Here is a 72,089-nt window from a genome sequence, read left to right as displayed (position 1 = left end):
AGGCTTAGTGCATACGCTAAATGCATTCGAGAGACCAGCGACAGTGGTATAGTTAGGATTTCCTTAGTTTTGTTTTACTTGAGGACAAGTAAAATTCAGGTTTGGGGGTATTTGATGAGTGCCAAATATTGTATATATTTATCCCTTTTTGTTGGCATTTAACTCATCTTTTGCATTAATTCTACATTTTATCCCATATTCTGTATTTTCATTGTTTTCAAGAATAAATATTTTTATTAATTAATTTTGCATTTTTAGGTAATAAATAAAGTTCGGATGAGCGGAGCGAAAAGAGCAGAAAAGTAGTGAAAAGCCGGGAGAAATTACGCAAGGAAGCCGCGAAGAATGGTGCGCACAACCTCATTTTCTACACACAAAAGCGCCTCCGTTCTCAGCCATCAGATCAGTTCTCAGAAGCATCCGACGGTCGCTCCTTCATAGAGCATCAAAATCTGAAGTCTCTGCCAAGCACCACAGCGCTGAAATTCCAAGCCTTCAGATTAGATGGTAGTTGAATCCAACGGTCGCCTTGCTGTGCATCAAAGTTTGATATCTCCGCCTAACACTACAACACCTAACTCCATCTGGCATCGTTGATTTTGTTGTATCATATAATCTAGCGGTCGCTACAAGCTTGCCTCCGCATCACCGTCCGATCTACCTACCATCTTCGCATCTCGCAGCTCAGAGTCACAGAACATCAAGACTCGATGAATTCGCCTCACACCTAGCACCGAGCCCTACCACCTAACCAAACACGCCCCTACCCCAAACACAGTCGAGCCTCTCCTCCATCTTCTCCACAGCAGAGAACCACCGTACACCACCACCTTCTCCACCTCTGCCACCAACTCACTGCCACCACCACACCTCCACCATCATCACCCTATCACCCAACAACCAAAACCCATCTCACCCCTAGCCCTCTAGTTCCCTATTTTCTCATTTTTTCACGCTTCTCTTCCTGAAACCCTAGGCGTGAAAAAATTGATAAATTAGGTAACCTAGAGTTGCAATTAGAGCATGGGAATGGAGTAGGAGCAATTACAAAGCATGGGTCGACGATTTCAAGGACCAATTTCACAGAAATTAGGTAAACCTAATTCAAGTGATTTTTGGGGAAGAACCCTAATTTTGTATTTAGGGAAATTGTGTTGTGGACTATATATATGGGTGTGGGTATGATGAAAAACATGTTTGGACTAGCCTACATCCAGGACTCTCATGTCCTGTTAAATTTCAATTTTCAGTTTCTTGCTCATGTTATTTGCTTCCTGTTATGCTTAGTTTCATGTCATGTTATGCTTGTTTCCTGTTAATGTGCAATGCTCTTGTTATGTTGGTTATGTTATGTTATTTCCTGTTGTGTTTTGTGTAATTGTATTATCCATGTTATGTTTGTCTTAACTAGTTTGTGTGATTGTTTCTACACATGAGCTTGTAAGTCCCTGTTCATCTCACATGTTCTTATTCTGAGGTTTGATGCTTGACAACCATGAGGTCTCTTAACTGCAACATGTTCTAATTCCCCTCTAGGATGAGAAAAGAACTGAACCATGATGGTTAGCTATTAGGATGGTTTTTGCTGAGCTTAAAACAGTTTAGGCTAGTTGGATTCTTGAAAGATCACCTGATTTGTGATTAGTGGTGCTGTAAGAAGACCACTAATGCTAGGGGTCTGTGGTGGTTCTAAGGAATTCATTAGCTTCATTAGTTAGTGAGCCACTGCCTAGTTAGTCTGTGATTGGTTGTGCTTTAAACAGACAGCCAATACTAGGGGTTAGCTAAGGCTGTAAGGTTGGTTAACTAGATATTTGACAAGAACTTAACCTAGGTGAACTGGCTAGGTAAAGGAAACTCTCATTCATCCCCTGCACTTCCCTCCACAATTTCTTTTCTATGTTTGCTTCATTTCAGTTTCTTATCACTCCTGCCCTTGGCCTTAGGCCTTGGTTCATCTTGTGTTATTTACTGTTGCTTTGTTCCTTGCCCTGTGCTGTTGTTGCTGCTGCATTTCTACTGCTGCACTGCCACATTGCTTCCCCTGCTGCAACTTTGCTGCTGCTGCTGCCACTTCCATTTCTCTGCTGCAGCTGCTGTTGCTTTGGCTCTGCAGTTGCTGTTGATGTTGCCTTTGTCTAGCTGCTGTTGCTGTTTACCACTCTCTGTTGCAGCTCCACTCTGCCACCCTGCCACTTCTTCTCCTGCAGCTGCCCTTCTGTTGTGCAGTCCTGATTAGCTCCTGCTGCCTGCCAAAGCCAGCTGAGCCCAATCTGGTTCACTGTCAAGCCCAAAGCTCAACTCAAACTGAAGCCCTATTCAGCCAACCTGTGGGCTTAACCAAAGCCCATTTGTTTAAGACCAAAGCCCAAATTCATTAAGGCCCAATCCAATTCAGGCTTAATCAAAAGCCTAAGTTTAAGCCCAAAGCCCATTTGCACTTCAAAGATAACTGAGCCCAAGCTCAGTTCATTTTAACAAACCCATTAGTACTTTAAGCCCAACATTTCCAAAAGGCTTCTAAGCCCAAAGCAAATCTAGGAACCCAATTAGCTAAAACACTTCCGAAACACACCCGATCTCTGTGGATCGACCCGTACTTGCACGAGCTACAACCGACGACCGTGCACTTGCGGTATTACTGTAGGCCCGCGTTTTCATTACGCTTAATTTATACACGTTCCCGGGTCCATCAGTGAATTACTATTAAAATTATTTGGATTGGTACTAAAATTATCATTATAAAGCTCAATCGAAGTAACAAATTCCTGATCACTATGCCTACATATTTCAGATTCTTCATCAATATTATCCTCATCACAATCATCATTATATAATAACATGAAAATGATCGAACCTCATCTAAACAAGTAGTGTTACCAATTCTAACCTCGTTATCATGATTATAAAAATTATCCTCATTTTCACGGGTGATATTGGAAAGAATGTGTTGGCAATCAAGAGTAATTCGAGCAATTCTTTCTTCCGTCTCTAATTCAAACCTATGTGTTGACTCAGAAAACTCACGTTTTGACTCATTTAACTCACATGTTGACTCAACTAACTTCCTGAGGGTATCTTCTAATGAAGTTTCACTCATTGTTACAGTTCTTTCATCCATAACTAAGTCGTTTGTGTCCGCTAACTTATGTGTCGACTCAAGTAACTTACGTGTTGACTCAAGTATCTTACATGCCTCATCTAGAGGAGAGGAATTATAAGAATTTTGCTCGTATGACCAGTGAGAATGTGAATAGTAATTGGGTTCACCATGGTATGGATCATAACCTTCAAAATCTTGGCGTTCCAAACCACTATTCACATTATGGTCATAAAAAGAGTGATGTCCATATTGTTCAGTTGGATAATCATTGTATTGGCTATTTTTATTGTACGAGTTTGACATCCAGAATCTCAACTGAAAATAAAACCCACTGACAGGGGATTCTGGGTGGATAAAGTCTTACCTCCCGTACCAGACGGGCGATGAACCGTTGAAGTCGACTAAGTCCACCGACTCCAATGTCAGTGTACGAACCCGAGGGTCCGAGATAATATCGTAACCGTCGTCCTTCCCTGCAACAGTTTTATTTAACTTAACCCTTCCTTAGGGTTTAAAAATAAAAATAAAGTCCAAAAGTCTAAAAAAAAATTACAAAAAATAATACCCTATTTACAATTTCTAAAAATAAAATCAAATAAATATATACAAAATCTTCTTCTTCACTCCTTTTGGATTCCTCTTTTCTTTCCTTCTTTGGCTTCGCTTTTCTTTTAAGCACTTTCTCTCTTTTTCTTTAGCTCAGCTCCAAACCTGAAAACAAACAAGAAATACCAAAACGCGTAAAAAAGAACAAAAATAATAAAAAGAAAACCTAAAAACAAATCTATACACAAGTCCCCGTCGGCGGCGCCAAAAAATGATCGAATTTTAAATAGTGGTAAGTAGGGTTGTTGTTCACTCGGAATTGATGAGAATTATTTCAGATTTAATAAACGAAAATATTAGAAATAAATAAAATATATCCAAATTATGTCACAGGATGAAGAATTTACCGGGACTCAGGATTTCACAGTTTTTCATATTCAAGTGGTTCAGAAATTAATCCTAGGCAATTACAGCTAAAAATAAAAGAAATATTAACTCTATTCTTTGCCAAAGTAGACTTCATAAAACATTAGTTGTATATTGTAAGCATGAAGCATCAAAATTACCTAGAACTAAGCATGTGTCATCAAACAAAGCCACAAATAATTAATTGAAATCATAAATCAATAAAAATCGGTGCAAAAAGTAAATAAAGAATTAATTGAATTACCACAAGGATGAAAAACAACTTCCTCCGTCATCCTAGTGATGGGGTCTAGCTCCTCATGATAAAAACACACTCAAAAGGATTTTTCATTGCTCAAAAAGTGATTTTATTGGTGAAATGTAATCAACAGAGATTTGCAACGACTTCTATCCGTCACAAAACCTACTATTACAATCCCTGACTGTTACAAATAAAACTATAGCTCTTAACTTTTGCAGAACAACAGTAGCATAAAGAAGAAAAGATGACAGTCGGTAAACGACTACCTTTCGGTGTTGTCTGTGTTCTTCTATTCTTGTTTTTTGCCGAAGGTAGAAACAGTCACTGCAATGCTCTAAACTCTCCCCTATCACTCCATAATCCTTCTATGCCATCCCACCATAGTTTATATGATCCACCAGCACCGTAATAACTGCTGCAAATCTTCTCTTATTCTTCTCTATAGTTCAAGTATCTTGCAATCAATCACCACGATATTTTCCTTCTCTGCAAATATTTTATTTCCTTCTTCAAGCATTACTGATGTCGACACACTCCCAACATCTTGGGTTCACGTTTAGTTAGAGTAAAAACTCAGCCAACTCCAGCTGAGAACACAGTAGCCACGGAAGAATACCCGATAAGTCAGAACAAGGTATTGAATATGGGTTTATCAATCGATGAGAAGAACCCTCAAGAAAAATTGTATTTATAGATGATAAGTAGGGTTACAGTAAAATTACATGCAGGATTATGTGTTGTAGTATAAATGCGTATAATATAAATATAGAAACAGAATATACTGACAAAGGGAAATTCTAATCCTAGCTGTGTACAGACTCTATACAAGAGGATGTTTGTCATGCTCTAACACTCCCCCACGTTCCATGCGGATGGTCACAGAAAGTCGGCTTGGAACGAAGAGAAAGATAACGATCTTTAGGGAGAGTTTTAGTGAAGATGTCAGCAAGCTGATCATTAGAGCATACAAAACGCATAACTAGCAAGCCTCGTTGGACACGTTCTCGAACGAAATGGTAATCAATCTCAATATGCTTTGTGCATCCACAGAAGATAGGATTCATAGTGAGATACGTATCTCCCAAATTTTCGCACCACAAGACTGGAGGAGTGCGAATAGGTGCCCGCAGCTTATTTAGAAGAGACTCAACCCACATAATTTCAGCAGTAGCAGTCGCCAAACGACGATATTCAGACCTTGTACTAGATTTTGAAATAGTATTTTTCTTTCTAGCACTCCAAGATATAATGTTAGGACCAAGAAAGACATAGTACCCACTTGTAGAATGACGATCCGTCGGATGACCTGCCCAGTCAGCATAGGTATATGCTGAGAAATTAATATTTAAGGACGGAGAAGGTTTAAGATAAATACCGTAAGATGATATTTGCTGCAAATATTGCAATATACTTTTAACAAGGAGTAGATGCGCAGTAGTCGGAGCATGCATATACTGGCATACTTTGTTAACAGCAAACGCAACTTCAACTCTTGTTAGGAGGAGATATTGTAAACAACCCACCAGACTGCGATAATGTGAAGGATCAGTGAGAGTGGAACCACTTGTGGGGTGAAGGTCAGTTGAAGTAGTAAGGTGAGTCGAAACTGGTTTAGTACCTTGTATATTAGCACGACTAAGGAGGTCTTCTATGTAACGCCTTTGAGAAAGAAAAAGTCCAGTTGATGTCCAAGTAGCCTCAATGCCGAGAGAAAAAGATAACTACCCCTTGTCTTTCAAAGCAAACTCATGATGCAAACTAGAAATAAGTGACTGCAAACAAGCTTCTGTAGAACCTGTAAGAATGATGTCGTCCACATAAACTAAAAGATAGATGATACCCTCTGACGTGCGTCGAATGAATAAAGATGTATCCGCTTTAGAGATGGAAAAAGCCAATTTTTTCAAGTAAAGACTGAGACGATGGTACCGTGCTCCAGGAGCTTATTTGAGTCCGTAAAGAGACTTGTGAAGCTTGCAAAAATGATTAGGAAACTGTGGATTTTTGTAACTGGGTGGTTTCTTCATGTATACCTCCTCACTAAGAAACCCATTTAAGAAAGCATTCTGAATATCAAGTTGACGTACCGGCCAGTTATATGTTAAAGCAAGAGTTAGAATGACACGAATTGTGCAAGGTTTAATCACAGGACTAAACGTCTCTCCATAATCGATGCTCTCTTGTTGATTAAATCCTTTTGGAACCAAACGAGCTTTGCGTCGCTCAATTGTACCATCGGCTTTGCGTTTAACCTGAAAAACCCACTTTCAACTTATCAAATTCATGTGCGGTGAATACGGTACATATGACCAGGTGTTGTTCTTAATTAAAGCAGCATGTTCATCATCCATGGGAGTGCACCACTTGGGATCGGTTTTCGCATGTGTATAACAACTAGGTTCAAACATATCATCGGTAAGTTTAACATGTTTAGATGCTGCAAGAACCCTTGGTTCATAAATACCGTCTTTGCCTCGTGTAACCATTCTATGATCATTTGAAAAAACCGGTACTGGTGGTAAGGTAACTCGTGCAGGGTCAGGATTAGGTTTCTTAAGAACTTTAGTACGAGCTGCTATAGGTATTGGAGGCAAAAGATTGGTTAAAGGGGCTGGAGATGGTGAAATAGTATCTGGATGGGAGTTTTCAATAGAAGTAGGGGAAGGCGAAATGGGCTCTGAATCATCAGGGTGGGTATTTATGGTTTGACATGGGTATGGTTGGGAAGAGGATATGGGATGGATATTCAACGGATTTGAGGTTGGTTGGGTTGGTGGAGGTAATTGAGAAGAAGTACAATTGAAAACAGGAAGTGTATTAGTATTTAAAGGAAATATAGGGTATTTGGAAACTGGTACCTGTTTGGATGGTGAAGATGAAGGTGGTTCCGCTGGGGCAGCAACGTATGGAAAATAATCTTTGATAAATACAACATGGTGGGACCAATATATTATTCACATAGGTAGATGAAGGAACTTATAACCTTTTCTGGCTGCGTCGTATCCAAGAAAGACACAAGGAGATGGGCGGGGCTCTAATTTGTTAAAGCGATAATCTCGGAGATGGGGAAAACACAAACAACCAAAGGTTTTTAGGGACAAATAATCGGGAAACTTATTAAATAGAAGCTCATACGGAGAACGATATCCAGTAGGTGATGAAGGGACTCTATTCATGAGAAAACAAGCCGTAAAGAAAGCATCATACCAAAGTTCAGCTGGAACAGATGCCATAGATAATAGGGCTAAAACGGTTTCAATGATGTGCCTATGACGCCTTTCAACTAAACCATTTTGGGCGGAAGTGTGTGGACATGATAGTCGATAAAGAGTGTCATTTGCAAGGTTTAATATGATTATATTTGGTTCCATTATCAGTTTGGAATTGTTTGATTTTAGTGTTAAAGAGGTTTTCCACATGCTTTGAGAATAATAAGAAAAGAGGAACAACATCTGTTTTGGCGTGCATTAGATAGATCCAAGTAAAGCGGCTAAAAGCGTCAACAAATATAACATAATAACGATAACCTTCATTGGATAAGATAGGTGCAGGACCCCAAAAATATAAGATGATTAAGTCTAGTGGTTTGGAGTACACAGTATTACTGGAATGAAAAGGGAGTTTATGACTCTTATTATCTAAGCAAGACTGACAAAAAGAAATTTTAGAATGAAAAACAGGAAACTTATGACGAGGCACCACAAACTTGACTGTACGTAACATCGGATGACCTAAGTGATTGTGTCATGACTGTAATGAGGTACGTTCTCCTATAAATGTTGTAATGGAAGAATAAACAGGACTCATTGTATAAAGACCGTTCTTAAGCCTTCCCTGAAGAACCACCTTCCCCGTTTGTCGATCCTTCACAAGATAATAAGTGTCATTAAATTCAAAGATGGCATTATTGTCTCGACAGAACTGGTATACAGATAAAAGGTTATGGGAGAGGTGAGGAACATACAAGATATTAGAAAGTAGAAAGTTATGAATGGGAGTGGGTAATAAGGCCGAACCTGTATGGGATATGGGAAGATTGGAACCACTAGCCACCTTTACCTGATCCGTCCCGGTATATTCAGTAGGACCATGGAGATTGGAAATATTATTTGTCATATGATGAGACGCACCACTGTCAGGAAGCCAGTCATAAGTATAAACTGGTGCAGAAGTAGTAGCATAAGCCGTTGGAGCAGAGCCTTGCGGAGGATTGGATCGCAAATTCCTATTAGGTGGTTGCTTGCGCTGGGGCTTAAAATTACGATCAAATCGCTTCCAACAGTCTTGGGAAGTATGATAAGTCTTGTCACAGAGTTGACATATTACAGCGACTGCACCGGTATTGGCCGAGGATACCTTGCCATGGTTAGGAGCAGATCTGACGGCATTAGCTTGAGGCTGCAAAAGAGACTTATTCTGTTTGTCAATACGGCGTTCATAAGACAAAAGGTGAGTTTCAAATGTTTCAACAGTGAAACGATCCATAGAAGTTTGAAGATAAGCATAAATAGTTTCAAAAGATGAATCGAGTCCATCGAGTAGTATATGGCGAAGTTCCATATAAGAAATAGGTTGACCAGCAGAGGCAAGAGAGTCTGCAAGTTGGTTAGCATGGGCTAAATACTCAGTAATAGACCAGTTTCCCTTTTGGATGTGCTGGAGCTCACGTCGGATAGCTAAAATATTAGGCTTTGATTTTGAGGCAAGTAACTCATTAATCTTTGTCCATGTTGTTGCACAGGAAGTGCAGTCACGGACTTTTGCAAGAACAGGTGCTGAAAGGGATGAAAACATCCACCCAAGGAGTATTTTATCTTCACATATCCAAATGGAAAAGGCTGGATTTGGGAGATCTTCAACAACAACAGGAGGACAAGGTTTTGAGCCGGTGGAATAGTGCTCAAGATCGTACCCCTGGAGATAGGGTTCGAACTGTTCTTTCCAAAGAAAAAGGTTCATGTTATCAAGCTTGATGGTGATATCATTTTTAAGAACAGTCATGGTTGTTTTGAAAGAAGATATTGAAGGGTCTGAGTGGCCATGGGATTGACGTGAGGCTGATACTAAGTCAGAACATGGTATTGAATATGGGTTTCTCAATCGATGAGAAGAACCCTCGAGAACAATTATATTTATATATGATAAGTAGGGTTACAGTAAGATTACATGAAGGATTACATGTTGCAGCATAAATGCGTATAACATAAGTATAAAAACAAAATATACTGACAAAGGGAAACTCTAATCCTAGCTGTGTACAGACTGTATACAAGGGGATGTTTGTCATGCTCTAACACGATATTCTTGTGGACTGACTTATCCAAACTCGATGTACAACCCCTCTTGTTTTTAGAAACAAAAGCCATTACCATCTCTGTTTGATCGTGACAGGTCATTCTCCAACAAAAACAGTAAGAAAATCTTGAGAGAATCTCTTGTAATGACTTCCGGAGCTCTGCGTATCTTGCACGTCCCTGTTTTCTTCAATGCGATTATCCATCCCAATTCTTCCCTTATTTACCGTGCATGACTCAATTATCTTCCCCGTTTTAGTGAAACAGTATTACTTCAAGTCAAATCCGAGAGAAACTCGGCAAAAATCACGTCCAATCTTGCCCTGAAAGTCACGCAGCTACAAACTCCATTTTCCCTCCAAAACCAGGTGAAGAAGAAGGTCGCCCCCTATCCAGAGTAGGGTGCCAATAGCAATGGGGTTTGAATAGTAAAGAAGGTGGCCCTTGGCGAAAGAGGTGCCCGTTAGTAATTGAGTACCCCTTATCCAAAAATGAGAGTCCGAATAACACATGTCCTCCGGGAGCCAAAATCAACTTTTCGAGCCGAATTTTCCAACAAAGTTATTTCTCAAAAATACCTACACACATATAAAATGTCAAAATTAGTACAAAAACGAGCACTAACAATACAAAACACTGAGGACAACTTAGACATAAAAATGCGCCTATGATGAAACTAAACGAATTATAAGAGGAGTTTAAATCTCAGTCTTCTGACTACATCATCTCAAAGCATGATTCATCTCTTTGGTCAATTCCTGATACACCCGGTCAAGATAATAGTATTGTCTTCTTTTATGAAAGAGTTAAGACGTCTCTTTTTATCCAAAGAGTTTCCTTACGCAGTACTGAACATTATCTGCAGACACTGTTTTTATTAAGTTTTAAAATGAGACATCAGGGACTTAAATTTTGTTGAATACAAAAATAGTTGGAAAGAAAGTCTTTCTTGGTGCCATGTGAGCAAGACATTGTTCACCTCATCACAACTTGATTGTGTTGGAAGTGCATCCTCAATAAGAAATGTCCTGCTGTATATACGGTGATGGAAGCACGAGAACTGGGGCGCACTGATGCGTGTCGTAACCACAACAAATTAATTAATATTTTTCTCACTAATTAACAAGTAATATAGCGATAGTAAGGATCGTTCCCACGAGGAGCAAGAGGTTTTAATTGTCTTATAATGTCACAAAAAAGGGGGGTTTTAGATTTTATAAAGTAAAAGAATAAACAAAGCAATTAAAAAGATAAAGTTGAAATCAATAAGAGAGATTAGATCAAGGAATCCTTCTTCGTTGCAAAACAATGATTCAAGTTATGTTCTTTTTCACTTTTTATTAGTCACAGATTATCACCAATCGTAGGTAAAGCAGCTAGCTCAGTGCTAAACCCCTAAATCCCTAGTATCACCGGATACGGAAGTTCTCGACTACCGGATTCTATTCACCAAACCACCTAGTAGTAGCTCACTCAAGATGTAATTTAGTTAAACGCATTAAGATTTATGAATTTATTAGGTTGATATTAGTAGTTAGACTCTTAGCTCAAGGTCTACTTGCTAACGTTGTTTCCACACACAATTGCTCCACGGAATCCCTCCGCAAGATCTCGTGTTTGCTACTTGTGTAAAGAGTGAAGAAACTATTACTTATCCCCTAACTTTCACTAGCTTTATATCAATTAACAAATCAATTTAGTATGCATCCTAAACGACCTATCAATCAACCATGAATATATAAACATTCCTATTAGTAAAAACAAACGATAATCATGTGAAAAACTTCAAAGTAGATTTAAAAACAAAACTCAAAACATGTTAAGAACTAGGAATTCATCCTCAATCAATAAGAAAATTAGCTACTCATGTTTTTGAAATTCACACAAATAATTAAAGGGAGAATTTTTTTAAAGTTCACACAAATAATTAAAAGAAGAATTTTGAAAGCAAGCAAAAACACAAGTGTTGTGTGTGTAAAGAAGTGTAGATAGGTGTAGAGAACTTCTCTATTTATAGGCTTCAATTTCCTAGCAATCCTCTTAGGAATAGAATCCTTATTCCATAATAGCACCACTTTCCCAATTTGAGCCTAATTCCAATTTTAAGTCCAATTCTCCAAATCTTCCATCTTCTCTTTCCATATCCAACCCCAATTCTTCATCTAATTCAAGTCTAAGTATTCACATCCATGAGAAGAATCCACACAAAAAGCTATAATTTTTGGGTCGCCGGAAAAGTCCTCGGGATCACCGAAAATCGACCTGGAAAGTCGCCGCCGGTAACTGGATATACTTCTCCGTCGACGGAATATTCCGTCACGGTACCGTTTAAGTAAAGGGATGTCAGCCGAGTCAGTTATCGAGTCAGCTTCTAACTCGGATGACTGCTCTGAGACAAGTGAGCTGGATCGGTCACTGAGTTGACTCATCAGAGGGAAAATTTAGACAGAGTTTTCTCTGTTTCAGGTGTATTCCCAGGCCAAGTTCGGGCCATTCTTTCAGCTCCATACCTGCGACATTCCTAGCATACATCTAACAATTATAGTCTTCATTCCTGCAGCAGAGCTTCACTCATCAACTCAACACCAATCTCTAAATCAAACCCATTTTTTCCTTAGCAGCAACAACTCAATTTCTCGATGTTCTTGACAGAGGCAACAAATCCCATCTTAGCAATTCTCGGATTTACTCAACACAGATCAAACCCATCTTCTATCATCCCCTGAATTCTCAACTCAGCCGCAACATCAGTTTCAGCTTTGTTCGATTTCTTGTTTGTTCAAAACTCACAGCAAGATCGATTTCAGCCAACCCTGAAGCGTCACCAACAACATCAGCATCTCACAAATTCAGTTCCACTATAAACCCCATTGCAGCAAAAACCCGTTTTCATTCTTCTCAACAATTGTAGCTGCAATTCCACGGCATTTACCCATGAAAATCCTTGTTATTCTGTCAAATCCATCTCTTATCATCACCAGCTTCGATCTTAATTCAAGGAACCCTAATTTCATAAATCTCTTCCTCAATGGCAGCTCCATCTTCACATAATTCTTCGACCAACAGAACCCATACTTTATAATGAACTCAGGATCAGCAACATCTTCAATTCTCGCAGATCGAACGCATTTTCAATTTCATCTCAGATTCAACCTCAATCAATTCTAATCCTTATATATAACCACAAACCCATTTCATTAACAGCATCACGCTCATCTTCCATGATTCAATTTCAGTTGCATACCATCATCAATCTTCAATGTCAGCAGCCACAATTTCTTGATTTCATTCTCAGTTAAAAACCCTTAAATATCCTTCTTGTCATCTCAATTCAGCAAAACTCAACAATCTCTTCTCACATTAACAACATCTCTGTCGATCTCATTAATTCAACAGAAGATCCCCTTTTTCGGTCAATCGGATATACAACGGCTGTTGTTTCTCTCGTCTCTGTTTCAGGAGTAAATAATGACTGAGAAAATGAGGAACGAGAGAATAAACTCTCGGTTTTAGGGTTAGGTGGTTTGGGGATGGATAACGGTACCCCACTGCAGGCTAGGAGGACACCCCAGTGGATATTCTATAACATGTGGCCACCCCTTAACATCAGCTGGCTGGGCTCCCAATAGTATTCGCCAATGAAATGACAAATTTATCCTTCTTTCTCAATTTTGGATGATTTCTTCTACTTTTCTTCTGCATGACTCCAAAGTAGCTATAAAACTCAAAATGCACGTAAAATACATAATTTACAAGAAAAATAGTAAAGAAAGCATAAACTATAGATATTAAATACGGTGTATTCTACACCTATCATATTCCACCACACTTAGACTTTGCTAGTCCTCGAGCAAATCAAACTAAAACTTACAACTTCAAAGCTTTCCAGCGTCCCAAGCATCCAAAGAGATATGAAGACATAGATTTTATGCATGCTAGTAATAAGAAGTTAGAAATACCAAAGAACATGTTCTCATTCTTAAACGTTGAGTGAGAAATAACCACACCATAATGAGAGAACGCGTGTTTGAGAAGCGATCAATAAGCATTTCGCCTCGACTTCTGCCTCACCAAAAAAAGGTTTTATGAAATTGCACTCAAAGGACGTACTTTTATGGTTCTCACATGTGTGCAGGTAGGAATGAAGAGAGAATTCCCGCAACACGTTGAATGGTAGGAAGGACAACTTCCGAAATATTTTAAAAACCCACATCTTTTAACGTTTTGAAAAACCATTTTTCTGTCGATCTCTAAGAAAGGAAATCAACCACTATTATCAAGGATGAGATTACTTACTTACCTTCACATCCTATTGCAAATTATGATAACACCACTCTCACGGCATCCAGTAGAAACGTCTTCGCTCCTCGTTTTTATCTTCTTGGTCGTCGTCCTCGGCTTCAACTATTGATGATAAATGCTCGAACTTCGTAATTCCTTGAAAATTTATAACTTTCTTCCTCAAAATCCTTGTCGCTGGAAACTTTCTTATAGATTTTCCTTCCCCACGGCTTATTAAATAAATAAAACCAATGATAAATTTTTCTCTTGTCTCATTTTTTTTTCAATTTACTTTTTTTTAGAGACAAGAGAAATAAAATACAAAACAAAGTGAAAATAAAAACAAACCATGGCCGTGGGAAAAGTACTTTACCGCTTGATTCTTCACAACTTGTATCGTCTCGAAATCATAAACTTCAATAATTCTCACCTTTTGCTTTTCTTTGCTCTTGTAAATAAGTCTTCAACTTGGATATAAAATTACGCTCCTTATATGTAAGTCTTCAACATGTATATATAAAAATCCGCTCATTATATGTTGCTTTACTTGGATATGAAATTTACTCTTTTCTTGTTCCGTTGCTTGTAAACCTTGAACTTTTTCAACTTTCCTTGTAGATTTTGATGTCGCTCCCTTGTTGATGATGATGGTGTTTCTATGGATCTGTTGTTGTTGAGAAAGAGAATGGTGTTAACTGCAAATCGAACTACAAGAAGGAGGCTTTCATCTATAATCGTCACCCTCATGATTGACAAAATTAACACTCAAGAGATCAAAGTGTAGTGATTTTATTGGTGGGAGGTTGGGTAGCTCACCATTCTACCCGGAATTAACGTACGGTGACACACACTCAAAAGAAAGCTCTTTAGTTATTTATAAATAAATATGGTCGGTGCCTCGCATGATATAAATAGGATAGTCTTCACTAATGATTGATCAGCAACTCTAATAATGCATTTCTCCCTGCTCCTAATCTGCATCACCGGCATGATTAAATCCATTATTTAACACTCTAACAAGCAAGAAATCCGAAAGTAGTTCCCTAACACTTCCAAGTTCAGTTATGTCGGTCAGAATTCTCTATGTAAACATACCTAGAAGTATGCTAGTGACTCTAAAATCTCTACAAGTTGGAGGTTTTATGCAAAATTATATTTTTTTAAATATGCTTAACCACTCCCCCATACTTAAACCTTACATTGTCCTTAATGTAATTGAATCGTCCTAGTAAAGTCAAGGTGGGAAATCCTAACATGATATGGAACAAGAAAAAAAAATAAACAAAGGAAAAAGAAAAGAAAAAGTAAAAGGATAAGAAATACAAAACCTATGGGTTGCCTCCCATTAAGCGCTTGTTTTAAAGTCGACGGCGTGACTTAACTTCTTGTAAGATTCACTCCCCATATACTAACAATCTGAAAATTTGGGGATCCACCCACAATACCTGTATTGCAAACAATAACTCCATACAAATGTTAGCACAAGGAAATAATAATAATGTTATCGCTCGATATAAATTTCCCCCACACTTATTCTTGTCCACACTCGGAAGTGTATAAAGAACATAGAATTCGGGAACTTCCATGTATTTCTCCTGGCAAACCTGCATAGTGTTAGCATCAAGTGTTTCCAATGGTGGATATCTAGAAACAAAATCATCCAAAAATACTTTCGAAGCACATACATTCAAACCAATAAGAGGTAGAGGAGAAGAATCAGTATGCAAAGGGTTTGACAAACCTTTCACAATTTCTTGTATTACGGAATCCTCTTCATCCTTAAAAAATTCAAGTGAATTACTTACCTCTTGTATATCGTGGTCCTCTATCAAACCTTGCAACCATTCTTCGTCGTTTTCTACCTTAACCAAAGTCTCGGCATCATTAAAATCATTGGCAAGTTCAATTGGGTCTTCCACAAAATCAATGAATTTGGTTTCATCCTCTAGCATCATCTCTTCAACATTCTCATCATCGGAATCAGGCCATTCACTAAAATGATTTTCATCGGTATAAATTGTAAGATCTTGTGAGGGTTTTACACCGTTTATAACAATAGCTAAGTCACACCCAATCTCCTCTTTTTGAATAAGTGAAGGATCGTTATTATGATCCGGAGTTGGAATAACTTCCTCATTGTTGCAACGCTCATACACTACCGCGGACTCATTTTTTTCCCTAAGGAATTTTTTAAAATCACTAATTGCATCTTCCTCAAGCTCTACCTTTTGAATAGGTGATTGATCATTATTAAGATCAAGGCTCGAGTAGGCTGCACTAGCGTCATCAAAAGTCTCCAAAGGTTGGTCCTTTTCAACACAATCATCTTCACTTTCAGACTCACCATAATAAGAATCTTCATCGGTTTCATAACCTTTATCCAGACGTCGTTTAAGTTCCATATGAATGGTCCCACTAATTTCTGCGACAAGCTCTTCCGAGGTTCCATCATCTTCCAACTTGTATAATTTCTGTGCAAGTTTCTTGACGTTCACATGCTTACCACCGTTGGCTACAATAAGTTCTCTTTCCCAGGACTCTTCCCTTTGAATGGGTGAATGATCATAATTACGATCCAAAGTCGGATAAGAAAAAGTGTTGCAGAAATTGGTTTGTGCGACGTTCTTTTTATCACGGTCAAGTTGGTCTAATATTTGTCGCATATCTTGAAATTCTTTCATAATCTGCATACAACTCGAATGAATCCATTTAGAAGTAGACTTATCCCACCTTGGTGCTTGACTTACATACCTACTACAAGGTTGTTGATATGTATGAGAATATCCATAAGGTTTTGTAGGAAATTGATCATAGCCAAAAGATTGGTTTTGATTGTATCCTAAAGATGGTTGGAAGTTGCCATAATGTTGAGGTTGAAAACCGTATTGATTGTTGTAATATGCTTGCTCTTGTCCACCGTACATGGAAAACTGGTACCTGAAATAAAAAATCTAGAAAACAAAGTTAAAAACAAAAATAAAACGAAAATAAAAACAACTAAAGCTGCTCCGCTGCTCCCCGGCAGCGACGCCAAAATTTGATGCGTGTCGTAACCACAACAAATTAATTAATATTTTTCTCACTAATTAACAAGTAATATAGCAATAGTAAGGATTGTTCCCACGAGGAGCAAGAGGTTTTAGTTGTCTTATAATGTCACAAAAAAGAGGGTTTTAGATTTTATAAAGTAAAAGAATAAACAAAGCAATTAAAAAGATAAAGTTGAAATCAATAAGAGAGATTAGATCAAGGAATCCTTCTTCGTTGCAAAAAAATGATTCAAGTTATGTTCTTTTTCACTTTTTATTAGTAACAGATTATCACCAACCGTAGGTAAAGCAGCTAGCTCAGTGCTAAACCCCTAAATCCCTAGTATCACCGGATACGGAAGTTCTCGACTACCGGATTCTATTCACCAAACCACCTAGTAGTAGCTCACTCAAGATGTAATTTAGTTAAACGCATTAAGATTTATGAATTTATTAGGTTGATATTAGTAGTTAGACTCTTAGCTCAAGGTCTACTTGCTAACGTTGTTTCCACACACAATTGCTCCACGGAATCCCTCCGCAAGATCTCGTGTTTGCTACTTGTGTAAAGAGTCAAGAAACTATTACTTATCCCCTAACTTTCACTAGCTTTATATCAATTAACAAATCAATTTAGTATGCATCCTAAACGACCTATCAATCAACCATGAATATATAAACATTCCTATTAGTAAAAACAAACGATAATCATGTGAAAAACTTCAAAGTAGATTTAAAAACAAAACTCAAAACATGTTAAGAACTAGGAATTCATCCTCAATCAATAAGAAAATTAGCTACTCATGTTTTTGAAATTCACACAAATAATTAAAGGGAGAATTTTTTTAAAGTTCACACAAATAATTAAAAGAAGAATTTTGAAAGCAAGCAAAAACACAAGTGTTGTGTGTGTAAAGAAGTGTAGAGAGGTGTAGAGAACTTCTCTATTTATAGGCTTCAATTTCCTAGCAATCCTCTTAGGAATAGAATCCTTATTCCATAATAGCACCACTTTCCCAATTTGAGCCTAATTCCAATTTTAAGTCCAATTCTCCAAATCTTCCATCTTCTCTTTCCATATCCAACCCCAATTCTTCATCTAATTCAAGTCTAAGTATTCACATCCATGAGAAGAATCCACACAAAAGCTATAATTTTTGGGTCGCCGGAAAAGTCCTCGGGATCACCGAAAATCGACCTGGAAAGTCGCCGCCGGTAACTGGATATACTTCTCCGTCGACGGAATATTCCGTCACGGTACCGTTTAAGTTAACAATCAAACTAACGGTCATCGTCAGTCAATCGGGTCAAAGGAAGGGATGTCAGCCGAGTCAGTTATCGAGTCAGCTTCTAACTCGGCTGACTGGTCTGAGACAAATGTCTGGATCGGTCACTGAGTTGACTCATCAGAGGGAAAATTTAGACAGAGTTTTCTCTGTTTCAGGTGTATTCCCAGGCCAAGTTCGGGCCATTCTTTCAGCTCCATACCTGCGACATTCCTAGCATACATCTAAAAATTATAGTCTTCATTCCTGCAGCAGAGCTTCACTCATCAGCTCAACACCAATCTCTAAATCAAACCCATTTTCTCCTTAGCAGCAACAACTCAATTTCTCGCTGTTCTTGACAGAGGCAACAAATCCCATCTTAGAAATTCTCGGATTTACTCAACACAGATCAAACCCATCTTCTATCAGCCCCTGAATTCTCAACTCAGCCGCAACATCAGTTCCAGATTTGTTCGATTTCTTGTTTGTTCAAAACTTACAGCAACATCAATTTCAGCCAACCCTGAAGCGTCACCAACAACATCAGCATATCTCAAATTCAGTTCCACCATAAACCCCATTGCAGCAAGAACCCATTTTCATTCTTCTCAACAGTTGTAGCTGCAATTCCACGGCATTTACCCATGAAAATCCTTGTTATTCTGTAAAATCCATCTCTTATCATCACCAGCTTTGAATCTTAATTCAAGGAACCCTAATTTCATAAATCTCTTCCTCAATGGCAGCTCCATCTTCACATAATTCTTCGACCAACAGAACCCATACTTTATAATGAACCCAGGATCAGCAACATCTTCAGTTCTCGCAAATCGAACCCATTTTCAATTTCATCTCAGATTCAACCTCAATCAATTCTAATCCTTATATATAACCACAAACCCATTTCATTAACAACATCACGCTCATCTTCCATGATTCAATTTCAGTTGCAGACCATCATCAATCTTCAATGTCAGCAACCACAATTTCTTGATTTCATTCTCAGTTAAAAACCCTTAAATCTCCTTCTTGTCATCTCAATTCAGCAAAACTCAACAATCTCTTCTCACATTAACAACATCTCTGTCGATCTCATTAATTCAACAACAGATCCCCTTTTTCGGTCAATCGGATATACAGCGGCTGCTGTTTCTCTCGTCTCTGTTTCAGGAGTAAATAATGACTGAGAAAATGAGGAACGAGAGAATAAACTCTCGGTTTTAGGGTTAGGTGGTTGGGGATGGATAACGGTACCCCACTGCAGGCTAGGGGGACACCCCAGTGGATATTCTATAACATGTGGCCACCCCTTAACATCAACTGGCTGGGCTCCCAATAGTATTCGCCAATGAAATGACAAATTTATCCTTCTTTCTCAATTTTGGATGATTTCTTCTTCTTTTCTTCCGCATGACTCCAAAGTAGCTATAAAACTCAAAACACACGTAAAATACATAATTTACAAGAAAAGTAGCAAAGAAAGCATAAACTCTAGATAGCAAATACGGTGTATTCTACACCTATCAAATTCCCCCACACTTAGACTTTGCTAGTCTTCGAGCAAATCAAAATAAAACTTACAACTTCAAAGCTTTCCAGCGTCCCAAGCATCCAAAGAGATATGAAGACATAGAGTTTTGGCTGTAACTTCTTCTTTCGAACTCAGAATGACCTCATTTTTTTTTTGCATTCTCTTCCTCTTTGAGTTCTCTTCAAAATAAAGATGAGAATTCTTGAATCTGGATGAGTTAAGATTGGTGTTTGTCCCTTCTCTTGTTTTTGAGTGTTTTGCTTCGTTTCGTCGCACTTGTTCCACTTCTCTTGGACTTGGGCACTTGGATTCTTGGAGTACTACTCTTCTAAGATCATTTGTAGCTTTTACAAGAATATTTTTGGTGAATCACAAAGAAGGAAGTTCAAGAACGGACAGTAGTACTCATTGTTATGGCATTCTTGAATGTTCACAATCATCTTATGTGAACTATGGCGCATGGTCATTAATGACTTTGTATGTTTTTCTTTGTTAATAAAATCTTTTTATACGCCTTTGGTAGCTATTCTTGGTGCAAATATGTGCGAAAAAAATTGATTCTACCCTCTAAGGACAAATCATATTATATGTGCATTACGAGTTTATCTTGATGTCTAGGAAACTTCTTATGAGAATTTATTCTTGTGTTTTAAAAAGGATAACTAGGGTTTAGAATAACAATTATTGTGAGTACGCATAGCTATTTCCAACTATTTTCATGTTGCAATGTTTTTAGATTTATTTATTTAAATTCTAAAGAATATTTGGAAGATGATTTTGAAGTATTAATCATTATTGGTTTTATATATTGCAAAAATTGTTATGGGATGTGTATTTGCGTCCGTGAACTATGATTGTCTCATATTATGTCAAAAGTTAGACCTATTGTGTCATTATGCAAACATTGATGGAAGATAGGATGAACTTTTGATTACAAAGATTAAGACTATGATATCATTATACAAATATTGATAGAAATATAATGAATCTTTGAACATTTCGCAGTATTGATCTTTCCCTGACCCACTTCTATATGAAAGTACTGTGAGGCTCCGTAAGTTTTCTTGAGCATTTCCAATAAATTAAACATGGGTTCTCTTGTGGTTAATTTAATTGAGTTTTCTGGATAAAAATTCCTGTTTCATGAAATTTGTTAATATCCAAAGAAATCTTTATTTTCTTGGGGGAGAGTTCTTATTTGAACTTGTGCTTAATTGTCAAATCTTTGTGGGGAGTGCAGATGTGGAATATTGTAGGAGTTTTCTTGTATCTTTATGAACTCCTTGATGAATGCATTTAGTTTCGACTATATGATGGCATCTAAACAAAGTTGATATGTTTTCTTTTTGTCATGAAGTATCTCCATGGAAATTTCATTAGGATGCCACTAGTTTTCGTACCTTTGCCAATTAATATTGATAAAAAGGGGGAGAATTAATGTGCAGTTCACACTACAAATACATATGGTTTGCGGATTATTATGTAAGAGGGAGTGGTTTTCATTGTGAGATGAAGTATTGACTAAAGGGGAGTGATACATATCACCATAGTATTGTTGTCAAATTTGTGGTACAATTGAACTTTAATGATGTGTAATAATACTATTACACTGTATAACAATGATTGAGAGCAACTGTTTTCTCATTGTTATTGCTAAGGATCTTCAACAACTATGATGCTGATTTGAACACGTTCAGAATCACTGGAGTACTTGGAAGTGACGGAGATCTCGAGTAATGTTGAAGAACCAAGGAGATCAAGCATTTGGATGAGAAGTTACAAAGTTTTATTTATTTTGTAATCCATATTTATTGATAATTTTGTCACTAAAATTGATAAAGGGATGGGGGGATTGTTAGAGCACTATCTCAAGCTTGTTTGTCAAGTTTAGTGATGAAAACTATAAGTCTTGATTTATAGTCTACTTATAGTGATGTCTCGGACTAGGATAAATTGTGTAGTTGAGTTTTAGACTTCACATCATTCATCAATTAAAGACGAAGAACTACAAAGGAGAGCTTGTGGAACTTCATCAACAAAAGGTATGTGGAGACTGAAACTCATCTATCACTCGGAAAGTCTCATTCAACCCTATCTCCTTCTTGAGACAAAAGTCGTATTACTATATAGTATTCGACTTATACACATTTGATATTTCGAGATGAATTTAACTCGCTTACATATTTCTCGAAATATGTGTTGGTAAGCTTTCGCTTTGACCAAGTTCATCTTATATTCTTTACGAAAGTCAAAAGATGATCAAGTGAAATTCGCCTTGTAACATCTTATATGATTTGTGTGAGGCAGTCATTTGATGTAGATTCAGAATGTTTCGTATTGATCATTCGATCACTTGAAAATTGCTTTGAAGCTAATAGTTCGTGTGAGACAGATACTTTCGTCTTCTAAGAACGTTTCAACGATTGAAATGGAGTTTACAAAACTAACCTTACTTGGATTATAGACATAGTATGCGTACTTGAATATATGTTGATCCAAGACCGGTGTAGTATGCATATCCGTATGCGTACTAGCAAGGTCAGGTGAAGTCTGGGAGCCTTGGTATGCGTACCCGTACGCGTACTAGAGGACTCGGTTGAAGTCCCGGAATTTTGGTATGCGTACCCATACGCATACTGATTTCAACTGAAGTTTGGATGTGTGATAGTATGCGTACCCGTTTGCGTACTGTCGAACACAGTCCAATTCCGGCTACTTAGGTATGCGTACCCGTTTACATGCTTGAGTCAGTTATGTTCTAAAATCAACTATGTCATGAACCAATACATTAATATAATAAGGAATGCAATCTTTTGAAAACCGTGGCTATAATGTTCTTGAACCGATTCGAGTGAATCAAACCGTTTTTGTTTCAATTGTTTCTTGTATACTTCTATGAGAATATAAACAATTGAACAACTCTAGAGCTAGTTTCGTTTGAGTCATTTGAACTAGTTGTGGTTAAGATGAATAAGGTTGATATCAAAGTGTTCATATGGCTAACTTCGGTTAATGATTGTTGAGCCAACAAGGTGTACACGTTTAGCTATGGTTACTCATATCTAAATGAAGGTACATTTCATTTGTGAGTAACAAGCTAAGTTCGATATAACGGTTGAAAGATATTAGCTTGAGTCTAATCAGGTTTTCATCTGACGGTGAATATTGAATGCTTTGTTACCAAGGTAACATTGATTGCAAACCCTGATTTGAAAACTATATAAGCGAGAACTCTAGAAACTTGGAAACCTAATCCCCACATCTCATGTGTGATACTAGTTGCGACTAGCGTCGATTCTCCATAACCTTAGGTTTTTTTCAAAACCCTGTAGGTTAATGACTTGAAGACTTCATCGGGATTGTGAAGCCAGATCCAACTATTTTTTCTGTAGTTGCGTGTTCTGATCTTTCCCTGTTTTTTCGTGTTGAGTACTATCTTCTCTAAGATTTGCTCGAGATTGATCTCCGATAGGCAAGATAAAAAGTAGTCACAAACATCTTCGTCTCATCGTTTGTGATTCCACAATATCTTGTTTCGCTTCCATACAATTAAGATTATTGTAAAGTGGATGATAATACTAGGTTGTTCTTCGAGAATATAATCAATTGGTTCTTGTTCACATTGATTTATCAAAAGACGGAACAAAACTTATACGTATCTCTGTGGGAGACAGATTTATCTATCTCAATAGACTTTTATATGTGAGACAGATTTGTTTATCAAGTCTTCGACTTTGGGTCGTGGCAACTCTTAGTTGTGAGTGAGATCAGCTAAGGGAATCAAGTGTGTAGAATTCTGCTGGGGTTTAGAGACGTAAGTTGCGCAATTGTACCTTGATCAGTGTGTGATTGATTAGAGCTCAAGTATATTCCAGTCCGAAGTTCATTGGTAGTAGACTAGTGTATGTAGCGGTTTTACAGTGTGGTGTTCAAAGCTGGACTAGGTCCCGGGGTTTTTCTACATTTGCGGTTTCCTCATTAACAAAATTTTTGGTGTTTGTGTTATTTATTTTCCGCATTATATTTATTTATATAATAGAAATATCACAGGTTGTGCGTTAAGTTCAATCAGTTCTTGAATCTGGCCTTTTGGGTTGTTGATTGAATTGATTGACACTTGGATATTGGTTTGTGATACCGTCCAAGTTATTTCTATTATTCAATCGGGATCGCAAATTCTTATTTGTTTGATTGCAGACTGAATTGAGAAATTGAGACATAAACTCTTTGATATACTTTTCTAAAGATTGAGTCTGACTGTCTAGTGGATTCGCTTAAAAGTATATTGGAATTTGTCCATCCAAATTGCTAAGCAAATATTGGGTGTGGTTGTTAGACCACCGCTTTTTCACCCCCGTTTTTTTACTCGAATACCATCATGTTCTTCACCTTCTCTGTTAATGAAAGATGATCCGAATCATTCGATAAATTCAATGAGTTTTTTTAAAAAATTTCAACAGGAAATCTTTTTGTTTTATTGTGTATGAATGAAATTTACGATCAATTTGTTTGACTGTGTCGGTTTGAATCTCGAATTCATCAAATTGGAAATAATTTTATTTTTCTGCACAAACTTTATGACGGACAAAGTTACATTTTTCATCACTAAAGGGCTCCTCCCCTAGGTCGTCATTCGATAACAACAAAAGCTTTTCAATCTAGTTTTTTTGCTAATTTCTGCATTTTCATCGCCAACACAATTATAATGGTTTCTTCCAACTTTGTAGCTATATGCTTGAATCAACAAAGGGAAAAATACAAAAGGAAGACCATAACAAAAAATGAACAACAGTACTAATTAATACATAAGAGCCTTTCTCTCACTGCATAAATGGAAGGATTACACATGTTGATTCATCAATAAAGCCGCTGATGATCAAAATACCAATCTAATCATAACTCTCAAACACTCATAGATACAAAAACCAGAAACCCTTGAAGAAGAAAAAAACAAAAAAAAAATAGAAAGAAATTTTCATAAAACCAAGATCTACACCTTCTTTCCATTTTTCTTACTACTAATGAAAAGATAAGGATATCCAGATACACCACAATCTTTTTATTTGATCACAACCTATTCAATATCTACCGTGTATAAATCTCTTGGAACAACAATCACTCAATGAATATTTCTGAGTAATTAAGCTGGTAGTTTCTTAAGATTACTACCGTCTTATGGTGATACTTCCTTATTTATCGAAGCTGCCAGTTGTTTTGAACATGACTTAAAACTATTAGATTGCTTTCAATATGTAGATCGAGCAAGATTGGATTGGCCGGTTAGCCAAGTCAAGGAATAAAATTATTTTTGGGATTCAAAATTTTAGTCTGTAATTAAGATCTTTGTGTTACCTTTCGTACTTTTATTGTGACCTTTGTGTTTTGAGATTCATTCAAGAAAAACGGATACACTAGCAAACAAAACGCTGGCTCTACTGTTTACCCTGATCTCTGTGGTATAATACGTATGGAACCGTTTTTTGCCACTATAATTAAATTAAATGCACAGAAATTACAGAGTAAACATTTCTTTCTTGTTGCTAATTTCCGTATTTTCATGGGGAACCCAATTATAATGATTTGTTTGAGTAAAAATTCTTATTCTTGTTGCTAATGATTTGCTCGACCTAGCTTAAGTTTGCACAATCTTTAAGGTAAGTAGATGGGAGGAATGTGTCATGTACCTATGGTCTCATTATTGTGCTCATTGGGGCCTTTTACTATATGTTTGATTTATTTGTCAGTTCTGTGGGGGTGTAAATCGGAAAAATGGGGTTAGGGAAGTCATCTAGTTTTCTGTATCCAACAGTTAGGATTGTTGACAGTCGTTGATTATTGTTTGGGTAGTTCTATTGAAGGCAAATGATTGCCCAAGTCCTGTAAGAAGTTTTTGATTATCAATCTAAATTAGGCTCATCCATTTGGAAGAGAAGGTACTGAGTAGATTCCAAATCCCTTGTAATTGTACCTCAGGTACGTTCAGATGGAAGATTAATGTTGATATGTATTAGCGAATTGATGCTAGGAAGGTCAAGTACCCATATGAAGCAACAAAATAAAAACTCTTATGTACGCGGTATACGTATGAAGAAACATTGAGCTCACTTCACTTTTAACAACCCAAGAACAACAAATTAAGCAGCCCATGCATTGTAAAATAAGAAATGCCAAATGTGTAGTTATGGAAACTATTGTAGTTATAAATACAACACTAACATGTTTAATTATAAAACCAGAAATCAATTTTTACCCAACAAAAGGTGCTTAATATCAATGATTCCTTGGTGTACGTAGCCAATGAACATAAGGACCAAGTTCAAGTTTACTAGAGCTGCCTGATAGATATAGCCACTAACTATCCGACAATCATGAATAATGCTGCAGCTGAGTTTGCTCAGTTATACTTTTTGTTCAAAGTTTTAACTACAAATTTGTGCTACAAGCTTTCATTAATTCAAAGAAGAACACAGGTGCACTACGAAACAAAACCGTGACTCTGCTATCTACAGATTATAGCTCATCTCTGGGTTTCCTGGACGTACGGAACCATTTACTCTTTTCGATGGGAATTCTCAGTAAAACAAAGAAAATATCTCGATTTTGCCCCTATCACTAAAACACAACACAACTTTTCAATCTAGTTTTTTTTGTGGTAATTTCTGCGTTTTCATGGCCAACACCATTATGATGATTCGTATGAACTTCGAAGCTATATAATCAACAACGGAGAAACTAGAAAAGGAAAACCATAAAAGAACCTAATAGTACTAATTAATCCATGAAATTTTCGTTCATTACAACATCAGATATTAGATATTCATCATTAAGCCCACTGATGATCAAAATAACAATCTCAACATAACTCTGAAAAACCCTAGCTAGAAACAGAAATCCTAGAAGAAGTAGAAAAGGACTAGAAAGAAATTTTGATAAAAACCAAGATCTAGAACCCACCTTCCATTGCTCTTACTACTACTTAGCCTGCGATCCAGCAACCTTCTTCTTGTTTTCTTCAACTTTGATTTTAGGAATGTAAAACTTTGTAAAGCCATCCTTCTGCTCACCATCAACTTTCCTAGCATGAAGATAATCAGTATTCATTATGTAACCGTACTCATCATCCTTGTTTTCAGAATCGCCAATAGCCTGATAGTTGTATATTCTGCCAAAAACAGGAATATCCCCAAAAGCAGCATCATCGAAAATTAACTCAATAGAATCTTCATGTTCTACAATTTTCCAATCAGATGCTTTGCTCATCAGTTTCTCAGATGGATTGATGTAATATTTTCCAGGATCTCCAGCTTCCATAGCTGCAGAATCAATCAAACACATGAGCATACAAAATTAATCCATGTTACTAATAATCAGAAAAAATAAACCCGTAATTGCAAAGTCTAGAAAATATGTACATACCTGATTGCCTCAGGAGGTGGATTTTGTTGGTAGCCATTAGAGTGTTGGGTGGAGATTCAGAAACCCTAGATAGAACCTTTCATTTAATTTTCTTTTTTTGGTTGTGTGAGTGAGTGTGGAAATGAGAGAATGATGGGGTTCTGATATTTATAGAGGGATACAAAGGCAGGAGATATTATTTGTTGAGTTGATTGAGGGGAGGAATGTTCTAGAGCCGGCTATATTATTCTGCCTGTGACTTTGTGTATGGTAGGATAAGTGCTCCAGCTTTTGTCACTTGACACGTTTATACCGTTCAAGAATTATTGCACTCAAGGCCGGGTTCCATTATACCGTTCTCCTTGGCATCTATATGTTAGTTCGCATTCGCATGTATATTGTGGAGCGGAAGGGAAATGGTTGAGTTACGGTGCTAAATGGAACTTGGCTATTTGGTGGTGGTTTCAGCTATCGAACTACATTTTCTTTATCGTGTTAGATCGGTGCTCGGGTCTGCCTCTATTTAGATTCAGCTGTTGTAACTTTACCATGTGTCTAATGACATTTAATGACATAATCTGCAGGTGTAAGAGCAACACAAGACAAGACTATACTTAACACTCTCCTTATTGTAACATCTTCTCTTCATCCCCGAGTAACAGAATATAGCTGATGGAAAATTACCAAAATACTAATACGTAGCAAACAGGATTGGATTTTATACATAGAAATAGAAACGACGATAATTACCATTTGTCCAATTCCCTTACTAGAACTGAATGTTACATCAGTGGAATGCTTCGCTATGTTAAGATGGAAGAGTGTTGATATTAGGAACCTCAAGCATATGTTTCTGAAGAAAAAAAAAAGTTAACCTTCTGAAGCATCAAAACAAAAACTCTATGCACAAGGATGAAGAAAAAATTGAGCTCACTTCAATTTTAGCAACCCAAGAGCAGCAAATTTAACCAACCCATGTATATTGTAAAACAAGAAATACCGAATGTGCAAAGTTGCTTAATCTCCAGGATCCCTTGGTGTACGTGACCAATGAAAATAAGGATAGCTACTAACTATGTTGGTGAAGCCCGAGTTCTTTGCATATGAACTATGATTTTGGGCATACTGAAATCTTATTAGGCATACTGAATAAAGACAAAAAAGATTGTGAAATAACAAAATCAGAAATCCCCTTAACCAAATTTCTTTTTAATGGCAATCTACCCTTTACGTATTAGTGTTAGTAATCTGGATTAGTGATTAAAACTTTTATTTAGTGATTAAGATAATTTTCGGAATTATAAAGGTTTGTTCAGATGAAAATTTTGGGGAAAAAAATAATCAAAGTTTTTATTGAGAAGGAGAGAAGGAGAAAGTGAGAAAAAATTTCTTCTTGATTCAATGGAGGATGAGGAGGGTCATTCTTCATCTAAAAAACCTAGGAAAATACATATCAACTACAACAATGATCCAGAAATGGCTGATTTCTTAGATTGTGAGAATGATTTTACACAGACTCAAACTCAAACTCAAGATGATAATTTTTATGAGCCAAATCCATATGATGAATACATAGATAAAAGGAACCCAATGCTTCTAACAGACATGCACACTTCTATTTTATGTTTAATCTCATTTTGTAGCTTGAAATCATCAAAAAATTGTATTTTTCATCATGGTTCGGCTAACCAGGACTATGTTCGGCTTAAAAATATAAGCCGAACCCACTAAATTGATGAACAGTTTGGCTAGCTGAATTTGTTAATGTTATACGCCGAACCTTCATTTTCCAACTTCCAACCTATTTGCAAGATCCTAGCTCGGCTTATATTAAAGTCTAATAACAAGCCGAACTTATTCCTGAGAGTTAGGTTCGGTTCTCACTCTAAATATCGTATCAGGCGAACTATATATTTTTCCAAGTTCGGCTCATATTCAAAAAATCACATCAGCCGAACATGATATTGATTTTCCATGAAACACTTAAATTCATACACATTTAGGGGTAAGGCTTTTTATTACATATGTTTTCTATTGTGCATCCTTTTCATAGGATGAACCAAACAAAAAAAGTGGAAATTACTAAAAGTGTTAAGAAAGTGAAGTCTAATGATGGAGAATACCAAGGTCCATATTAAACTCATCAAAATCAATTATATCTTATCTTCAACTTCAAGATAATGAAAAGACAAACACAACGCAAAAAGAATGAGGTCATTCCGACATCGGACGAAAAAGTTATGGCCAAAACAAGATCGAAAAACTTGAGTGTGCAAAGAGAAGGTTCAGCTGATAACTCAAAAACACGAGCTAGCCGAACCTAGAGCCTGCAAATCAATATTTTCGAAGTGTTTACAGAGAGAGGTTCGACTTGAAAGTGATCTAATCGAGTCAGCCGAACCTGACAACCATCTGGGGTAAATTTCACTTCTCAGGTTCGGTCGGGAAGATTTGCAAGGTATTAGCCGAACCTGACACTGTTCTGGGACGTATTCAATACACATTTTGGGGTTCGGCTAAAAATTGACATTTACGGTTTAGCCGAACGGTTCATAAACACTTTCAGGGTGAAATTTCAAGAGCAATTCAGCTCAAAACTCAACTCAATTATCAACCGAACCCGCTAACCGTCAAAAACCCTAAATTTTTAGCAATTTAACCCATTCAATCCATGAAAAACAACAAATAAAAGATTGGGTTTGTAAGGAATACCTTCTTATCCTCATTTCAGTATTTGGAGCTTCAAATGGTTGAATTTCCGATTCAATTTCCGGTTCAATTATAGTTTTTACACCTTCATCTTCAATTGGTTCTTCTTCTTTAATTCATGGATTGGAAGAGGATTTAGAACACCTGACGTTTGCTTTTTTCTTTGTACGATCCATTATATAGTTCAATTTAACCGATGATCGATTTTTCACGAATCGATAATTAATTACAGTGATGAAAAAAAATCTGAGAGAAAAGGAAGGTGGTTTAGCTGGAGGAAGAAGAAGAGATGTTTAGGATAGTTTATTTTTTGATTTTAGGTTCAAGGATATATAGGTAATTGAACTACCCAATAGACACCCTTATAAGGTCACCTAGAATGGGAAAACTATTTTGTATGTCTTGAAAGTTTTTAGTATGCCTAAAATCATAATTCTTGCATATAGTTGTCCATAAATGAAAAAAAAAATTTGCCTCAAACACTGTAAACTCCTGCAACAATCAACTAGTCAAGTAAATAAATTTTGGGGATTTTATATTTACTGTGAAATCTGAAATCTTCTACTCGTGTGTTCAAATAAGTAATGGATTCACAAGAGTGAGTTGGCCCAGTCAACTAGTCAAGTAAATAAATTTTGGGGATTTTATTTTTACTGTGAAATTTGTCTCTTTGGGATTTGCCGTTTTAAGCTTTCATCCAAAATGAGGAGGACAACAAAAGCTGTTTTATTTACAGAATACAGCTCATTTCTGTGTTTTCATGGACAAAGTATGTTTCACTAACACAAAGTATTTCTCAATCTAGATTTTTGCTAATGACTATATTTTACTGGGCAACACCATAACTATAATTGTTTGCTTGAACTTTCAAGTTCTATACTTGAATCAACAGAGGCAAATAATTTCAAAGATAAAAATGAATAGTACTAATTAAACCATGAGATTCTTTCGATGCAAAAATGAAAGGATTACACCAGTTATATGCTGATATTCATCATTACACCAATCTCAACATACCTCCCAAAATACCCTAGCTAGAAACTAAACTCCGACCTCAGCTCCAACAACATACTTCTTCTTTGATTTTAGGATACTTCTTCTTATTGTCTTCAACTTTGATTTTAGGATAGTAAATTCTTGTAACTCCATCTTTAGTCTCCCCCTTCATATCCTTCACATTCAGAAATTCAGTATTCACTATGTAACTCAAGTAGTCATCCTTGTTTTCACAATCACCAGTTGCCCGATTCTTCGAGAATCTTATAAAAATAGAAACACCCTTAAAAGCAGCCCTGTTGGTAATCGTCTCAATACCATCTTCATGTTCTACAACTCTCCAGTCACATGTTTTGGTCATCAGTTTCTTAGACGGATTGATGTAATAATCACCAGGGGTTCCAGCTTCAACAGCTGCAAAATCAATTAAACACATGAGCATACAAAATGTGAAATATAATTAATCAGAAGCATAAAAGTTTTATTTGCCAAGTTTAGAAATTATGTGTATACCTGATTCTCTGAAGAGGTGGGTTTTCTTGGAAGCCATTAGAGTGGGTTTTCTTCTTTCATTTCTGGTTCAGTGAGTGTGGAGAGAAATGGTAGAATGGGATTGTGATATTTATATTTACAGAGGAAGAAAGATATTGGGGGTAGCTAGGATATCCTGTGTATGTGATAGCAGGATCAATCGAGTGCTCCGGCATTTGTTACTTGACACGTTTAGATTTACCTTTCCAATTGATAGAAGCCACAAAAAGTAGATTCAAAAGGAGCCCCTGGGCCGCATAAAACAGTGAGACCGTCAGCCGTCTAATTCGTGCTGCTGCTTTACTTTTACTGTGAGAAAACAAGAGGCATTTTTACACAAACAAATAGTTACCATGAAACCAAATGTCCGGTTCTTCCAACTCGCCATATCTACTAGGAACTTGGCAGATTACAGCATTCTTATTTTGGGTTTGATTTCTAAATTTAGATTATTTCCTTTTCCAAGTTCGAATATGTTTAGAATGAGTTTCCTTTCCTAGTACTAGTTGTATAAGGAATTATTGAAGCCTATATAAGAAGGCCTCTGGCATTGTAGAGAATTACATTCTACATCCGAGACTTTGTGCTAAGGAATCTTAATGGAGGAGGAAGCTAATATGAGCATATATGACTTACACGGACGAGCTAGATCCAAATGCCGCTGAAAATCAATTGCAAGATAGTTCTGATGAAGATAGTTACACAGTTGGTGAGGATGAACAAATCTGGGTTCAATCAAAATCTCGTTGGTTGAGTTTGTGTTTGGATATATGGGGAGTACGATGCTGAACTTATATCCGAAGTGAAAGCTGCAAAAATACTGTTTGATATTTTTACTGACGGAGTTTTTAGCGAGGATGGGAATTCTGGTTGCGGGGCTATTATACGGGATAATTGTCAAAGACCAATTGCTAGGTCCAAGGTTAATAATATTAAAGGGAAAGTGTGTCTCACCATTTTTTCTACAGTTGGAAGGGATTGCTTTAGGGGTACAACTTGCGAAGAAGTATAACGTTTCTCGTTTCTATCTCTACTGCCCATCTCAAAAAGTTTGTGATTTCATTAATAGAAGTTGGGGACAGAGAGGTGTATGTTTCTGTAAATAGGGGAAATTTTGGTGTTTCGTATTTCGATGCAATGGTGAATAATGGTGAAAGAAATGAAGCTGCACATATTCTGGCAAAGGTTCAAGAAGACAAGGATTTGAAAATAGGGGAAATTGGTAAGTGGGAAGAATTATGGGACATCTGCTATACAGAAGTCTTTGGTCACTATTTCGAGTAATTAAGCTGGTAGTTTTTTAAGATTACTGGCTTATGGTGATACTTACTCGTGCTGCCAGTTATTTAGAGCATGATTTGAAACTAGTAGATTGTTTGCAATTCTGGATTTAAGTTATCGGATTAAGTGCAAACCTAAGCTTACAAAGGGGATTAATCTTCGAAGAACCGTCTGCTCAAACTCAATTGTCCTGCAACATAAATTTGAAGGCTTCCAAAAGATTAATTAGGGGGTTCACAAATGCTAGATATGAATTCTTTATGTCGCAAGAGTGAGTTGGCACATGCCTAGTCACAATTTTTTGGGATTACATCAGTTACATGTGTTGATTCTCATTAAACCCCCCTGATGATCCAAATACAAATCTCATCAAATTTTACAGATCTGAAAACCCCCCTAGAAGTTAAAACCAGAAACCCAAGAAAAAATAAAAAAGACTGGAAGAAATTTTCATAGAAAACCAAGAGAACCCACCTTCTGTTTCTGTTACTAGTAGTACTTGTACTACTTAGCCCGAAGTTCAACAACATTAATTCTTCTTTACTTAGCCTGAACTCCAACAATCTTATGATCTTGGGCTTTGATTTTAGGAAAGTAAATCTTTGAAATACCATTTTTGAAGTCGCCATCCGCTTCCTTGAAATTAAGAAAATCAGTGTTCACTATGTAACTGTAGTCGTCATCCTTATTTTCAGAATCACCAATAGCCTGATAATTGTAGAATTTGCCAGCAATAGGATTATCCCCAAAAACATCCTGATTGAAAATCATCTCAATAGCATCTTCATGTTCTACAACTTTCCAATCAGATGCTTTGCTCATCAGTTTCTCAGACGTACGGATTGATATAATACTTCCCAGGGGTTCCATGGCTGCACAATCAAACACATCATGTTAAGAATAATCAGAAAAGAAAAAAAACATGATAATTAAACAGCCTAGAAAAAAAAATGTATATACCTGATTTCCTGAAGATGTGGATTTTGTTGGAAGCCATTAGAGTGGTGGGTGGAGATTCAGAAACCCTGGAAACTTTGTTTTTCTTTTAGGTTGGGTGAGTGTGGAAATGAGAGAGAATAGGGTTGTGGTAGGTATTACTATTTATAGAGAGGCAGGAGATATTTGTTGATTTAATTAGTAGTGGCTCTTACAGTTAACCATGTAATTAGTAGGAATTCGGGGGAGGAATCTTCTAGATTTTTAGTTGGAACAGCTGTATGAGGCATATTTTGAGGTTTATCTCCTCCATGCAGTTTGTTTTATTTTTCATGTCATGTATTGGGGAGGGGAGTGATTGTGCTGATCATGGTGCGTGTTAATATGAAAACAACCAAGATGAAAAATTGAGTTTTCTTTTGTACCGGAAAATGGATACGATGAGAAGCACGTACAAAGATTTACTACACATTCAACAACCAACGAATAGCACTTTTGGTGCAATTTTCTTATTAGAAGTGCATATAATTACTAGGTGCCAAAGGAAACATTAATTGAGTTTGATCGCTTCCAAAAGATGATTAGAGAAATAAAATAAAAATGCCAGGGAATTTCTTTCCAAAAACTAATTCAAAGAGCTTATATGTTGGATATTCACGGTTTGCAAGATTGAGTTGGCCTAGTCAAGTAATCGTAATTTTGGGATTCAAACTTATATATAATCTCTACTTTGTGCTAACCTTTACTTTTACTGTGTGACCTTTATCTCTTTAGAATTTACCATTGCACTACAAAACAAAACCTTTACTCTATCCTACTGTGAGTACTGCACTGCTGTTATAGCTGGTCTCTGTATTTCATGGGCGTACGGAACCATTTACTCTTTTCTTTTTTGTCACTAAACCAAAAAGAATATTTCGTTTTTGCCCCTATCACTAAAACACACACTAAATCTAGGGATAATTTCAGTGTTTTCATGGCCTACACCATTAAAATGATTTCCTTGAGGCTTTGAATCAACAAAGGCGAATATAGAAAAGACCAACACCATAACACAAAAGGCAATTATACATGATTCTCATTAAACCCAGCCTAAGATACCACTTTTCATTTTGTTTCCACCAAGCCAATACATCAAATCTTTTCATGGTTGTATCATTCATCATGCACTACTGTTGTAAAAATAATTATGAGTCAATAAAATTTCGGCTAAAAATTTTCATTGTTTACTGCTCTAACAATATTCGACAAGATAACATGCGTTTTACAACTCAAATGACGAAGACAAAAAACTACAAGGAAGTAGAGTGACATCTGCCATTCTGCCTTATAGAATGGCAAAGGTACACCTATGTTGGCTTTCCACCGCCACCAACACAATCACCACTGCCACCGTAAAAATAGCATGTCAAAATTACAAAAAGAAATTTGGTAGCTTGCCTTGGCAAAGATATCCATCACAAACAGGTGGATGTTAACTCCGACACACCAATGAAGGCATTAGATCACAGCACTGCTTTTGCCCCCGTGCCATTATGGCACGGGCAATCCACTAATTGCACTACAAAACAAAACCTTTAGTGTACAGTACTCTACTCTACTGTCTACAGATTATCACTGATCTCTGTATTTCATGGGCGTACGAAACCAAATAAAATATTGCTCTTTTGCCCCTATCACTAAAACACACAGCAACAGACTTGTCAAGTTGGTAATTTCAGTGTTTCCATGGCCAACACCATTATAATTATTCCTTGAACTTTGAATCAACAAAGGCCAAAACCATAACACAAAAATCAAAACTACTAATTAATCCATGAGAAATTTTTTTAACAGTAGAAAAGGAATTACATCAGTTAAATGATTCTCATTAAACTCACTGATGATCTTCAAAATACCATTCTCAACTCTCAAAACACCTCTAGAAACTGAAACCAGAAACACTAGAAAAAACAGAAAAAAAAAAAGAAAAGACTAGAAAGAAATTTTTCATAAACACCAGCAGTAACCCACCATTCCATTTCTCTAACTACTTGTACTAGTACCACTACTCAGCCTGAACTGCAACAACATAAGTTCTTCTTATTATCTTCACTTTTGATCGTTTTGGAAAGTAAAATACTGCATCTCCGTCTTTAGTCTTCTCAGCCTTGGCTTCCCTATGATTAAGATGATCAGTATTGACTATGTAACTGTAATCGTCATCCTTGTTTTCACAATCACCAATAGCCTGGTTATATTATCCTTTTATGAAGATAGTAACATCATCAAAAGCACCCTTGTTGAATATCGTCTCAATACCATCTTCATGCTCTACAACCCTCCATTGAGATGCTCCACTCATCAGTTTCGGAGATGGATTGATGTAATATTTGCCAGGGGTTCCAGCTTTCATAGCTGCAGAATCAAACACATAAGTAAATAAGCATGCAAAATCCATATTGAAAAACGTTGCTACTTAATTTTCAGAAAATAAAAGATTTAATTGCAAAATCTAGATAGTATACCTAATTGCCTGAAGATGTGGATTTTGGAAGCCATTGTAGTGGTGGGTGGAGATTCAGAAACCTAAGAAACTCTCTTCTATTTTCTTTTTAGTTGTGTGGTGTGAGTGTGGAAATGAGAGGATGGGGTTAATAGTTATATAGGAATAAAGAGGCAAAAGATATTCTGTTGAGTTGATTAATTAGGGTTACTGATTCAATGTAATCCGGGGAGAGGGAATGTTCTAGGCTATTAGTCTTTCAGTGTATGTAATAGTAGGATGTATCAAGTGCTCCTGCTTTTCTCACTTGACACGTTTATTTTATCTGTAGCCACTAATACATTCCTAGAATCAATGATGACGATCAATGCGCTCAAGGGTTCCGCTATAGCGCACGCCTTGGCATCCACATGTTAGTTGACAACTCTATGATAATATGAGGCATATTTGATGTTTAACTCGTCCAAATGGGGATTAGATCGATAGCTCGGGACTGCCTCACTTTAGATTCAGCTCATATATATATATATATATATATACTTGTGTTTCCTTTGCATTTAACTTTTATACGAATATTTGAATCCCTACATTTTTTTTAAGAGAAATTTCTGTGTCAACTAAGGCCGCTGTGTAATTAAGATGAAGATTGTTGATATTTTCGTTTCACATTTGTTAGTGTATGTATGCTGTTTTTAGTCCTCCGTGCAACAGGTACATCCGGCTCTTCTTACCACCTGAAGATGGTCAGGCCCAAACTTAAAAAATTAAAGCCCATAAGCTACATGGAGCTCAAGTATGATCATCGATACATTTTCAAACAAAAAATGAATCCATATGATGAAACAATTGAAAGATAGGAGGGAGGTGTCAAGGCAACAAAAACCTGGTTTTAGTGTGAATTTGATTCATATCTTGAGAGTTGAGATTGCCATTTTAAGCTTTCATCGAAAATGAGGACAACAAAGCTAATTTTACAGAACACAGATACACTCTATCAAGGCAAAACCAACCCTGGCTTTACACATTATAGCTCACCTCTCTATGTTTTCGTACAAAACCATATGGGAAAGATACTTCAAATCTTCGTATGGAAAAGATACCACATCAATCGAACCCATAGTACCTAGCAACAAGTCAAACCACCAAAACAGCTATCTCATAACACCTAAGGCTATACTATAACCTATTTTACTACTTCTATGAATAAATCAGAAGAGAGAGGGATTACTGGGAATTGCTGCTGGACCTCCATGCACATTCAAATTTCTTGGCCCTGTGCATCACCGTTTAAAATTTAAACACCGGCAAACAAATTCAAAATGCTCAAAACACCGGTGAAATGCATCACTTGCTGAAGGTGATAATTCTCAAGTGGTGCTCATGGATATATATATAAGCTAGAGCGTTTTTTTTGCACAACAAAAACTTCTAGCAAGTGTAAGCTGTCCAAATCCAGCAATAATAGGTATCCAAACTTTTCATACTCCTATGTCTTGCTTTACTTTTCGGTCAGAGAAAAACAGGTGCACTTCAAAACAAAACCTTAACTCTACTCTCTTCTACCTACATGTTATAGCTGATCTCTGTAATTCATGGACGTATGTACGGAACCATTTACTCTTTTCCATGAATTTTCACCAATTAATAAATTATTTCACAAGAGTTCTTTTGTTCTTTTTTTGCCTCTATCGCTGAAATACACAGACATTGCACATCACTCTTCTCAAATCTAGCTTTTTGGTTGCTAATTTTCTGTATTTTCATGGGTAACGCCATTATAATGATTTCTTAGTTTGAACTTTGAAGTTTTAACTTCAATCAAAAAAAAAAACAGAAAACTAATTAATCCATGAGATTTTTTTCACAATGAAAGGATTACATCAGTTACATACGTTGATTCTCATTAAACCCACTGATGATTCAAAATACCAATCTCAACATAACAGATCTGAAGAAAAAAAAAACCTAGCTAGAAATTAAAACCAGAAACCATAGAAAAACCACCATAAAAGCTAAAGAGAACCCATGCACCTTCCATTTCTCTTACTACTAGTACTAGTACCACTACTTAGCCTCAACTCCAACATTAATTCTTCTTCTAAAAACCATCTTGTTCTTGTTCTTCTTTTTTGTTCTTATTTTCATCACCTTAGGAATGTTAACGGCATCTTTAATCTCACACTTGATTTTGGGAAAGAAATATGTTGACGTGCCCGTCTTTCTTCTCAGCCTTCACTTCCCTATGATTAAGAAAATCAGTATTCACTATGTAACTAAAGTCATCATCCTTGTTTTCACGATCACCAACAGCCTGGTTGTTGTATCCTTTTACATAAAGAAAACCATCAAAAGCACCCTTATTGAATGTAAGCTCAACACCATCTTCATGTTCTACAACCCTCCAATGAGATGCTCTACTCATCAGTTTCGGATAAGGATTGATATAATATTTGCCAGGAGTTCCAGCTTCCATGGCTGCAGAATCAAAACACATGAGCATACAAAATCAATCCATGTTAAAAATAATAATAATCAGAAAATAAAATTGATAACTGAAAAGTCTAGAAAATATGTATATACCTGATTGCCTGAAGATGTGGATTTTGGAACCATTAGAGTGATTGGTTGTGATTCAGAAACCCTAGATAGAAACTTTGTTTTTCTTTTTAGGTTGTGTGAGTGTTGAAATGAGAGAATGGGGTTGGAGATATTTATAGAGGAAGAGAGGGGCAAAAGATATTTTGTTGAGTTGATTAGTAGTGGTTATTACAGTTAATTAGCATGTGATTAGTGTTAACTAATAGTATTTGGTGCCAGTATTCACCTCTCATTTTATGCGGTTAGTTTAATTGTACTTAGGGGTGTGTAACGGACGGACGGTTGCGGATTAGGGGTCACCCGTAACCGAACCGTCAAAGTTGCGGATTTGTAAAATTGAACCGTGACCGGCCCAATCACCCGCGGATTTAACCTTTGCGGATCCGCGGATTGTACGGGCCGGTTGCGGATTAACTGCGGATTTGACCTAGTTTTGATTGTACTTGTTGGGCCTAAATTCAGTTAGTGTCTTAACTTAGTTTTGATTGTATTCAGTTAGTTAACTTAGTTTTGATTCTATTTGTTGGCCTAAATTCAGTTAGTGTTTTAAGGACTTTATTTCTTTCTCTTTGGGCCTAAATTCATTTAGTTAACTAAGTGATCAAAGAACTTCACTTCTTTCTAGGGGTGTGTAACGGACGGACGGTTGCGGATTAGGGGTCACCCGTAACCGAACCGTCAAAGTTGCGGATTTGCAAAATTGAACCGTGACCGGCCCAATCACCCGCGGATTTAACCTTTGCGGATCCGCGGATTGTACGGGCCGGTTGCGGATTAACTGCGGATTTGACCTAGTTTTGATTGTACTTGTTGGGCCTAAATTCAGTTAGTGTCTTAACTTAGTTTTGATTGTATTCAGTTAGTTAACTTAGTTTTGATTCTATTTGTTGGGCCTAAATTCAGTTAGTGTTTTAAGGACTTTATTTCTTTCTCTTTGGGCCTAAATTCATTTAGTTAACTAAGTGATCAAATAACTTCACTTCTTTCTCTTTGGGCCTAGGTTCATACTCAGGTAAGAAAACTTTGCTTCTTTCTACGGTTGCGGTAATCCGCGGTTTTCAAATGACAACCGCAACCGCATCCGCACCGCATGCGGATTTGAGAATCCCACCCGTGTCCGGTTCATACGTCTTGCGATTTGGGTGAAATCCGCAATTTTGCGGACGGATACGGGTTAAATCCGCGGTTCCGGTTTTTATGCTCACCCCTACTTCTTTCTCTTTGGGCCTAGGTTCATACTCAGGTAAGAAAACTTTGCTTCTTTCTACGGTTGCGGTAATCCGCGGTTTTCAAATGACAACCACAACCGCATCCGCACCGCATGCGGATTTGAGAATCCCACCCGTGTCCGGTCCATACGTCTTGCGGTTTGGGTGAAATCCGCAATTTTGCGGACGGATACGGGTTAAATCCGCGGTTCCGGTTTTTATGCTCACCCCTAATTGTACTGAATAGTTTGCTTGCCGGAATGCTTTCGTGTAGTTGGGCCTATCTCTTTTGTGAGTCATTGACTACTCTAGTTTTGGTTAATCTTTATCACTACCCCGAGTAATTCAAATTGTGCAAGAACAGATTATTTCATCATCAAATGAAGTGTGGTGTGGTCAAGGTATTGAGTTGGCACGTCCATGCCACGATTGGTGGCTAAATTCAAGTGGTTGATGTGCCAACAATTTGATATTGTTACCATCCATTCATTCCTTTGGAAACCAGACATTTCATGGCTTTTGGAATGCCTCATGTTTCCTCCAACAGCCTCCTATATCAAACATAGATGCTAAACAGTGTTTTATTAAAAAGTTGAAAGTGGGTTGGCCCTTCTCGTCTCACTAACTAAGATATATGGGGTGTGAAGGCAGCAAAAAATCAGTAGAATGTTTTCAAGGAAAAAAATTCTTAGGGGAATTTCTTCATCGGTTTAGTTTATCGTCCCTTCTTTTTACGCCTTGCAAAGGAATTGAATTCTTCTTCTGCCGGTATGCTAAAATTAAGGAAGGATTTGAACTTCTAATTTTCTCCAACTTTGATTTTTGGAATGTAAAACTTTGAAATGTCACCCATAAGCTCATAATCAATTTTCCTAGCATCAAGATAATCAGTATTCATTATGAAACTGCACTCGTCATCCTTGTTTTCATAATCGCCAATAGCCTGATTGTTGTATCTTTTGCCAAAAAGAAGAACACCCTCAAAAGCAGCCTCATTGAAAATCAACTCAATCCCATCTTCATGTTCTACAAATTTCCAATGAGATGCTTTGCTAATCAGTTTCTCAGAAGGATTGATATAATATTTGCCAGGATTTCCAGCTTCCATAGCTGAATAATCAAAACACATGAGCATACAAAATCAATCCATGTTAAAAATAATAACAATCAGATATAAATTATAATTGAAAATTATAGAAAATTTGAGTATACCTGATTGCCTCAAGGGGTGGATTTTGTTGGAAGCCATTAGAATGGTGGGTGGATATTCAGAAACCCTAGATAGAAACTTTCTTTTTCTTTGTTTTGGCTGTGTGGAGATGAGAGAATTGGGGGTGGAGATATTTATAGAAGAAGAAAGGAGATAATTGTTGAGTTAATTAATTACGAGGGTAATGGTTATTACAGTTAATTACAAAGTTAGGAGGGAACTTAGCTTCGGTCAAGGCAGGAAAAAAAAAAAGAAAAAAAAGGGGGGTAATTTGCAATACCTCCCTTGATGAAGATTATAATTTGAGTTACCTCTCATACAAAAATTAACTTAGCAAAACCTCCTTTCGTCATATATTCCGTCCAAGATCAGTTAGCTGACTCAGCAAAATTGTACGCGTGGAAAAATTATACATGTGTCAACTGTGATACCTAAAATACCCCCGATATTAATTTAATATAAAGATGGTATCTAAAGTCAAAGAAAACCGATGGTGGAGATTTACAATCACGGACCGGTCCTTTCTTCTCCACACTGTCTGTTTTGGTTGTTCTTTTCCATTAAACCTGCAACTGATTATTTTTTTTTCTAAAAAAGTGACACAAACTTGCAATTCAAGATTAACACTACTTCAACATTTCACCTTCTTAAAATCCAAAGGCTAACTTTGAACTCCCACATTTGACCGTCACCTAAACTGGTGCAGTAGGGGTTTTGAAATCTCCACAAAATTCAAGCATATCCATTCCGTAGTTCTGAATGCTCTTCTTGTGAGATTGGTCACCCAAAACCAAATAATTCCATAAACTTAATAAATTTATAAAGAAATTGATTCATAAAAGCCACACGGTAGTTGATTCTATTTTAATCTTAACTCCGAATAAACCCTCCAAAATTCCAAAAGAAAGTTAAATTAAGCTAATTGGAAACACAAAATACTTGTATTGGCATAATTGAGGATTTTGGTATTATTACCTTGAGTATAGAGAGAGATGGAAAAGATCGTCGGAAGATGCCATTAGAGAGTACAGAGGTCGGTAATGAAAAAAATAAATTACCTGTTTCATTTTGCTTCTCTTGATTTTAAGTACTTGAAACTCATCTCTTCTCTATATTAGTTCAAGGTCACAGTAACCTAATTGCAGAGGAAACTTTGATAATTTTCCTCATATTCCTTAATTTAAAACCCATTAAACTGACAATTGGGATTTGCAAAAAAAATACATTATTTAACCAACAAAAATTTGAACATCAGGATGCACAAAACACAACAATAGCAAAGCCAAAATCAGATCCTAATTTCTATCTGATTAGACAAGGAGCATCACATCCCTCTTGGATTGATCTCGATTCGACAAACACAAAGCACAACTGTGAAAAAAATCGGTGCTTAATGTAAGAACAAAACATCACAGCCACCAATTAGAAGCAAATTAAACTAGTCTAGCGTATTAGAAAATTTAGGTTTTGGTATTTCCCTTTCTCTTTCTTTGTTTGACCGTAACGAAGGACAAAGAAATACTCGGAAGAAGACGAAGACATTTTCGGTAATTTACTAAAAATATAAAAAAAATGCCACGCGTACAATTTTGATGAGTCAGCTAACTGATTTTTAACGAAAAATATGACGAAAGAAGGTTTTGCTAAGTTAATTTCTGTAGGGAGGTAACTCAAATTATAATCTTCGTCAAGGGAGATAACGCAAATTACCTAAAAAAAAAAAAGGAAAGATTTTAGTGTGAATTTATTCATATCTTCATTGCCATTTTAAGCTTTCATCAAAAATGAGGACAAAACCCACACTCGCTTTACACGTTATAGATGATCTCTTTATGTTTTCGTACAAAACCATTTAATTTAAGATCTCTGTGATTTCCATTTCCCCTATCACCTACCCAGAAGGTACTTCGATAACACCCTCATTCTTTATCATTAGGTTTCGCATGGGAAAGATAGATAGATACCACATCAATCGAACCCATAACTAGCAGCAAGTCAGCCACCAAACACCTGTAACCTGCTTTAATACTTGTGAAAGAAAAAAAAAAAATCAGAAAGGTCTAGGGAGAGGGGTAAACTTGGGAGTTGTTTGGTGGACCTATGCTATGCATCACCGTTTAACATTAACAGCAAACAATACTTGTAGAAATGGGGAGCTAAACAAATCAACTAAAGGAGCAACTAAATCACCGGATTCAGAACCTGAAGTGCTGCTCATGGATATATAACACTTCTCGCTCTAGATTTTTGTTATTGATCTCCGTATTTTCATGTGCACTAGAACACGGAACTTCAACTCTACAGCTCTGCACGTTATAGCCTATCTCTGTGCTACATGTACGTACGGAACCATTTCACCAGCTAAGAAATTAATTATTTCTCAAGCGAGAGTTCTTTTTCTTTTTTTCTTTTTTTTTGCCCCTACCGCTGAAATACACAGAGTTCTTTTTGGTTGCTAATTTTCTGTATTTTCATGGGTAACTAACGCCATTATAATGGCAAAAAAAAGTAAAAAAAAAAACATAACACAAACTCAACAGCACTAATTAATCCATGAGACTGGTTTTCACAATGGAAGGATTTTTCAATTGATTTAAGAACCTGCTTGACATGAGACCAGCTATCAGTTTTTGAACTTTGACAAGGCCGCCATGCATGAGGATGGATTTTAAACCCCGCTGTCTATGACTAAACACCCATTGTGGTGAACAAGTGTATGTATAGCAATTTAGCATACACCACACACTGTGGAGGTTCTTAGTAAATGACGGATGCTTGAACTGGGTATGGAGACTAAATTAGTCCATGGTCCTCACGACCTCAAAGTTTGCTCATTTTACCATTTTTCAGTGTAAGCGGTTGACTCCTCCAGTTGCTGGTATGTGAAAAAACCATGATCCTTAAAAAATCATTCCTAATAATTGTTGCAGTGAGGAAATGTGAGTGTGGAAAGGAATGATTTTTTAGGGACCATGGTTTTTTTTGGGGGACCATGGTCTTATTAGGCCAACCTCCCTATACTTATAAGGAGTGTCCTAAAGTTAGGTAAATACACATTTACCCCTTACTTTAATTTAAATTAGAACTAACCTAATAACTATATAAATCTAATCATATACATCTAACATTATCAAAATCAAAATCAAAAATAAAAATAGGAGAGGAATCGAAATTTTTTAGTTTCGAAAAAAAAATTATTCTCTTTTTCTTCTCTCTTTCCTTGACGTTCCTCGTTCGATTGAAAATTATTCTTTTCTCATGTTCTTCTCTTCTTCCCCATTACTTTTAATTGAATAGATATCATCAAAATAGGGTTCATATGGAAGTTACAGTGCTTTGTTCGGTTAGGACGCGTTTCACAAAAATCCGAGTTTCTTAACCGAACTTCCTGAAAGGAAGAACACGAAGAACAGTGCGGTTCAATAGGATTTAAAACTAGGTTACTGAACTACGAGTTCGTTTGGTTCGCAAAAATTTCTAAAACTATCTAGTAACCGAACTCCACCCATATTACAAAAATAAAATCCAATGTAATAGAACTGTGTTATTTTTCCCACTATGTTGAGTTCTCATTCAACCGAACTTTTCCCACTCCGTTCGGTTGGTTTGCAAAAAATTCTAAACTAGTTAGTAACCGAACTCTACCCATAATACAAGAAAAAAAAAAAAAAACCAATGTAACCGAACTGTGTTATTTTCCCACTATGTTGAGTTATGATTTAACCGAACTTGTCCCACAAGTTCGGTTAGTTGGAAAAAAAAATTGACAAACCGAACTCTTCACTAATTGCATACATGTGGAGTTCGGTTAGATATTTTGTTACGTTAAAGTATTCGAACCAACCGAACATGACTCTGTAAATCCTATAAACAAAGTTCCGTAACATATCTGTTAACCGAACGACTAAAAACCTCCATTAAAGAGCGAGTTCGGTAACCTGCGTGTTTGGAAAAAGTAACCGAACTACACTTTCAGATGAGTTCGATAACCAGTTCTTCACATAAGGTAATCGAACAAGCCCAAATATACTCTAAAAATTTACATTTTTTTGAAAATTTGGAGCAGTTCAACTAACATTATCTAAGTTCGAAGCATACCTGGGTACCCAAATATTCTTCCTCCGATTGTGGTTGGTAAAATCCATCGTTTTTCATGTTTTCCTTCTTCATCTTCTTTAACTTTACTCTCTCAATAATTCTACTTCTTTTTAAAAAAAAAAATCATCTGATTTTTTAATATCACTAATTATCTTTAACTTAATCATTACACTAACTATTATTAACACTAATTAATCATTACTCAAAATTAATTAGGAGGATAATTTAGATATTAATATAAATATCTAGATAAGGGATGACCTAGATTTACTTCTAATGTCTTACCCAAAATAAAATTATGGTCCTCGCCAAAAAACCATGGTCCCCAAAAAATCGTTCGTGGAAAGAGTAGCATTGGGTTTGATTATACTGTGTAACAAATCCCTTAGCTTAGTGTGATGTCCTCCTAAGGCCCCTTCCTATGGGTGTGGCAAACCAAAGAGTTTGCCATTTAAGCACCACTATGGAGGGGGGAAACTGGCAAACTTTGCCACTTAGCCAGGCCAGGTCAAGTTTGTTTACTGCACCGCTACCGGGTTTTATAAGACCGGGCGGTTTAGTTTGCACCGCTGAATATAATCTGATCCAACGGCCATAATTTTTCCCCCATATAAATACCATATTCCTCTACCATTTTAACTCACACCTTCTCTTCTCTACTCTTCACATTTGTTAATCTAAAACAAATTTCATTATCTAACTATTTCATTCACTTGTATTGTACAATTTCTTTAATATGTCTCAATCTAATACTCATTATAAACAACAAAAGAAGAAGCTTAGGGGTCCAAAATTTACCGTAACCGAAGATGAAAGCATTTGCAGAAACTATGTGTTCTTTACACAAGATAGTGTCGATGGTGCCAGTCAACAACCTACCAATTTGTGGGATAACATATTTTCTAACTTTCGAAACAAAACTATGAACATCAAAATGGATTGTCCGGTCGCTTTGTTACAATCAACGCCCAAGTTGCCTTGTATATCGCTGCTCTAATGCAAGCTGCTCGTGGTCGAGAGAGCGGTCTTGTCGATGTTGATGTCGAACGAAAGTGCCGAACTGATTGGCACCATAAACATGGGATAAATTTTTCTTATGTAAGTTGTTATCATATTTTGAAAGTGTTGCCTAAATATAATCTAGAAGTGTTAGAAAACATGCAGAATGTACCTGCAAGTTCACCATACATTTATTCACCTTCAACGCCAGCTTCACAACCATCTCATCCCCCTTCAGATAATCCATTTTCTTCACCAGAAACCACCAGAAACAACAAATCCAACTTGAATGTCAATACTGCAATTAAGAGAAAATTATTAGGAAGAAATCATGCAAGAGCAGCGAGAAAAGCTTCCCAAGAAGGAGAAGCAAGTAAAGGAGGTAGTATTACTGTTGAAACTTTGATAGAGCATCAGAAGATCGTCGAAAAACAAAGAGTTGTAGATCGCAATTTCTTGACTAAGGAGATGAAAAACATCGACTAACTCAAGAAAAATTTGTTTCAGACTATGACAAGAATAAGATTCTAAATGCAGACACCGAAAAAATGAATGCCAGACAATTGATAGTGTGGGAGTTGGAGATGGATAGGATAATAGAGGAATTGGAAGAAAAAGGAAACAAGAGAAACATGGAAAAAAAATTTGGGGTTCAAGATGAAAATGAGGATGATGAAGACGACGATGAAGTAGTGCCACTTAATTACTTAGTGTATCAGCTTTAATTTTAATGAATATGTAGTAGTTTGGTTATGGTGAATGAAATTGTTCTGGTTTTTTCATTACAAATTCTACTTTTTTCATTGCATTACATTAAAACTTAAACTTGACAACATCCATGAAAACATAATTAAGCTTAACATCCCATAAGAGTTATTAAAAAACTCCTTAAGAATTTGGTAATGCGCCTCGTATTCGAAATATTTCCGTTTCCATCTTCGTCACTTGTCTCGAGTTCGTATGCCCAATTCAGCATTAGTCTCACCTCTAACACGGGATCGAGTGACAATCCTTTTCATAGCTATAAAATCCACAAGCTCTTTTTTGATATCCATGAATCGGAAAAACAAAGCAGCATGATCCCGATTATAAGGATTACCTGTCTCTGTGCAGAAGGCATCATGAATTTTACCCAAATAACTCATACTAGGTAAACCGTTCATCCGTCGTTCTTCACCTCTCTTCGGGTAGTGTATTATATAGTTTCTACAAAGAGATAAATCTTCATTTTCAGTGAATCTAGAATCATCCATAATTTAACCAGAAAGTAGAAAAGTTTTTGTAGAGAAGTGATGTGTGAGTTTGAAATGGATGAAGTGAAGGATTTATAAGGAATGCTAGCGGTTGAGTCTAGACCGCTAGCGATGAAGTCTAGACCGCTACTTTTAATGACCGTTAAAAAATTTAAACTTAAAAAACAACTACAAAACAAAATTATGGAACAATAAATGAAACTTAAATAATTTAAAATAAAATAAAAATAAATAACAAATGAAACAATAATAAAAAACACAAAAACAAATGAAACAAACACTACTATATTCGTCCCCCATCTCTTCCAAACTCAGCCCATAGATTCGCACTGAGATCTTCCCTCAACCTGTTATACAGAGTTCTATTCTCAATATGACTGGTCATTTGCACATAGTTCCTTGCAGGTAATCCTCTAGCTGGTATAATCTCAGGCCTTAAGTATTCATCTTGATGGTTAATCCAATTCTTATTACGACGGGTCTCCTGGATAACAATGTTATGCATAATGATGCAAGTCAACATAGCCTTATGCATTTCACGAGCACTTAAACCACGATAAGGCCCACAAAAGATTGTGAACTTCCGCTTCAGAATTCCAAAATCCTGTTCCACATCCTTTCTCAGATTCATTTGTTTACTATTGAAATACGAGTATGAACGACCCATTTAACCGGTAGGTGGCTGACGGTAACATTGAACTAAAGTTGACCATTTTGGATAAATTCCATCTGCAAGATAATAACCATGAGTGTAGTGATTCCCGTTGATACTGAAATTTACCTGAGGAGAAATTCCATACTTTAAATCTTCAAACAAAGGCGATTTGTGTAAAACATTTATATCGTTGAGATCCCGTGAGACCAAAAAAAGCATGCCATATCCAACAATCATAAGAAGCGTCAGCCTCAAGGATCACTGTTGGTTTTGCGTAGTGACCCTTATACTGACCGACCCAATAGGTAGGGCATCCGGTCCATACCCAATGCATGTAGTCAAGACTACCCAGCATTCCAGGAAATCCCCTTTCCTGATTCTGCTTTAATATTTCTCTAACATCTGCATCAGTTGGTTTTCATAAATAGGTAGGACCAAAATGATTAATCATTGTTTCGCAAAACAATGCAAGATACTTGTATGCAGTTGTTTTTTCAATGCGAAGGTACTCATCATTAGAATCTACAGGTCTTCCATATCCTAAAATCCTCAAAGCCGAAGTAACCTTTTGTTCAGGGCTATGACCTCTAATATTCAGTGCATCATACTGATAATTAAATTGAGGTTCTATGTGACAAAGCTCACCAATAATCTTTAGCATCAAATGTCTGGGCATGCGGAATCGACCTTGGAAATTTTCATCAAAGAACACACAGTCAGGAAGAAAGTAATCGTGCATCAGCTTCTCGTGACATTCATCCCGACCCCGGTACGTATATCTTCTTGTGAAGACTTCTCTTGGCTCTGGATCTCTAGGTATTTGCCCCGATAAATATAGCTGCATCAAGTTGTTGGTTAGTTCTTTATCTTCATCTGACTCATCATCAATTTGATTCAACCCCTGAACGAATATTCATTGTTTTTCTTCAAATCGATCCATATGAATACGCACTTCTTCGTCAGAAGAATCCATATCCATTGAGTTGAAAAATTAAACAGATGATTAAGGTACAAAAGAGTGAGTAAGATAGAGTTAATGAGAAAATTAGGTGTGATTTAATTGAATTGAATGGGGTGAATTTATAGAGAAACGTGGGGAGGAAATAGCCGTTATTTCACTATTTGATAACCAATGATTACAAGACCAACCGGCTTTAAAAAGACCGTTAGCGATTGAGATTGGGCCGCTTAACGCCGGTCGGTCTTTGCTCAACCGTTCGGTGGAGACTTGACCGCTTATGTTTTCTCCTATAGTGGCTCGGCCAGTTTGTCAGGCCAGCTGGCATGGTAAATGGAGGGTTTAGCCCGTTGCCATAGCAACCGGCCTAAGCTACCCTTGTTAGAGAGTTATTTTTGTTTACTGTAAGCACCTTTCAACAATTTTTTTTAAGCAATTTGTAGTCGTATGCCGTCCAGTACTCCAGTTCAGTAGGCATTAAGATTTGTTTCGTAATGTGTAATGCTTTGAAATGAAATCTGATCCTTTCTCTTCCTTCTAGTTTAATCACAATATTTAAAAGTCCACAGTCCTTGGTAACTATTGCTATTCTAACGATATTTCCGGACCCGCCAAATTGTTGTGAAAAAATCTTTAGTCGATGGATTTTGTTTTCTTTTTACAAAGATATTTGCCTATTTCTTTTTCCGGATTTGATTGGGATATAATCAAATTAATTGGGATATACCAAATGAGACAAAATAAGGTCATTTGAAAGTAAAACACAAAGCTCCTTATCCACATATTTACAAAAATGGTTAATCTATCCTTGATTAATTAACACTAATAAATGTGATTAGGATAATTAATTTAATAAGTTAATTAGTTGATTAAAATTTTGAAGTTAGGTTTTATTTTAGATTGAACTCATGGATGTGGGTAGATTTTTGAGATTTTTTTTTTTTTTAGAATTCTACTTGTAACGGAAATAAAATTGTACTATCCAAACACTTATAAATATGGGATTGTAGAGCTGCTGGACGATTTTATACTCAAAATTATAGAAGGAATCAACATTTTCAGTTATGAAAATATGAAAAGTCGACAAGGTCTACGGATGAAGAACATGCCGACTATATCTGGCCGGCAAGGTCTGCGGATGAAGAGCATGCCGACAACTTATGGCCGGCAAGGTCGATAAAAAATACCCTGTCGACTATAGGATTTTTGACATACAGAGAAGGTGTTACAAATGCATGATTAGTCGGCAAGGTATTAGTTTCATAACCTTCCGACTAAAATATGGTCGGCAAGGTATAGAGATGGATATCTTGCCGACCCTGTAACTGCTAATTTCAGAGATGAAAAGTCGGCATGGTATTCAACCTTATACCCCGCCGACTATATTTAAGTCGGCAAGGTCGACAAAAAATACCCTGTCGACTTTTGGTTCGTTTTGATCCTTCTTTTTTTTTTTTTATTTCACATGTATAGTTAGAGTGTAAAAGAAAGATTTTGATTTTTTTTTAATATGTTTTGGTCGGCATGGTTTTTAGTATGGGCAATTTGGTCTTTTAACACCTTTTAGACACCCATTAGCACACTAGTTTAAATAGGAATAAAATGGGTATACCCCAATTAATCTGGGTATACCCCAATCTTTTTGGCATTGATTTATAAAATCAAAAGTGAGTATAATAAATTTATTTTTCTCTCTTGGAAATATGTTGGTGAGTGATAGGGTGTTGGTAGGGAATGAATAGTGCTTCTTACTCTTTATCTTTTTACTGTCCTGACGACACTAGAAACTTTCGGCCGTATTTTATACGCGGTTTCGAAGCGTAAAATAGTATTTTTTTGGAGGGTGCGAAATTGGGGTGCCAACAAAAACCACGCTGAAAATGGTTTTGAGATTACTACTAGTCTATACTTATAAATCTTTGAAAAATATGGAGTTGAAATTGACTGTTTGGGACCAAAGTTATTCTACCTCATGAAATGAATTTACCTCGACTCAAACCATTGCTTCTGAAACTTAGAAGGATATCATTTATTCATGAAAAACTAACGAATATGTTCTTTTCAAGTTTTCCTTCTCTAGAATCGTTGGTCATGGAAATGGGATGGATATAAATATATATATACACATATATATAGTTGCTTAAACTTGAGTATTTTGAATTTGTCAGTCGAGATGATGAACACGATAGTGAGGTTAAACTGCGCATGCTCCAAGTCGTTGCATTCTTCATCTTTAGTAGTTGCATGTCAACAAGTTTAACTCTAGAAGATCTTTCATCTCTAGTCACCGTTGATATTGAGATACGCTTTAAAAGAAAAGATCAACCGCCAGAATTTTATGACATTTGTGCCGAGAAGAAAGAAATTTCTGCACAATGTATGATGAGACTTTTGAGAGGGGTTCGGAGTCTTAATTTTTTATTTATTTTTTGAAAATTAATGTACTGAAGCAATCCTCGCACCGCGGAGGTAGGGTTTTAAACCCCGTAATTGTCAAAAATAACTCCTTATAAGGAGTTAAGGATGTAGCCTAAGACCACTCTTCCAAACTATCAAAAAGAAATAAAAATGTATTGAAGCAAAAAAGTTACAAGAGGCTATTTAGTCTTTTGGCTGCCCTTATCTCAATTGTGAAAATTGTGATACGAGAAACTTCCAACAAACCATTTTCCTCAAATTGTAAATACAAAACATTAGAAATTAAAAAACTGGAATCATAAGTTCAATCATGTTGAATTAAAGATGGCATCTGTCTCCAATGTTGCATGTGGTACCCCTGATTTCTTGCTTGTTTTTCAGATTCATCTGCTACCTTGTTACTACTTTTATAGTTCAAAGAAAAACCCAAAAAAAACTCACACGTGACATCAGAAACCTTTTAGCTTCAGAAATTATCTCCTGGTCTCTCCATTGTATTAAGTTATTGTTTGACCTTGTGAAAATTCAATTACTCCCTTGCAATTCTCCTTCAATCCAAAGTGCCGACTGTTCATGCTAAATGATTATTTCTCTAGGTATGAACCCGACCTTCTTCCCATGACATGTCACTTAGGCAGATATCAGCTAATAGGTATTCATATGTTGTTTTATACTACTTATGGAGACTTTTCCTCGATGTGTTTGAAACCCATATGAAATGTAATGAAGTTTTTTTTGATGTGAATGATTTCCACCGAAAGAAAAGAATAAGTAAAACATCAAATCAATGATATACGCTTATGTCAATGTGAGCTCTTGAGCAAGCCCTAATTTCCTTGGGTACACCTTTAGTAGGGTTGTACATGGTAACGGTTGTCTGCTAAAACCGATTCGAACCAAACCGATTAAGGGAAAATCGAATCGAGCCATTTACTAATTGATGGTTTTGGTTAAAAAGATAAAAGCCGCGAGTAACGGTTTCGGTTTTGATTTGATGTAATTAAAAACCGAATACCAATGGTAAAACTGGTTAGCTTTGATTTAACTAACATCAACCATTATATCTACCTTAGATTAACTATATTTAATTTTATCCGTAGATTTAAACCATAAAATTCTATATTTAAAAATGGGTCACCTAGCTCAGATGGTCACTCCCGTTTCACAGAGGTTTCATGCGTTCCAGGAGGTCTTAGGTTCGGGTCCCCGATGGCGCAATATTGTAGAGTTTGACATGGAAGGTAGAGTTAGCTTGCCCTTGCGACATAATCACAGCCCCCCTATCCGCTTCGGCTCCCTTGGCTTGGTTCCTCATGAGGCTCGATGGTAGGTTTCATGCGCTCCAGGAGGTCTTATATTTTCATTTTTCATTTTTTTTTTGTATTTTTTTCATTAACTGTCAGTTACACGACACTGACAAACTAATGGTAAAACCAAAACAAATGGTAAAACCGGATCCCAGTGGTGAAACTAAAAACCGAAACTGTTGGTTAATCGCACGGTTTTGGTTATTTGGAAATAAAAAACCGAGAGTAATGGTTCGGTTTTGGTTTGAGAAAAAACCGAACCGAGCCATGTACACCGATACCCTTTAGTGACCTCCTAACCGCACCTTACATTGACCCTAGAAAGTTAGGATGCTGCAAGGCGTCCATCCTTGAAAATCTGAACATAATGCATTGGCACAGTTTCATCAAGCATAGTGTATGCTTTGTGGATGTGGATATATACTTGATATGAATCCTTATCCCATGTTGGTGCTAGCTACTTCTTATAGAGTAGCTTTTATTAGTGCAATTCTCGGTCGAATCCATAAGTTTTACTATCTCAAGCTTGTTGTCAATGTTATATGAACAAAACTATTGATTCTATCCTACTAAGCCACGTCTCAGACTAGGTTATAATTTGGTAGTTGAGTATCAGACATCACCCTCGAAGACTGATAATTGAAAAAGACATTTGAAGAACTTATGTATCAGGTATGTGAAGACTGAACCATTCTATTTTACTCACTATCTTACCCTTCTATCTATTGAAACTATGTCGTATGACTTCTGGTAGATTTTCAAAGAAGAAGTTTCGAGTTAAGATTGTCTTGTTAAAAATATCGAAATGTGATTTTAGTAAAGATGTTCAAAGGTCCTAAACAATATTAGTTCAAAGCAATTTATTATTTGTGAATTAATTTGTTGATCAATTGAAAATTGCCTATGCATGATTTTATCACTTGGGAATGTTTCCAACATCAAAAGAGAGAAATTTAGAACTTCTGTTATTTCTTCTCAGGTTAGGTTGGCGAACCAGTTCGCAAACCATAGATATCTGAGTTTCAAAAATACATAGAAGGTTGGCGAACTGGTTCGCAAACCGTAAGTTCAATTGGGAACAGTTCATGAACCGTGGTGAACTAAAATTTTGAAGTTGGTATTGTATGCTAGCAGTTGGCGAACACGGTTAACGAACCGTTATCAACTGATTTTGGTAGTCTAGTAGGGTTGGAGAACCCGATTTGACGAACCGTTTCACTTTGACTCATGAACAAGCCTTACATTTCACGAACCGCTCTACCAACTGTCCAACAGATTTTGGAAGATGCTCAAAGAATTATTTTTTTTATTATGTTTAGCATTGCTCTAACTCTCTTAAACACTTCTAAGACTTCATCTATCACTCAAACACTTATGTGTGTGTATCATGATTAAATTCTTGGGTGTTTAATGAACATCAAATTGCTTTTAGTTCTTATGGCATACGTGCCAAACCGAACAGTCATTATACAAGGTTCTTTAACCAGTCGACTATGTATACTCTTCTATTATATTTACAAGATCTAAAAGTGTTTGTCTGATTCTCAATTTATCTTATCTTGAATTTAAGCAACCCCTGGTCTTTGAAAACTATAAATAGTGATGCTCTTTCAACTAGGAAATTCAATCCATGACACTTTGTGTCCTAGTTGATTCTAAAGTCGTCCTCTATAGACCTAGGTTTTCTTTGAAAAACATAATTAGGTTTACGACTAAAAATCTTCGCTTTAGGGACTTGTGAAGCCAGATCTGATTATCTTTACCTTGATAGTTCGTGTATCCTGATCTTTCTTTTCTGTTATTGTGGTTTTCGTAATCTCTTTCAGGCAAGATAGATAATTCTCTTTCTCATACTTTGTGACACATCAAGATACATATCTGAAAATTGATCTTAAGTGATCTTTTGAAGATTATTCATTGATTGAAGGTGGTTAAGAATCTAGGATGCTCTTCGGGAGTCGTAAGTTCCAGATTTGTGAGGTTTGCTATCTTTGTTTACCGCAAATAGATTTTGACACCTTGACCTTTGATTTAAAGGAAATAAAGTAGGCGTATATGTTAAAGGCATATTATTATCAAAAGTCTTTGTTAGAGCACTGCTCGGTCGAACTCGCAAACGTTGCTATCTCAGGATTGTTTGTCAAGTTTAGTGGTCAAAACTATAAGTCTTTATTTCTAGTCTACTTATAGCTATGTCTCGGACTAGGATAGATTGTGTAGTTGAGCTTTAGACTTCACGGCGTTCATCAATTGAATACGAAGAACTACTAAGGAGAGATTGTAGAACTTCATCAACAAAAGGTATGTGGAGACTGAAACTCATCTATCACTCGGAAAGTCTATTTCTACTCTATCTCCTATATTGGGACAATAGTCGTATAGCTATATAGTATTCGATTATACACATTTGATATTTCGAGATGAGTTTAACTCGCTTACATATTTCTCGAAATAATTTGTTCGCAAGCTTTCGCTTTAACCAGGTTCATTTTATATTCCTGACGAAAGTCAAAAGATGATCATGTGAAAATTGTTTGGTAACATCTTACATGATTTGTGTGGGACAGTCATTTGATGTAGACCTGGAATGTTTCGTATTAATTATTTCAATAACTTAAAAATTTCTTTGATGCTAATAGTTTGTGAAAACAACTATTATCATCCTATAAGAATGTTTCAATGATTGAAATAGAGTTTAGAACATTTAACCATGATAACATTATAGACATAGTATGCGTACTTGCATATATGTTGATCCAAGACGCGTATAGTATGCATACCCGTATGCGTACTGTGAGGTCAGGTAAAGTCCGGGAGCCTTGGTATGCATACCTGTACGCATACAGGCAAACTCAGTTGATGTCCGAAAAATATTGTATGCGTACCCATAAGCGTACTAATTCAATTGTTGTTTTGGATGTGTGATAGTATGCGTACCCGTTCGCATACTGTCAGACACAGTCCAAGTCCGGCTACTTAAGTATGCGTACCCGTTTGCATACTTGAGTGGGTTAAGTTCTAGAATTGGTTGTTCCATGAACTAATATATTTATATAATAAGGAATGCAATCTTTTGCAAACCGCGGCTATAATGTTCATGAATTGATTCGAGTGAATCAAACCGATTTCGTTTCAATTGTGTTCTTGTATACTTCCATGAGAATTTAAAAATTGAACAACTCTATAACTAGTTTCATTTGAGTCATTTGAACTAGTTTTAGTTAAGATGAATAAGGTTGATATGAAATATGGCTAACTTCGGTTAACTATTGTTGAGCCAACCTAGTGTACACTTTTAGTTACAGTTACTTATACCTAAATGAAGTCACATTTCATTTGTGTGTAACAAGCTAAGTTCGATCTAACGGTTGAAAGATATTAGCTTGAGTCTAATCAGTTTTTCATCTAACGATGAATATTGAATGTTTTGTCACCAAGGTAACATTGATTGCAAACCCTGATTTGAAGACTATATAAGGAAGAACTCTAGCAACTGGGAAACCTAATCCCCGCACCTCCTGTGTGATACTAGTTTCGGCTAGAGTCGGTTCTCCTTTAACCTTAGGTTTATTCCAAATCCCCTAGGTTAACGACTTGAAGACTTCACTGGGATTGTGAAGCCAGGCCCAACTATTTTCTCTGTAGTTGCGTGTTCCGATCTTACTAATACTATCGTGATTGAGAACTATATTTTCTAAGATTTGCTTGAGATTTATCTCTGATAGGTAAGATTAAAAGAAGTCACAAACATCTTTGTCTCATCGTTTGTGATTCCGCAATATCTTGTTTCGCTTCCATACGATTAAGATTATTGTGAGGTGATTGATAATAATAGGCTGTTCTTCGGGAATATAAGTCTGGTTTATCATTTGGTTCCTGTGCACCTTGATTTATCATAAGACGGAACAAAACTCATAGGTATTTCTGTGGGAGACATATTTATCTATATCAATAGACTTTTCTGTGTGAGACAGATTTTTTTATCATGTCTTCGACTTTGGGTCGTAGAAACTCTTAGTTTTGGGTGAGATCAGCTAAGGGAATCAAGTGCGTAGAATCCTGCTGGGGTTCAGAAACGTTAGGAGCACAAATGTACCTTGATCAGTTTGAGATTAATTAGAGAAATTCCTATGGCAATGGCCAAACTCAAACATTTGTTGAGCCACGTTGATGGGCAAACTGAATTTTCCACTATGGCAAAGCGTAGGGCGTTGGAATAACAGGCACGCGGCCGAAAGACTGAAATCGGCGTCAGCAAACAAAACTCTAGCGTTGGAATGCCCGACTCTGGCGCTCGTTATTTTGACGCGGGCATTAGACACAAAGTCTCTAACGGTCAACTGTCTAACATCAATATTTCCAACGGTCGAATTTCAACATTATAAATTCATTCTATGATTTCATTTTCACTCACACCACTTCCATTTCCTTCTTCTAAAACTCTTCTAAATCAAAAATTTCTATACAATATGAACATAGTGAGAGGAGCGGCGAATGATATAAAGAAGAAAAGAGATCGGAAAAATGAATCGGCACCATTGCCTCACACAGGTGTAGATTTTACTCAAAATCGAGAAACAGAGTTTGCTTCGCCAAATATAGTTGCTGCTCCATTATTATTCCCAGGTCATGTGCCCGGGCATCGTGAACGGTCTGAGGATTATTATATCACGAGAGGTGGATTTTCAGAATTAAATGCTATTTATGTTGGTCTACCGTCTACAGTCCGAGAAAGGGTTGACAGATATCCTTGGCGTGCTCTTTATAGAATATAGCCTAGAAATCATAACAAAAAAATTCCGAAAACAGTGGTAGAAAGGTGGTGGATGACGATGCACACATTCCATTTTATGGATTTCGAAATTGATAAGTTTTTTTAACTTAACTTAAATTAAAAAATTTAAATAATTACTAAATAATGAAAATAAATAACCATTGTTGATATTATACTTATAATAGGAATTACTCCCCTTGATTTGTATTTCATTTGTGGGATCCCAAGTGGAATGAGAGACTCGCCACCATTCAACCAAGACAAATGGATCTCAAATAGTAAATGGGAGACGCTTTGTCCCTCGTTTTTGGAATCAGATATCCCTCGTAGTGATTTGAAAGGAGGTGGGATTATATGTGCGGCCTTGAAGATTCTCCTAACCAAACCCAGAAACCCAGCACATGTAGATGACTATCTTGAACACGAAAGGTTGTTTATCTTATGGGTATTGGGTCAGACATTCTTTCCAAACTCAAGTAATGTTGCTCATGTTGGTTGGTTTGAAGCGTTAGAAGATCTCGAAAAAGCACCATATTATGACTGGGGATCTGTAATTTTAGAAGAATTGTACTGTGCGCTGGATAAAGCGTCCATGGGCGGAAAAAATTACTGGTTTCTGGAGCATCATAGAGGCAAATATCAAAATTATTATTTTTAAATTTATTATTGTTACTAAATTTAAATATTTTTTATGAACAAATGTAGATTATTTAGTTAATATACTAGAATTATGGAGTAATTTGCAGTATTGGTGGTATACCTACTCCCGTGTTGGTAAACCAATCCTAACAGACGGGACACTTAGATTTCAATGTTGGAAACATGTATATGAAGGACAACTTAGAGAAGAACATTGGCAGCGACGTCTTTGGTTCCAGTTTTGTTCAAAGGTTTCATCAGATGACTCGAAGCCTCAACAACGTAGTTGTCCACCCATATGTTGATTTACCTCAGTATGGTGATAATGTTGGAGTACGTATTTTTGATTATTCTATGCGTAGAGTTGTTTTTTACAGTCCGGAGTCACAAAGAGGGGTTTGGTATCTGGGAGAAAGAGTGTAGTACCATATACAAGGTATATTTGCAATTGCAATTAACCCGCCACAACAGATGCAAACCTCTGCATCAGATTTTGATCGGCTGAGAATAACCGGTTGGGGAGGTATGAACTAAATACAAGGAGGAATAACAATGAAGCGCAGTATGTCAACTGGTACACATCAATTACAAAGGCTGTAATTGGGACACAAAACATGCACGTCTATAGGTTTGATTTCCCAGGGTTATCAAACATGTCCCATAATCCAAGTATCGTTCCCAGCCAACCACCTCCATAAGAGCCAAGCTTTATGACTTATCCCAGAACGGGTGCAAGTTCTTCATCATCCTCGTCAAATATGCCCGAAATTCGTTGGGAGCTACAAATTATTACTTCACAAGGTGAGACAACCACGGTCCCCATTGTTTCCCAAGGTACGGAACGTGATTATCCTTACTACAATGTTACTTCCAGTGAGGAAGAGTTGCGAATTCAACTCAACGATTTGCATTGGCGGAATCGGAAAGTAAAGGCGATGTACTTGGAACAACTACGAAAATTGCATACAGACACAATATTTGGAATGAATCCAACTGTAAGTCCAAATGTAAATGATTATGGGAGGCAATCACATTCTTTCGATTCCACCAGGAGAAACAGATCATCATGGCACGAAAGTGAAGAAAACAGCCGGCACGAAAGTGAAGAAACAGTGGTGCGAGAAACACGGCACAATACTACTTCACCAAAAATTGTGCATGTATCTCAACCTCAGGCATTTCGTCTTGAACCTAGGCCCATTGCATCATTATTCTCGCCCTACAACCCAAATGTGCCCTACAACCCAAATGAATGCTACACACCAACAACACCACAACAACAAATCTCTTATATGCTTGGAGGACCGAGTACACAGAGTGCTTACCAATCGCCTAATTTTGTTCAACCAGGTCTATCCCCATTTGGAAATTTACAAACTAAGTTGGCTTTAGGTGATTTCCCAGGTTTATTCCCAGGACTTTTTGAATTATTGGCTCCAGAAAATAACAATGAGGGAGCTAGAGATGAGCGACGTTAGAGAGATTATTGTAATTTTTAGTTCTGCTACATGTGTAGTTTTAGTTTTAGAAGTACGACAGTCTTTAATTAAATAAAATTACATATGTTTAAAAGTAAGCGTTTTACACTGGCTTCAATAAATTACTACGGACAACATTACATTAGCTTCACTAATGATAAGAAGTACTAGGTACTATAAAGAAGGGGTTGAAACTGTTCAACACCTTAAGGATTTCAAAACATTTTTTGAAAGGAGAAGCCACATTTTTCCATCTTCTCCATTCAGCCAAAGATCTTGTTACCATCTCAGCATCAGTTTCACCACTTAGTTGATATCGATTTACTTGTATGGTTAAAGCTACAAACTCACTTACTTCTTTCTTAATTGTACCAAAACGATGTTCTATGTCGCATATAAAACGACGACTCGGATTACGAGTGTCACTGCAGAACCCATCGTGAATAATCTCCCAGAAATTCACCCATGGATAGTTTGCCGAAACAAGCTGAGTAGATAAAAAAACATAGTTTCTGCAAATAGATTCATCTTCTTCTTTAGCATACGGAATTTTTCGAACTAACAGGTGTCGAGACATGTTCAATCAAGAATTTAGAGTGAAGAGAAGAATGTGTAGAATGTGTGAATTTAGAGTTGAAATGAGGAGTATTTATAGATTTCAAAAAATGTAGCCATTGGATCACAAGATTTTCCAGCCGTTCAGATTTAGCCGTTGGCGACATTGGGTCAGACACTAGCGTCTTTAATACGGAAGTGGGCGCCATAAGTGAAAACGCGCATTGAATTTCTAACGCTAGCGTCATTCTTTCAGACGCCAGCGTTGGTAGAAATGACGCCCGTCATTTCCACAGACGCGCGCTGGTTGTTCCAACTCGATGTTCAAACCAAAAAATATATTCATTTGAACATCCAATTTTCATGTTTGTTGTTTCCATAGTTGGAGAAAAATGAACAAACTCTGAGTTTGTTCATTCTATATGAATTGCTCTTAGGGATCAACTACATTCCAGTACGAAGCTCATTGGTAGTAGGATAGTGTCTGTAGCGGCTTAATACAATGCGGCGTTCAAAGATAGACTAGGTACCGGGGTTTTTATGCATTTGCGGTTTCCTTGTTAACAAAATTTCTGGTATCTGTGTTATTTCTTTTCCGCGTTATATTTTCTATATAATTGAAATATCACAGGTTGTGCATTAAACTCAATCAGTTCTTGAATCCGACCTTTGGTTTGTTTATTGAATTGATCGACACTTGGATATTGGTTTGTGATACCATCCAAGTTATTTCTCTTATTCGATCGGATCGCAAATTTCTATTTGTTTGATTGCAGATTGAATTGATAAATTGAGATAAAACTCGTTGATATACTTTTCTAAAGATTGAGTCTGAATGTCTAGTAGATTCTCTTGAAAGTATATTAGAGTTAATCCATTCAGATTGCCAAACATATTGGGTGTGGTTGTTAGACCCCCGCTTTTTCAATTGGTATCAGAACAGGCAAACACGTTTAAGACCTCATAAATTATGTGTTTGTGGCAGTCTGATTTTTGTGGACCTAAGAAGTATCTCACAAAAAACAGACTTTGAGATGTCTTCCAATGTTTTTGATTATGCCAAAATCCTTGGGTTTACCTCAAAGGATAACTCCTCAGCCGATTCTTCCGAATCCCGAGGTAAAAACATGACAATTGACACCTTGTCAGAATATGAAATGGAAATCACCATAGCACTAAAAAAATCTGTTGAAATCATTGATTTTCAAGTTTCTAAAATCAAGACACTTGAAAAAAAGAATGATCAGCTCATTGATGAATTTGAGAAGTCTCTTGAAATAGAATGTGAACTCTATTGCTTTATTGAATCTCTCTCTAACAATATCAAAAAATTGGTTCAAGAAACTACTGTACAACGTGAAAAGATTAGTATACTTGAAGATACTATTAAAGAAGACTCAATTAGAGAAGAACGTTTATCAAGGCTCATTCATCAGAAATAAACAACCATCGGTTTAAAAAGAGAAACTTGTTGCATCTCTTCGATGTGCCAAAGTACAGTGTCACACCTTGAAAAAGGAAAACTCTGTCTTGATGAGCAAGGCATCCTCATTACCTTTTTCGAGTACTCATAAATTATCTCCAAGCGTGAAGAAAATTCCCTTCAAGGAATTACCCGCTTTGAGTCACTTGCACAATTCGCGTGTGACAGAAAAGGTTATGAGTCAAGGGAATTATGTTTCTGATTCACGATGTTGTTCTTTTTGTGGGAAAAAGAATCACCATGTTCTACATTGTTTTTCTAGAAAAAAACAGATTTCAGAACTTTGAAATCTACTTCTTTTTACTATCGACAGAGTAAATTGTCTGACGACATCTACAATGGATTTCATTCCTGCAGAAAACCAGAACTCTCATTAAATGGATTTCAATGGTCACTCATCTCGAAATCTTTTCTGCAATTGTGTTCCTTCTCATGGTGCAAATTCTTACACCATAAATACTCGCATTCCCATTAGTTATGAGAATAAAACTGGTAAGTCTAGAAGGTGGAGATCTCACAATTCTGATCTTCTAGAACCGACCTCCAAAGGTCCTAGACTTAATCCTCAAAAAAATCTCTCTGATGGATCTACTAAAAGTTTTATGTCGAATTCTTCCGGAATAAGAAATAGCCGAAGGAAGGTAAGAAATACTAGGTTCAAACATTCAGATGTTATTCACAACTCATCTCTCAATACTCATGGTGGGTTACATATCACGTTGCTACCTAGTTCTAGGTAATTTGATCCTTATATCTTCCTTGAGAGTTTCAAGGATAATATTTTTGAGATGCTCAAATCTACTGTTGGTTACCATTTTTCTTGTGTTTGATTTAGTTGTTTTCTCCTTATGTGAAGGTTGAGTCATTTCTTGACTCCTTGTAACTATTTTGTATCTCTTATGTAGGATCTGATTAAGGCTCTTAGTTATTGAGCCATGATGGTAAGAAATATTTGAAAACAGTGAGTATTTCTTTTTGGATCTTTTCTTATCCAGTAGTCTTCCACATCTAGTCCTCGAGTGTTCGTGTCTTTCTTGGAATAGTCTTTCCCTAATCCACATCTTTGTGAATGTATTGTGTTGCTCCGTAATTTTTCTTATGTTGAGCATGGCCAATTGAATTGATCATTTCCTTTGTGGTTAATTCAATTAAGTTTTTTGGATACAAATTCATGTTTCATGTAATTTGATTAATTGAAAAGCGGGGGTACAACAACAACACCCAATAATTCGCTTAGCAATCTGTATGGAAAAACTCCAATATACTTTTAAGAGAATCAACAAGACTCAATCTTTAAAAAGTATATCAAAGAGTTTTATCTCTCTTTCCCGATTCAATTCTTACTCAAGCAAATAGAAATCTGCGAGTCAAATTAAATACAAGAGAAATCACTTGAACGGTACCAAAGACCAATGTTCAAGTCTCAATCAATGTAAATCAACAACCAAAGGTTGGATATTCTAATTGATTGAATCTAACGCACAACCTGTGATATTTCAATTATAAAGATAAACAATATAATGCGGAAATAGAAATAACACAGACACCAGAATTTTGTTAATGAGGAAACCGAAAATGCAGAAAAACCCCGGGACCTAGTCCAGATTGAATGCACACTGTATTAAGCCGCTACAGACACTAGCCTACTACAAACTAACTTCGTTCTGGAATATAGTTGAACCCAAATCAATCTCACACTGATCCAAGGTACAGTTATGCTCCTACGTCTCTGATCCCAGAAGGATACTACGTACTTGATTCCCTTAGCTGATCCCACCCACAACTAAGAGTTGCTATGAACCAAAGTCGGAGACTTTAATAAACAAATCTGTATCACACAGAAAAGTATACGATAATAGATAAATCTGTCTCCCATAGAAATACCTAAGATTTTTGCTCCGTCTTTTGATAAATCAAGGTGAACAGGAACCAATTGATAACCCGAACTTATATTCCATAAGAACAACCTAGAATTATCAATCACCTCACAATAATATTATTCGACGCGGCGAAAGAAGATATTATGGAATCACAAAATATGAGACGAAGATGTTTGTGACTACTTTATATCTTGTCTATCGGAGATATCAATATCAAGCCAATCGTTACGATTGTACTCAACACGATAGAATCAGCAAGATCAGATCACACAACTACGAGAAAGTAGTATCAGTCTGGCTTCACAATCCCAACAAAGTCTTTAAGTCGTTGACCTGGCTTTTAAGAAGAAACCAAAGGTTAAAGGAGAACCGACTCTAGCTTATACAACTAGTATCATACATGAGGTGTGAGGATTAGGTTTCCCAGTTGCTAGAGTTCTCCCTTATATAGTCTTTCAAATCACGGTTTGCAATCAATGTTAGCTTAGTAACAACGCATTCAATATTCACCATTAGATGAAAACCTGATTAGATTCAAGTTAATATATTTCAATCGTTGGATCGAAAACTTAGCTTGTTACACACAAATGAAATGCACGATTTTAGGTTTGTGTAACCGTACCAAACATGTACATTTGTTGGTTCAATAATAGTTAACCAAATGGTTAGCCATGTGATCACTTTCACAACCATATTCTTCTTCACCATAACTAATTCAAATGACTCAAATGAACTAGTTAGAGAGTTGTTCAATTGTATAAATCTCATAGAAGTATACAAGACACAATTGAAGCAAAAACGATTTGATTCACTCGAATCGATTCATGAACTTTATAGCCACGGTTTGCAATTTGCATTCCTTAGTTTATATAAATATAAGTTCACAAACAATCGTCTTTAGATATAACCAACTCAAGTTCGCGGTCTTAGTTCGCGGACTTAAGTTCCCGGAAGGAGTTCACAAACTCCAGCAGATATTCTCGGGATGAGAACCTCCGCCAGTTCGCGGACTGAGTTCACAACTCTTGTTCCGGTTTTCCTGATCAACAAAGTACGCATACTTTGGTTCAAGGAATAAGTACTTATACATTTATGTGTTTCCACATAATGCTTATATCCAACAATGGTTATATAATCTAAACTCTCATTTCAATCATTGAAACATTCTTAGAGGACGTCAAAGTGAAAGCTTACCAACACATATTTCGAGAAATCGATAGGCGAGATAAACTCGGCTCGAAATAACAAATGTGTATAATCAAAGTCTATATAGCAAAACGACTTTTGTCTCAAGATAGGAGATATAGTAGATATATTTTTTAGTGATAGATAAGTTCAAGTCTCCACATACCTTTTAGTCGATGAAGTTCCACCAGTTCATTGAGTAGTTCTTCGTCTTGTATGATGATTGCCATGGAGTTTTTGAGCTCAACTACACTTTTTATCCTAGTCCGAGACTTAGCTATAGTAGACTAGAAATCAAGACTTATAGTTTTGATCACTAACATTGATAAACATGCTTGAGATAGCAACGCATGCGAGTTCGACCGAGCAGTGATCTAACATTAATGTCCAAAGAAATCCTTCTTTTCTTGTAAAAGTAAGGTTGCTCTTGTTGTTCTTTCAATAATGAAATTTTATGGGGGAGAGTTCTTAATTGAACTTGTGTTTAATTGCCAAATATTTGTGGGGAGTGCGGTTGTGGAATATTGTAGGACTTTTCTTGTATCTTTATAAACTCCTTGATAAATACACTAAGTTTCGACTATGTGAAATCATCGAAACAAAGTTGATATGCTCTCTTTTGGTCATGAAGTATCTCTATGAAAATTTCATTAGGATCCCACTAGTTTTCGTACCTTTGCCAATTTATATTGATAAAAAGGGGGAGAATTAATGTGTAGTTCACACTACAAATACATATGGTTTACCGATCATTATGTAAGGGGAAGTGGTTTTCATTGTGAGATGAAGTATTGAGTAAGGGGAGTGATACATATCACCATAGTGTTATTGCAAAAGTTGTGATACAATTGAACTTTGATGTTGTGTAATAATACTATGGTATTGTATAACAATGATTGAGAGCAATTGTTTTCTCATTGCTATGGCTACGGATCTTCAACAACTATGATGCTGAGTTGAACACGTTCAGAATCACTAGAGCACTTAGAAGTGACGAACATTTCGAGTAATGTTGAAGAACCAAAGAGATCAAGCATTTGGATGAGAAGCTACAAAGTTTTATTTATTTTGTAATCCATATGTATTGATAGTTTTGTCACTAAAATTGATAAAGGGATGGGGGGATTATTAGAGCACTGCTCGGTCGAACTCTCAAGCGTTGCTATCTCAAGCTTGTTTGTCAAGTTTAGTGATCAAAACTATAAGTCTTGATTTCTATCCTACTTATAGCTATGTCTCGGACTAGGATACATTGTGTAGTTGAGATTTATACTTCACCATGTTCATCAATTGAAGACGAAGAACTACTAAGGAGAGCTTGTAGAACTTCATCAATAAAAGGCATGTGGAGATTGAAACTCATCTATCACTCGGAAAGTCTATTTCTACTCTATCTCCTATATTGAGACAAAAGTCATATAGCTATATAGTATTGGATTATACACATTTGATATTTAGAGATGAGTTTAACTCCCTTACATATTTTTCGATATATGCGTTGGCAAGCATTCGCTTTAACCAAGTTCATCTTATATTCTTGACAAAAGTCAAAAGATGATCATGTGAAAATCGCATGGTAACATCTTACATGATTTGTATGAGACAATCATTTGATGTAGACCTGGAATGTTTCGTATGGAACATTTCCATAATTGAAATAGAGTTTATAACACTTAACCATGATTAGATTATAGACATAGCATGTGTCCCCTTGCATATATGTTGATCCAAGACCCGTATAGTAATGCATACCTGTATGCGTACTGGAGAGGTCAGGTAAAGTCCGGGAGCCTTAATATGCGTACCCATATGCATACTGGCGAACTCAGTTGAAGTCCGGGAACTATTGTATGCGTACACGTACAAATTAAACTTTTGTTTTGGATATGTGATAGTATGCGTACCCGTTCACATACTGTCGGACACAGTCCAAGTCCGGCTACTTACATATGCGTACCCGTTTGCATACTTGAGTAGGTTAAGTTCTAGAATCGGTTGTGCCATGAACTAATACATTTATATAATAAGGAATGTAATATTTTGAAATTCGTGGCTATAATATTCATGAATTGATTCGAGTGAATCAAACAGATTTTGTTTCAATTGTGTTCGTGTATACTTCTATGAGAATATAACAATTGAAAAACTCTATAACTAGTTTCATTTGAGTCATTTGAACTAGTTGTGGTTAAGATGAATAAGGTTGATATGAAAGTGCTCATATGGATAACTTCGGTTAACTATTGTTGAGCCAACTTAGTGTACACGTTTAGGCACGGTTACTTATACCTAAATGAAGTCGCATTTCATTTGAGTGTAACAAGCTAAGTTCTATATAACGGTTGAAAGATATTAGCTTGAGTATAATCAGGTTTTCATCTAACGGTGAATATTGAATGTTTTTTTACCAAGGCAACATTGACTCCAAACCCTGATTTAAGAATATATAAGGGAGAACTCTAGCAACTGGGAAACCTAATACCCACACCTCTTGTGTGATACTAGTTGCGACTATAGTCAGTTCTCCTTTAACCTTAGGTTTATTCCAAAACCCCGTAGGTTAACGACTTGAAGACTTCATTGGTATTGTGAAGCCAGACCCAACTATTTTCTGATAGGTAAGATTAAAAGAAGTCACAAACATCTTCGTCTCATCGTTTGTGATTCCACAATATCTTGGTTTGATTTCGTACGATTAAGATTTTTATGAGGTGATTGATAATACTGGGCTGTTCTTCGGGAATATAAGTCAGGTTTATCAATTGGTTCTTGTGCACCTTGATTTATCATAAGATGGAACAAAACTCATAGGTATTTATGTGGGAGATAGATCTATCTATATCAATGGACTTTTTTTGTGTGAGACATATTTGTTTATCAAGTCTTCGACTTTGGGTCGTAGAAACTCTTAGTTGTGGGTGAGATGAGCTAAGGGAATTAAGTTCTTAGAATCCTGCTGGGGTTCAGAGACGTAAGGTCCGCAAATGTACCTTGATCAGTATGAGATTGGTTAGGGATCAACTACATTCCAGTCTGAAGTTCATTGATAGTAGGCTAGTGTCTGTAGTGGCTTAATACATTGTGGTGTTCAAAGCTGGACTAGGTCCCGAGGTTTTTATGCATTTGCGGTTTCCTCGTTACTAAATTTCTGGTGTCTGTGTTATTTCTTTTCCGCATTATATTTTCTATATAATTGAAATATCACAGGTTGTGCGTTAAGTTCAATCAGTTCTTGAATCCGGTCTTTGGGTTGTTGATTGAATTGATTGACACTTGGATATTGGTTTATAATACCATCCAAGTTATTTATTTTATTCAATCGGCTCGAAAATTCCTATTTGTTTGATTGCAGATTGAATTGAGAAATTGAGATAAAAATCTTTGATATACTTTTCCAAAGATTGAGTCTGACTGTCTGGTTGAGTCTGCCAAACGATATATTGGGTTTGGTTGTTAGACCCCCGCTTTTTCAGTCTTCACTTCGGTTGAAGTAACTCTTAGGTTGTAAACGAGTTCAGCTAAGGGAATCAATTGCGTAGAGCCTTGCGAGGTTCAAGATACATAAATAGCGCGACTGTAACTGAATCGCTTGGAGGGTATATTCAGCTCGACTACATTCCATTCTGAAGTCTAATAGTATGCTAGTGTCTATAGAGGGTTCATATAGTTTGGTGTTCAAATATGGACGAGGTTCCGAGATTTTTCTGCAATTGGAGTTTCCTCATTAACAAAACTATTGATGTCTTATGGTTTTCCTTTTCCGCATTATATTGTTTATCTTCATAATTGGATTTATACAAGTTGTACGTATTCAATCTTAGTAGATACGTCCATCTAATTATGATCGATCACGAGACTCGTTTCTTGTAGAATTCGTATCTTGAAAGATAGATAACAAGTTTAATCACATGGCATAATTTCGATTGGATTATTTGGATATGACAAAATTGATCTTGGATATTGATTTTTGAGATTGTCCAAGTACTCTTCTTAACAATCAGGTTCACGGACTCTTTGTCTATATACTAACTAATTGAGAAGGTGTAGAGATATAAACTCTATACATATTTCCAAAAATCATTCAGTTGGTCTACTTGCAAGTGTATTATATTTTTTCCATACAGGTTTCCAAACAAAAAAGTTGGTGGTGTACTTGGTACCCTAGCGTTTTCAACTTTTAAAAAACGGGTACCCAAATACAACACAATCTTTTAAATATCAACCTATAAGTCCTATACCGGGTGTGATCGTCTATGGAAAAAGTGGAGACAATACGACAACTATGGTATACACTTTGTGTGATCGTCCATGGATACAATATCGAGACAATACAACAACAAAGTGTTCACTTGATAATAGGTACGGTATAAAACCGAAACACTATAGGATCAATATCGGGTGATTAGTATTAACGCACAAATGTATCTACTTTATTATAATATAAAACAATTATAATGCAGAAGTAAAATAAATAACACAACACAAGATTTTGTTAATGAAGAAACCGCAAATGCAGAAAAACCCAGGGACCTAGTCCAGTATTAAATATTCTCATAATTAAGTTGTTATACGAAATCTAATGCCAACCTCGTATAATTGAGACCAAATAGACTACCCCTAGCTACTTAGTTTTCCCAGTATCCCCACATCTTCGACTTCAAGAATCAAGCACGTGAATCACCACTTCTTTGGATCGTATTCCAAACAGTACAGTAATTAAAAAAAAAATGGTAACCACTCTATTCAATCTTTGGTGAAAGATATGTTTGAGTTGTCAACAAAGGCTCTTTTGTTTAAACTAATGAACTCCTTTGTTGGGTAAGATCAATTCGAATCATTAACTTAGATTCAGATTCACAACTATCAGAATCGAATATTGAAAAATACCACCAAATGATAGTTGCCGATCAAATTGACTTTCTGATTAGATAAATCTAATCTAGTTCGGATCCCAGCCGATCAATATGTGTGCACAAATTCACACGATACGAAAACTAATATGAAAATCTTCTTTGTCTTCAAATCTTCAATTTCCTTCTCAATAACCTGCACAACACAAACTTGAATCCTCTTATGATCAATCACGCACAGAACGGAGTCTGTTAACAATAGATTATCACAAGATGTCTTTAGATCCATAAATGGTTCCAAAGATCCCGTCGATACTTTGATCTAGGTCCTTATGTCAGAATGGAAGTCTCCCAAGAATAATCAAGCTTGGTGCAATCAAAGTTTCAACAACCGTTGGTCAATCAAATCAATAATCGAAAACTAACGGTACTCGTAGAGCTTCTTGATCCCACAAAAGTCTTTAAACCAGTGGTCGTAAGATATTTCGCCTAATTAGGGTGCTTTCCTCTCCGGATATACGGCTCCACCAGAAACAACACGAATGAAGTTTCTCTGGCTCTTAGGATAGTTTGCAAGAAATGTAAACTCAAGTATTTATACAAGGAAATTCCAAAATCGAAAATATTCTCAAGATATTCATTAAAGTACCTAATTTCTGTTTTCCTATTTCCAATAAATGTTAACGAATATTTCTGAAATCTCTCTTAGAAAATTTCTATTATTGGTGTGGCATGTTAACTAATAATCTTTTTTATAGGATATGCTTTAATTGCTGGTAATTAAAACATATATTATGAAAAACATAATTAAGCTTTTCAATATTTCGGTATAGGATCACCTTGAGCATCAAGGAATATCTTTGAACAATTAATGATAAGATTTATGCACATGTCCAAATAATGTCGACATCTAGAAGTTTCTCTTGGCAAACCTTAATTCCTAATTCATACACAACCATGAAGAAATGTGTGAACTTTCGAAACTAGGTTTTTCTCTTGGGATCGGTTATACCAAGACTCACAATATAAGTTGTGACTGGTTATACCATGATCCTTAAGATAGGTTGTGACCGGTTACACCATGCTTCCCAATATAGCTTGTGATCGGTTACACGTTATTTCCCAAAGTAGCTTGTGATCAGTTATACCTTGCTTCCCAAAGTAGCTTATAAATGATTACAACTAACTTCCCAATGTAGCATGTGAATGGTTACACCTTGCTTCACAAAGTAGCTTGTGACCGATTACAACTAAATACACTATAGGCTATGACCGGTTATACCTGAATTCTCAACATAAGTCAAGATAGATTCTACCTTGTCATCTTGTATTGGTCATCCAAAAGATATTCAACAAAGAACAAACCAACACAATGCATGATTTTCCTTTCGATTATGAAACAAGATCATACATTTACTTCCTTAAACTAATGTAATAATACCTAGTTTTCTAGGATGAAATCACACCTATATTCTACACATAATCAAGTAACTATAAAAACATAGATTATGTTGATGTTGTATTTATGAAGTTTCAAAAGATAAGCGTTTATACTTCGTAATATAATTCCTTGATACTTTGATCATAATAATATGACCAAGCCTAATCACTAGAGTATTATAAATATAACTTTGCATGTTATGTTTTCAATATAAAACGACTTGATAGATACGTTAGGAATGGAAACAAGATCAAGTCAATATTACTAACTTCAAGAGGAAGGATGATGTCTTCGTTGCAGTCGTTACTTCTTCACTTTCTTTAGGTCTTCAGAGTAATACTTGTACGTCTCAACATTCCTAGTCTTTCTAGTATAACCTAAATGAAGTTGACTCTAGTAAATAATCAGCGACTCTAGATGAGTTTTGATACTAAAATATGACAACCAAACTTGACATAGCAACGCTTGGTGGGTTCAAACGAGTTATGCTTTAACAATTTTGCAAAAAAAAGAACAAAAAATTCACAGACCTTCGCTAAAAATATCAAAATTGGCGACAAATTAATAAGCTAATATCTTGCTTTTAATCAACATTTTTTAGGCATTTACTGACACTGTGTTTGCATGTACATGGAAGGCCTTATGCTTGATATATAACTTAATAAGACATTAGTTATTAATGGATGAGAATTTTTGGCCGCATAAGCCTAAGGTTAGGCGTTTTCACCGAGCACCACCAAAGGATGTTTCCTTCTTAATTATATTTAACGAATTGTTGTTTTTGTGTTACTTGTATTAGAAGTATAATGTGAATGATATTTCTCGTGTTGCCTTTTTTCTGCACGAAAACATTAGTTCGAGCTCCAGATATATTAAACACTCAGCAGCTTGAATTTTATAATTTGCAACATTCAAAGCTCACCAACCTTTCCAGCGAGTGCCTTCGTGCAATAACCTACATACTAAAGAATTCTCCTAATATAGAATATTTTTCCCTGCAGATAACACATGTTTTTACTGAATTCATTGTCAATACTTTTATTGTTTC

The 72,089-nt window shown here is 36.4% G+C and overlaps 4 protein-coding genes across 4 annotated transcripts; all 4 read right to left on the bottom strand.

The window, feature by feature from the left end:
* Window positions 1-26,509: 26,509 nt before the first annotated feature.
* Window positions 26,510-27,264, bottom strand: LOC113277974. The gene is made up of 2 exons (XM_026526928.1): window positions 27,136-27,264; window positions 26,510-27,032 (listed from the first exon to the last, which is right to left on the bottom strand). Exons 1-2 carry the CDS (start codon window positions 27,170-27,172, stop codon window positions 26,692-26,694), a joined length of 378 nt encoding a protein of 125 aa, XP_026382713.1. The 5' UTR covers window positions 27,173-27,264; the 3' UTR covers window positions 26,510-26,691.
* A 5,592-nt stretch (window positions 27,265-32,856) lies between these two features.
* Window positions 32,857-33,752, bottom strand: LOC113277973. Its single transcript, XM_026526926.1, has 2 exons — window positions 33,592-33,752; window positions 32,857-33,503 (listed from the first exon to the last, which is right to left on the bottom strand). The coding sequence occupies exons 1-2, from the start codon at window positions 33,626-33,628 to the stop codon at window positions 33,172-33,174; spliced, it is 369 nt and encodes a 122-aa protein (XP_026382711.1). The 5' UTR covers window positions 33,629-33,752; the 3' UTR covers window positions 32,857-33,171.
* A 6,671-nt stretch (window positions 33,753-40,423) lies between these two features.
* On the bottom strand, window positions 40,424-41,153 carry LOC113277972. Its single transcript, XM_026526925.1, has 2 exons — window positions 41,071-41,153; window positions 40,424-40,968 (listed from the first exon to the last, which is right to left on the bottom strand). Exons 1-2 carry the CDS (start codon window positions 41,105-41,107, stop codon window positions 40,658-40,660), a joined length of 348 nt encoding a protein of 115 aa, XP_026382710.1. The 5' UTR covers window positions 41,108-41,153; the 3' UTR covers window positions 40,424-40,657.
* A 6,548-nt stretch (window positions 41,154-47,701) lies between these two features.
* LOC113279869 lies at window positions 47,702-48,085 on the bottom strand. The gene has a single exon (XM_026528519.1). The coding sequence runs from the start codon at window positions 48,083-48,085 to the stop codon at window positions 47,702-47,704; it is 384 nt and encodes a 127-aa protein (XP_026384304.1).
* Between the last annotated feature and the right edge of the window lie 24,004 nt (window positions 48,086-72,089).

This window comes from Papaver somniferum, chromosome 5 (assembly GCF_003573695.1).
Source record: "Papaver somniferum cultivar HN1 chromosome 5, ASM357369v1, whole genome shotgun sequence".
NCBI classification, from domain to species: Eukaryota; Viridiplantae; Streptophyta; class Magnoliopsida; order Ranunculales; family Papaveraceae; genus Papaver; species Papaver somniferum.
This window is presented reverse-complemented; position numbering and strand designations above follow the sequence as displayed.

What these genes read in the sequence shown, in the direction of transcription:
- LOC113277974 (XM_026526928.1), bottom strand. Translation starts at nt 27,172, where the DNA reads ATGGCTACCAACAAAATCCACCTCCTGAGGCAATCAG. An exon ending in CCACCTCCTGAGGCAATCAG is followed by an intron (nt 27,033 to 27,135) that starts GTATGTACATAT and finishes TTGATTCTGCAG; the next exon opens with CTATGGAAGCTGGAGATCCT.
- LOC113277973 (XM_026526926.1), bottom strand. Translation starts at nt 33,628, where the DNA reads ATGGCTTCCAACAAAATCCACATCTTCAGGAAATCAG. An exon ending in CCACATCTTCAGGAAATCAG is followed by an intron (nt 33,504 to 33,591) that starts GTATATACATTT and finishes TTGATTGTGCAG; the next exon opens with CCATGGAACCCCTGGGAAGT.
- LOC113277972 (XM_026526925.1), bottom strand. Translation starts at nt 41,107, where the DNA reads ATGGCTTCCAACAAAATCCACCCCTTGAGGCAATCAG. An exon ending in CCACCCCTTGAGGCAATCAG is followed by an intron (nt 40,969 to 41,070) that starts GTATACTCAAAT and finishes TTGATTATTCAG; the next exon opens with CTATGGAAGCTGGAAATCCT.
- LOC113279869 (XM_026528519.1), bottom strand. Translation starts at nt 48,085, where the DNA reads ATGGGTCGTTCATACTCGTATTTCAATAGTAAACAAATGAATCTGAGA.